The following is a 70,418-nucleotide window of genomic DNA, read 5'->3' as shown; positions in this document are numbered from 1 at the left end:
CTGAGCTGGAACAAGGACTGTACCAGGAGAAAGGAGTCTAGTCTGTGAAAGAAGCTTACTGGAATATCTCTGAGGGTGAGATTTACCTGCATTTAGTCTCCTACAATATTAGGCTTAGACTTGAGTGTGTTTTTGTTTATTTTGCTTGGTAATTTACTTTGTTCTGTCATTACTTGGAACCACTTAAATCCTATTTTTTATATTTAATAAAATCACTTTTTGCTTATTAATTAACCCATAACAAGTATTAATACCTAGGGGAACAAACAGCTGTGCATATCTCTCTTTCAGTGTTATATAGGGTGAACAATTTGAGGTTTACCCTGTATAAGCTTTATACAGAGTTAAACAGATTTATTTGGGGTTTGGACCCCATTGGGAATTGGGTGCTGGATACAGGAGCATTTCTTAAGCTGTTTTCAGTTAATCCTGCACTTTTGGGGGACGTAGTTCTGTGTTTGCAGCAGGCTAGCATGTCTGGCTGAACAAGACAGGGTACCAAAGTCCCAAGCTGCCAGGGAAAATTGGCTCAGAGGTAGTCTCGGCACATCAAGTGGCAGTCCCAAGGGGGTTTCTGTGACCCAACCTGTCACAATCCTGTCTAGGATAGCGGCAAGTACCAGCTGCTTCAGAAGGAACAAGAAACCACAGAGGGCAATGATGGTGCTTGCAGCAGAAATAATCTACTTTCTGTTTAGGGGTTGCCTTATGACTGAGGCTTGAGTGTTTGTTTATATGACTTCCAAAAGCAGGGAGTAACCAGAGGTCAAATCTTCTTGGCAATGAAAATAACATCCTGAGCAGAGAAGAACTTGCTACCGTTGAAGTCAGTTCAGCTCTCCCCTTTCTGTATTATTTAAGTGAAGTCTTCCTCCTAGTCCTCCACTTGCCTAGAAGATGCTTTGGGCTTGTTTGACAGCGAAGGAAACCACATTACATGTGCAGAAAAGATTAAACCTCTTGAATCATGGACCTGGAACATCTACAGTTAACAGCCTGGGCTGTGGAAGGTGGTGTAGCTCAGCAGGATTCTCCATTAGCCTCTGAGACATTTTGATGTCCAGACAGAATGTAACCAGGAAACTCCATTCATTGATCTGATCAAATTAAGGTTCTGGAGCAAGGGGAAATAAGTATCTCTGGGGCCAGTACTGCCTCTTTGTGCAGTACCCAGCCCAGTGGGGCCCTAACCTCCAGATGCAACTGCAATCCAAATAAAATAATCACACTATTCTGGTGATCTCAGCTACATTAGCTTCTTCAAGATCGTTGATTGCTTCCTACAGCTCCAGGAAATCTTGAATCAGAGCAGAAAAACATCTACCAGATGGATGTACTCATCTAATGGATGAGGTTCTCAATATGGGTGGCCCAACAGTCTGGACCCAGTCCAAACCTCAGTATTGAAATCCTTGATTACTGACATCATGACAGATCTTAGAGATGCTTAAAATGGGCCAGTCTTTTGTTCATCTCTGCAGTCTGTCATGGTTACCAGGCAAACTGTATCTTAGACCCCTTTGAGTCCCTCTCAAGTGTGCCCCTTAGGGGACAGACCAGGCTATCTGTACCTCACTTTGGGTGGAACTACTCAGTCAAACAACTCTTAGACTAGATCTTTGGGCTGCAGCCTCCCCGCCCCCCCCTCCCCCCTGGTGCGTTCCTAAATGTATTAATGACACAAGTCCAGCTCTGCTTGGGCACTTACACACATTTTCTGTTGGGAGCCTGTAACAGCATACATTTGCAGTGACACAGAACTGGCAACTCAAAGCATCATTTATGCCTTTCCTAAAGCTATAAAGCATTTAGAGCAAATAGTAGCAACACACGCTTGACTATAACATCTGGGATCCCCTTGAGTTGGAGAAAGCAGTCTGCCTCTGTTCTGTGCGTGCGCCTACCTCTCAGCTTTTCACTGACACACTGGGCAGTCTTTCCCAGCTCATTCAATGCCCCTCCCTTTTCCTAGGGTCTCTGAGGTCTAGATTTCCTTAGATCCCATGCTTTGCCTTAAAGAGTAACCCAGTCTAGCTTGGTGGAACCTCTATTACCTCTCGCAGGAGCACGATACCCATGTGCTGCCCCCAAAGACAATGCTATTCAAAAATCTGGTCTTGTGTGAATGGGGTGCATACTCACCTAAAGTGACCACACTATCTCAAAGCACCACAGTCACTGCAGGGTAAGTAATTCTTTCAAGGTAAGCCTCTTTCCACGATTCCTGGGAAATAGTTCTATTTTGTTCTATGATGGCATGAATGGATATTTCTAGGTTCTGAAGATGTATCTCAGATACATGGAATACACACGCCAGTTGTATCGTGTTCATCTCATTCCATCTAAAATGCCAAGGACTTAGGCTCGCAAGTTGTTGCAGGTATGCTATTTTTTTCCTTAGCAGTACCTGTAGGGGAGCACCCCCAGCAACCCCTGGAGTGCCGCCACCATGGCAAGGTATAAGGGGCGCTGTGCACTCCCCCACTCCCAGTTCCTTCTTGCCGCCAGTGACGGTGCTTCGGAACTGCTGTGCTCCAGCTCTTTGCTGTAGCCTTCCCTGTTTGGACTGTTGTTTAGTTAGTACTGACCCGCACACTAGTTGCTTATGCTGTCTTGGAGAAACCCACATCAGCGACTGCTGCAAAATTTGCAGGTTGTTTAAGCCCCGGACTAAGAAGGAGCAGGGTATACGGCTCAGAGCCATATTGATGGAGTCAGCCCTGATCCCGACACCGTTGCGCCGTTCAGAGTTGGCACCGAGCACCTCGGTGCGCGGCGACCCAGCGGTGCCTTCCACCAGCCGACACCGCTCCCCCTCCATGGGACACTCTAAGAAGACGAAGAAGTGATCCTCTCTGTCAAGACACCGGAACAAGGCTGGGGGCGAGCTTAGACCCGCGCTGGGCAGCCCTCGATCCCCTGTGGGCTCGCGGCCTCTGACTCAGGTAGAGCGGAATAACACAGCCCACTCTGAGCCGACCTCCCCAGACACCAGTGGCCACATACAGGTGCCCTTCATGCCGGAGGCCCTGCAGGCGGCTCGAGACATAATGTCTCTTCCGGTACCAGCTGCACTGACCCCAGTGGCTCCTTGGTCCAGAGGCAAACCAGTGCTCTGAACACTGCAGTTGCCACCTGGCTGGGTGTCGAGCAACAGGGACTCGAGGCACCGCTCCATATCTAGGGAGTGCAGGCCTCAAGGTCAGAACACGCCCGACAGGGACCAATGGCACCGGAGGTCGCCAACTCTGAGAAGCCACCGTAGCCCCTTGGGGTACTGACGCTGCTTGCGCTCTTCATCCCGGTCGAGATCCCCAGCTCAGCACCGCTCCCACAGCTCCAGGCATAGATTGCCAGCAACTGGCCACCGCAGATCTGCCCGACAGAGCTGTTCCCAGAGCAGCCGCTACAGACGGTACGCCCGCTCCTCTACACCGGACTCACTGTCTCGGGTCTGGCACCACTCTCAGCACCGTGACTCATCCCCATCCCTGGATAGTGGCCGTTCATGCACCAGCCCAGCCTCCCCTCGGAGCCGGTAGTCAGCGGACCAGACGAGTCTGGTGGGGCAGCCCACTCCAATGGTGCTGCAGCAAGTGTAATGGCACCAGGCTCCCTGGCCAGCGCCCTGATACCAGTGGACCCCATGGGCCCCGACGCAGACCCCCGCAGGTGGCTCGCTCAGTAGCCAGGGCCTCAGACAGACCATCAGCCTCCCTCTCAACCCCCCAGGAGGGGGTCAGCGGAGTTCTCCTCCCTGGCCCTGTATTTAGAAGGGGACCAGGTGCTGGGGACTGCGGCACCGGTGGGAACACAAAGCACCATGCCTCCATCCTCATCCTCCCCAGATGAGACCATCACGGCACCCCTTCCTCCTGTTCCCCAGGAGGACATACAAGCCCACCAGGAGCTCCTGAAAAGGGTGGCCTCAAGTCTCAATTCACAGGCTGAAGAGGTGGAGGAGCCAGCAGACTGCCTCTTTGATGTTCCCTCAGCCACAGCGCTGGCTAGGGTGGCCCTCCCTCTGTTGTCTGGGCTGTCCAACAAGGCACAGACCTCCCTGCAGGACCTCCCCTTTGACGGCAAGACCCTGTTCGTGGAGCAAATGGACATAAAATTACACGGTTTCAAGGACTTTCACATGATCTTAAAGACTCTTGGCCTCTATGTCCTGGCCCCGGCCAGGACCAAGTTCAAACCTCAGCAGGCCCCCAGCCAAGCCACCCACTCCTGACATGAACCTTTTCACAGGAAATCTAGAACCTATAGGAAGCATCCACAGTGGCAGTCTCAGTCTGCCCCCCAGCCTGGCCCCTCTAAGGGCAAGCAGGTGGGTAAGTGCCTATTTTGATGGGATGCCCGGGGACGACTTACCAGTCTGCACCAGGGATCCGCCCACCCTACCCTTCTCCAACAGTCTCTACACATTCCTCCTGGAGTGGTTGCTGCTGACCTCAGACCGCTGGGTCCTCAACACCATCTCCTGGAGCTATACCCTCCAATTTCTTTCTAACCCACCCTCCCTCCCCGTCCCTGTTCAGGGACCCCTCTCACGAGAGCCTACTCGAGCAAGAGGTGAGGCAGCTCCTTCACCTGAAATGGTGGAGGTGGTGCCCACGCAGTTCAGGTACAAAGGGTACTACTCCCACGATTTCCTTATCCTGAAGCCAAAAGGGGGCCTCAGGCCCATCCTCGACTTGCGAGGTCTAAACCAGTACATGGTCAAGTTCCACATGGTCTCCCTGGCCTCCATTATTCCCTCCCTGGATCCCAGAGACTGGTACACCGTTCTTGATCTCCAGGACGCGTACTTACACATTCATATATTCAAGGGCCACAGGCATTTCCTTATGTTAGGACAGGAGCACTACCAGTTCACTGTCCTCCCATATGGCCTCTCAACAGCACCCAAAGTCTTCACAAAGTGTATGTCTGTGGTGGCAGCCTTCCTCAGATGTCGGGGTAAGGAGGTCCAGATATTCCCCTATCTTGACAACTGGTTGGTCAAAGGCAGCTCCAGGTGGCAGGTACAGGACCACATAATACTCCTCCTGCCCACATGCACCACACTGGGGCTGTTCATAACCAACATCAAATCTACATTGTAACCGGTAGAATGAATAGAGTTCATTGGCGCGATTCTTGACATGACATCAGCCTTCCCTTCTGCCGGACAGGTACGAAACCTTGAGGGATCTCATCAGGGCGATCACAAGGTTTCCTGTGACAATGGCCAGGGCGAGCCTCCAGCTCCTGGGTCCCATGCAGCATGCAAGTACGTGGTATGCCGTGTCAGACTCAGAATGCGGCCCCTTCGGCTCTGGCTGGCCTCGACGTTCTCCCAGTCCAGAGACAAGTGGGACAAAGTCCTCACCGTGCCAGAGACCGTACTAGCCTCCGTCCTTTAGTGGACCACCCCGGAGAACATGCTCTGAGGGGTCCTGTTCAGGAGCTGCTCCCCAACCGTAGAATTGGTGTCGGATGCATTGGACCTGGGGTGGGGAGCCCATGTGGTCCTGGAAAAAATTAAGACAGACAAGGCTCGCGTCCTCCTAATCGCCCCGGCATGGCCTAGACAACACTGGTACGGGACTCTGACAGACCTGTCCATTGCCTCCTGTGGCCGCTGCCGAGCCGCCCAGATCACCTTTCTCAGGACCAAGGTTGCCTCCTCCACCCCAACCTCCACCTCACGGCATGATCACTCAATGGTTAGACCAAGAGGAAAGGACCTGCTCGGAGGGCATCCAGCGAGGCCCTCCAGAGGTCAGGCTTACCTAGCAAAATGGTCAAGGTTCTCTCGATGGGCCGCCGATTGCGGCATCTCACCAGTGGCTGCTCCATTCCAGGTAATACTGGACTACCTCCTTCATCTCCGAGCCTAAGGTCTAGCACCCTCATCTGTCAAAGTGCCTCTGGCAGCCGTATCGGCCTTCCACTCGCCTGTGCAAGGCCATGCAATATTTTCTCATGCCATGACCGGTCGGTTCCTTGATCATCTATTTCCTTATGTTAGGCCCCCTGTTCCACAATGGGACCTGAACTTGGTTCTGGCCAGGCTGACAGGGCCTCCAATTGAGCTACTTGCCACATGCTTCTGGTCCCACCTTTCATGGAAAGTAGCCTTTCTTGTGGCAATCACCTCTGCTAGGAGGGTCTCGGAGCTCCAGGCCCTGATCTCTGAACTCCCATATATGGTTTTCATAAAGACAAGATCTAGCTTCTGCCCACACCCTTTGTTCCTCCCCAAGGTGGTCTCTGCCTATCATATAAACCAGGACATTTTTCCTTCTGGTACTCCTTCTGTCCCAAGCCTCATGCATCTAGTGAGGCGCGCCGTCTCCACATGCTAGATGTGAGATGGGTTCTGGCTTTTTACCTGGAACAGACAAAACTGTTCAGGAAGTCTACTCAGCTGTTTATTGCCACGGCTGAACAAATGAAGGGTCAGCCGATCTCCATTCAGTGGCTTTCCAGCTGGATCACTTCATGTATCCGTACTCGTTACTACCTGGCGGGACTTCCCCCACCACTGATGGTAAGAGCGCACTCAACAAGGGCGCGAGCCTCGTCGGCTACCTTTCTAGCTCACATTTCTAGAGCTGCAACATGGTCTGCGGTGCACACGTTCACCTCACATTATGCGATCGTCTCCCAGACCAGGGAGGATGCCGGGTTTGGCAGGGCAACTCTCCATCCCGAGTGTCTGTGAACTCCTACCCACCTCCTACAGGTATAGCTTGGGAATCACCTACTGTGGAATGCGCATGAGCAATCACGAGAAGAAGAAAAGACAGTTACCTTTTCCATAACTGGTGTTCTTCAAGATGTGTTGCTCATGTCCATTCCACATCCCATCCTCCTTCCCCTCTGTCAGAGTTGTCCGGCAAGAAGGAACCAGGGGTGGGAGGAGCACACCCTTATACAGCACCATGGCGGTGCCACTCCAGGGGTCGGTAGGGGTGCTCCCCTATGGGTACTGCTAGGGGAAAAACATCCAACACCGGTGCACATGGCGAGCACGTACACCTACTGTGGAATGGACATGAGCAACACATCTCAAAGAACACCAATCACGGAAAAGGTGACTGTCTTTTCTTCTGATCCCAAAGGACTAGCCACACACCCAGCTCAATATATAACTTAGATCTTACCCAAAAATCATGCTGATGCCAATCCTTTAGTGTCTAAAATCTAAAGGCTTATTTATAAAAAAAAAAGAAAGAAAGGTAGGTTGAGAGTTAAAATTACATATAGTAATGGCAAAGTTCTTGGTTCAGGCTTGTAGCAGAGATGGAATGAACTGCTGGCTTAAGTCAAGCCTCTGAAGTACATCTACAGCATGAATGGGTCATTCAGTCCATTGTTTAGAGCTTCAGTTTGTAGCAAAGTTCCTCCAGAGATAAGCAGGATTGAAGACAAAATGGAGGTGTTTCCGGGGCCTTTTATAGCTTTTGCCATGTGGAGGACATCCCATTGTTCTTACTGTGGAAAATCACAACAAGATGGAGTTTGGAGTTACACAGGCAAGTCACATGTCCATGCATTTCCACTAGTCACAGCAGGAAATTTCAAATATAGATAGGTGTCTCCCATTGTCCATTATCAGTTAAATGTTTTCAATGGACCACTCAATTTGAATAGCCGCTCCAAGATGTGCTGGCTAATTACTTCATGGGTGTTACCCCAGGAGCAAACATTTGAAATCCAGGTATAAAGCCAAAACTTATAACTTTAAATACAAAAATGATACATGCATACAGATACCATAATCATAACCAGCAAATCATAACCTTTTCATAGACACCTCACTTGACAACCTTGTACAATATTTGCTGCAAATATATAACAGTGGTTGCAACAGTGATCCATATGGTCATGTTATAATCAGATAATGTTACAAGCCATCCTCCGTGATGGTGGTTAACAGGGTGGGGGGCCTGTACACCTCACAGCTGTGTATAACTCCAGCTGTCATTTGACAAGCTGTCTGGGGATGTGGACTGTTGAGAAATGGAAAAATTTGCAGCGAGCCTACAAGAATGTGCAGTGGGAGCTCGGGGAGGGCATGGGAAAGAATTCTGCACTTTCTGCAATCGGGGGCGGGCACAAATCAGGTCACTCTGCAGTGTAATGAGAGAATACAACATATCTGTCTGATGCTCCAGAACACTGATTAGCCTCTCTAATGCTTTCCCTAGGGAAAGCATTATTCTCTTTTTGGTCTCAGTTCTCTTCCTCTTTGTCATGGTTTCTCTCCATTTATTTTTATCATGAGTCTCCGCTTGGGAGTGCAGACTCACCTCACAAAACATGTCTGCCTTAGTGCATCTTGGCCTCTTTTTTATGTGTCACAGTCTGCTACAGTGGGGGGGTCTTCCACAGTCATTTCTGGGGAGGCAAAAGCAACACATTACTGTGAAACATACATCCAGGAATCACTGTGTACATTGCAATACACCCCTGATAAGAAATCACTGTCTTGGTGACAAAAGTCAAGCACCCACAATGCACAGGAACCCAGCAATGGTGAGGGAACGCAGGGTGAGAAGGTTTATTGCAAACGCCGGTTCTGAAAAGGGCTAGCATGAAGGGAGGACACACACAAACACCTTAGTACTTTTCTGTGCCTTCTACCTGCCTTATGCATTGACAAAGCAAAGCAACTTACCAGAGCTCTGCTCTCCTGCCTCTGCCTCAGCAGCTAGTGGCCGCTCACACTGGCTGGACGCCTACAGAGCGGAGAAGGGGCCCTGAGTGCAGGCAGCAACAGGCTCCACAGCTTCCTCAGCCTACTCTTCTTCATCTCTGACCTTCTCCTCCTGGCTAGGGCCACTAGCCACTGCCTGCAGACATGCAGAAGTATCCACCTTAGCTCTGCACTGCTGTGTGTCCCTGTTATGCCCCTTCTCCTGCAAGCTGTGTGCAATCTGCTCGTAGGCATTGAAATTCCTACGGCTGGAACGCAGCTGGCATTGCACAGCCTCCTCTCCCCAAACACTGGTCAGGTCCAGTAGCTCGGCATTGCTCCAAGCAGGGGATAGTTTGCTAGCAGTCATGGTCACCTGGCCAGAAGAGCACTCGCAACAGGAAAGGGAGCTTTTCAAACTTCCCGGGGCTTTATGTGGGGAGGAGCGGACCTCCATTTACCTGGCGCCAGAGCAGCAGAGGTGCTGGCCAGAGTGGTCACTTTTGGCACTGGGGGAAATCCTCTGGAGGCCAAAAGGTGTTTACACAGGAAGAACGTGTCTTCACTTTCCCATCACCGCAAAAGGATCAGCGGTAAGAACTGTACGCCTCTCATAGTGGTGGTTTTCTGTTTGCAGTGAAACTTCTGAGTTTTACTCCCAAATGTCTGATGAAGTGAGCTGTAGCCCACGAAAGCTTATGCTCTAATAATTTGTTAGTCTCTAAGGTGCCACAAGTCCTCCTGTTCTTTTTGCGGATACAGACTAACATGGCTACTACTCTGAAACCTGTCATTAACAAGTGTAGATACTCCCATGGTTTTTGCGCAAAAAAGGGACGTTTTGTGCTTTTAAATGGCAAGTGTAGACATGCCCTTAGTTTACAAAACTCTTGATTTATATTTGGAGGGATGACTCCTCCATTCTCACCTATTATTTCTACTTTAGTGAATAAAACTGTTTTCTTCCCACTTCTGTCATTCACAGCTCCCTGCTTCCCAGTAGAGATGAAGGAGGAAAGAAGCTGTAAAGCAGAATAAGAAATTTCTCACCTGATAACTGTCTGTCAGCCGCTGCTCTCATCATTCCTCCCACCCTGGTAATCTGGTAAATGACCAGAATACAAACTGAAATTTGACATCATTGTCCTAAGGTTAATGAATATAACACGTTGTTGTCTTAATGCTAATGGTTGCTGGAGAATTTCTAAAGCTTTGCAAGAGCTCTTCTGGTGGCCTGACTTGAAAGTGAGGGCTTAGTTCTAGGTTTCAGAGTTCTAGAGGCACCGGAAACAACACTGGCCATCTCCAAATTCCAGAGGGGGGGCATTACCCATTAGCGATGAATGAGGAGAAAAGCTGCTAACAAAATGATCAGGTAATAAATTTCTCATCTGTGTATGCATACAAACATGACAATAGTAATAAAAACATTGCTTAAGTCTTTTGTTTAATTCTGGGTGTTATAGATTTTACTCACGAGCTATTTATCTCCCCCTATAAAATGAGAAAAGACAGGAAAATTGTATCAAAATGAAACATAGTTTGAAGTAGTACTTGAAATGTTTATATTCTATCCACGGTTCTATAGGACAATGGTAATAGCAACATCAAAGGCTTACAAACAGGCTTACTTAATACTGTAGTCTTATTTACTGTGCAAACTAAACCCAAGTGCCCTCATAATGAAAAGGAATGTTTATGTTCTAATGAACGGAAGCTCCGTGTATCACTAAGTCACTGATCTTGCAGTTGACTGGATGGAAGCATCGCTGTTCCTACACAGAGCCCCACTGAAGTCCATGAGACTGCATGCACGCACAGCACTCAGTTGCCGATGTGGGGGCCTGAAATACGTAATCATTTCAGAGTAATCTAAAAACAGTAACCAGTGGAACTTGCACAATTATGAGCTGCGTGATAACGCCGTTGCACAAATAAAACTTGCCGTCTCACGTGGCTAAATGATTAAAATGAAGGAATCTGACTGAAAACGAACACTGGGCTCTTTGTAATAACATGGATTGAAGTGGGTAGCATCAGTGTTTAAAACAAGTTTTTTAAAAAAACAACCAACCCTCACCTACTAGATCAGGTGTCGCAGTTTATAACAGTAAAAGACATTCCACGTGGTGTTTGTGGGCCTTTTGTGTTTATCCTGGCTCCAGTTACACCCTTTTTTACCAAAAATTTGAAAAAATGCCAGAAGCCTAGTTTTAAAAACAATGCTGCTTCTGTAATCACTGCTGGAATACCCCGGCCTCATCAGTGGGATTTCAGGAGCGGGGGAGGGTGGGTGACCAGCCACTTTCTCCTGGAGTAATCCACACATGCAGTAGATTTGACATTGACAACACCATCAGCCTCTGCCCCTTCCTGACCAAAACAAATGGGCATTTTTTTGTTTGGCTTCATTGTATGTGGTATAATGAATGTTGTGAAAACAAAGTCTCATGTTGGTTGTAGGAGGGAACTTATTAAATGGCAAAACTCTCTCAAATGTTTTTTTATAGATGTCAAATGTCCCCTATTTGCTGTGGGTGTCTTTTTTTGTGTTGTACACAAAAGCTGTATTGTATTCTCTGCTGTGCTCTTAGGCACAACAATTTCAAAAGGGACAATTCAGCAGTTCATGAAAGTGTTATTTAAGACACTTCACTCCTTTTTTTTAATTATAGTTCACTGTGAAATTCTTGAAATTCAGGAGGAGATTTGGAACTTGGAACTTAATTAGTGGCTAAACTCCAGGGCCTAAATATTTCCACTTCATTATGGGTGTGGTTGCTGTCTCACTCTGATTAAAGGATAAAAGAAAAAAGTTGCATGGATTTATTTCTCCACACAGCCTCCCTTTTCTTTTTATGCTCCCTGGAATAAGGATACTAAAATTTTGTGATCATGAGGATTCCATTTCTAGCTTTACCGGAGTCTGCTGTCCACACATGTAGTAATTTGTTTTAAGTATTTTTCTTAAAATAGAAGATCTAGCCAGTGTGTATGTGTATTGTACTCTCTTTGGCAGGAAAATATCAGTTAGTAAGGAAAGAGATCTCCTTTACCTGTCTTCCAGTGGGACTTGATCCATGCCTGTGGCAATTGTTATAACCGGCATCATAGATATGGTCTTTCAGTGATTGGAAACTTCTATAACAAACCCAGAATCAATCAAAACTTGCCCTGTTCTGATTTGCATTATGCACCTGGCACCGAGAGCAGGTTCCACCCAGGGCCAATGTCTAGTTCCACCAGGAAGTTAGGGGAAACCCAGAAACTCTTTTGGAGTTGATCCCAAACACAGTGAAACTGGTAGTTTCTGTCCAGTTTTGCTTTGAGTTTTTGGTTTGGTTCAAACCCACACAAATAAAACCCATGGAACTCAAGTTTCTCACAAATCCCTTGCACACGCACACATGCTGGTGCAATACTGGCCCTGTTCAGGTCAGAGGGAGTTTTGCTGTTGATGTCAGTAGAATCAGGATCTAGCCCTTTGCTTTTTCCCTGCAGCACAGCAAGGTGCTAATAAGATCTGCACAAGATTTCAGCTGCTCCAAAGGGTGGGTTAGTGTGGGGGTATTTTATGCCTGGGAGTGGACATGAATTGTAATGCTGCTGTTGCCAAGATTCACAAACTCTGCAGCCACAGGGAGCTGGTGAGTGGGTAACTAGTTCCACCTGTTGGCTGACCCCAACCTGCAGCTCATCTGGATTTTCAGCTTGAGGGGTACTAAAGGGCTCACTGACACCTCTTTAAATATCCTGCTCAATATCCAGAGAAGCTGAGACGAAGGGAGAGTGCAGTGCCCCTTCTCCTCCACTTCCTCTGAGGTGGCTGTAACTTGAGACCCTGCTCCTCTGGCTCCTGCGTGCCCGTCTCCTTGGACACCAGGGGCTGCAGGAACTAGCTTGTACCAAACACACAGCAGCTAGCGGCTAGCTAACCTCCTGCTCCAGGCCATGAGGGGTCTACTGACCACAAGGGACCAGCACCGCTGGAAAGAATTGATTGAGAAAGAGGCTTTTAGCAGGGTCAGCTGGAAGGTAAAGTATGGGCACAAGTTCCCCAGGCTAGAGCCTTGCAGTGGCCCCAGGAGGAAATGTATTCTACCTGCTATCTGCCCTCCCAAGGAGCAGGAGAAGAGGCTCAGTCCCCCTAGGACCCAGGAGGAGGAAACTGGCTTTAAGAAGCAGGGGGAGGGGGTAAGCCTCCCCAGGAAGCAGGAGGATAAGGGTCAGGAGCCCCTTCTTAAGGAAATGAGACCTGCCACCCCCAAGACCAAGCATCTGCTGTACCAGGGCATCTCCCAGGAAGGCCAAGGGAGGCACCTGTACCTGCAGGAGAGAAAGCTGAAGAGTCCTGAGGAGAAATTCCACTATCCAGTCCTGTCATCCTGGGAGTATGGCTGGCGCTTAGGTAAGGTGGAAGGCTGCCAAAAGAATGATTGTTTGGGTTGGAAATTTAACACTAGCTAATGTTCTTCAACCCGTTTCTTCTCTGTCTACCCCAACCCCCTGCTTCTTGGATCCAGCTGGAACAAAAACAACAAAAGTAGTTAATCCAAAATGTTTCCCTCTAGTTACTAGCTGATCTCTCTAGCTATGATTCAGCAAGTGCCTACACATGTGTTTAACTTTACTCGCCAGAGTCATCCCATGGATGTCAACGGGCCTGCTCATGAGAGTAAAGTTAAGCATGTTTCTACTGCCAGGATATAATTTTCTATATCTCCTCCTCACTTGACCCCAGTGCCTAACCAGCTGGGGTTTGTATATTTAATTTTTTTAAAGTCAGTGTGTTCAGTGTGTGGTGTGATGAAAAATGTAGCAGAACATCAATTCTTCCATGCAGAGAGAAGGATACGAAAGGAAGGGGGCTTGAGAGAGGAGGGGGCTCAGTGTGGACCCTTTCTGTTCCTGGCCAAAATCCCAACCAGCAACAAACCCAGAAGGCAATCTGCCAAGGGCCCCAGTACAGTCTGGTCTTTTTCCGTCACTGGTGGAACACATGCATGCATTTTGTACGTTACATTTTAAAAGTATCTGATGAAAGCTTACCAAAGCTTAGGTCATTCAGAGTCAAGAGCCTCACTCTTATTAACATACCGAATTGCAATCTTACAGGGGATCCAAATAGGGCACAATGCAACCAGTACACTATGGGGGGCTCCTGTGAAGTTTTGATTTCATTGGAATTGAAGGTACTCTGAGCTTTGCAGGATTGGGCCCAAGGTCACTTTCAGCTTTGCCTCTGCCCTTTCATAATGTCAGTGTAATTATCAGAGCAACAAGGTGGGCGAGGTAATATCTTTTATTGGACCAACTTCTGTTGGCAGATGAGACAAGCTTTCAAACTTACACAGAGCTCTTCTGCAGGTCTGGGGAAAGTAGTCCGAATGCTCAGACTCTGAGCACATTTCCCAGACCTGAAGAAGAGCTGTGTGTGGCTGGAAAGCTCGTCTCATCTGCCAACAGAAGTCGGTCCAATAAAAGATATTACCTTACCTGCCTTGTCTCTCCAATATCCCATGACCGACACTGCTACAACAACACGGCATACAATAATGTAATTGTCAGACTGTTTCAGACGTAAAAGCTAATCAAATGTGCTTATTTTTTAGGGGACGTTATTACTGAAATCAAGGCTCCACTTCATGCTAGGTCTGGAATTGTAAAGGATACTTTCTACATCAGAAGTGGAGTCTTCCATCATCCATCAAAAAGTGACAGGCTGTCGTGAGCTTTGGTGTTTATTACAAACATTCGAAATGCAAAACTCCGTGCTGTTGCCAGTGTGACTGGTTTTATGTCAGATCTGCTAACTCTGTAATTATTTCCCTCTTTAATTGTTTCTGTGGGAGACCAGTTTAAGGTTTCTAATTCAGAACCTGCTCTAGTCTCTGTATATTTTTAACTTTCTAATGTATTCATTTGAAACTAATTTTGTTTTATTTTCAGGCTGTCTTCTGGATTTAAATGTACCTGCAACATAAACCCTGTAACTTTATTACTCTAATGTAGAAAACTTTGGAGTTTTCACTTTGTTTCCTTGTCTAGGTTATCACATTAAAAAATTTAAAGAGCCCGTCTACAGCTGAACAATCATAGTTCCACAGCGGTGACTTGGGCAGAACTAAACAACACAAAACCGAGTGAAATAAAATCCATTCAGTGAAAGTGATAATAAATTTCTAGGTAGTAATATGTCTAAAAGATCACTCCTTTAAATATTTTCTTTAATTTTATATAGCATCTAATATCCCCACAAATAACCTTAGCATTTGACTGAAATTTGATAGTAGCAGGAAGTCTCCTTTAATTGTTTCCAGGCCTATAAATTACTAGAGAAACTAATATTGTGGAATCCCTGATGATGAGCATGTTCGAAAACAAAACAGCACTTTACCTTGAGACAGCTGTGTATTTTTGTGGTATAAGCACAGACATGGGAGCCAGGAACACAAGTTCCCCTCTTTGCTCTGATACTGGTTGTGTCTCTGACTTTGGGTAAGTCATGCAACCTCTCTGCCTCAGTCTTCCTTCCCTGTGATAAGGGGAAAGCTCTTTACCTAAGTACGTTGAGCGTTGGGGTGATGCATGTTAGTCAATGCTCTGAAAAGCACTTGAAAAATGAAAAGTAGTTAACAATCTTTTGTCTTCAGAATCATCCAGTCTCATAGACCTTTGTTCTTTACCCAGTTTTTCTCTGTAGTTACTTCAGATCATTTCTTTTACCTCTTTCACCTGGTTTCCAATTTCAGTCCTTAAGCTAACCTTCAGCAACTAGTTTACAGGTCTGTCTCCTCTTCCCCTCTCCCACTGGGAGAAAGCCATAAGAGGTGCCAGGGAACTTGAGGGCCGCATAGTAGAAGATGCGGAGGGGTCACCGTGATGATTAATGCTGCTTCTGGTTGCATATTAACTCGACTGCATTTGTGCTCAGAAATCTTGAGATCAGCCAGGGAAGTTGCACAAGGCTTCTAACCCCCTGCTCCTCCCACACATGGCTCCACTGCCTAAATCCACCAAGCACCAGGGGTTCTCAGAGGCAAATAAATTGGTTAGTCTCTAGGGTGCCACAAGTACTCCTTTTCTTTTTGCGGATACAGACTAACACGGCTGTTACTCTGAAATCTATAAAGCTGGTATCCTAAACTCCACAGACATTCACGCTCCTCCTGTACACCCATCCTAGCCAGGTTTACTAGAGCTGGGTCACTTCTTCTCCTGGAGGCAGATTGAACAATCCAGTCCCAAGAAATTTCAGTCCATATTACTGGCTGCACGGAATGTTGTTTTACAAGGTACTTTGTGATGATCACTAGGTGGTTAGGCTGAACAGAGTCTGAGGGGATGGCACATTATGCTGTGCTAGTCTGGCCCAGCTGTTGCAGGGTCTTCATCTATCTCTGTATCTGCTTTCTTTAAGAACGTGTCTGTCAATCATACTAAATCTCGGAAGATGAGGCTGAAACCTGAAGTCAAAAACTACATTTAACACTCAAAAGTAGCTGAAGAGCCTCTGAGAGCTGGGTAACTTGGAGAAAGGAGAACAGCAAATAATATTCTACAAGAAATAGTATAGAGCAGTTATTATCCTGGGAGCCCCCGTGTGAAGTGTAGGAATTCAGCATCTAACCCAAATATGCCCATGTCTCTAGAAAAAATTCATTGGTACAAAAGCCTTGAAATGTCCAACTGCCAGCAATGCCCCTCTGCCATGTACATTGGTCAAACTGGACAGTCTCTACGTAAAAGAATAAATGGACACAAATCAGATGTCAAGAATTATAACATTCATAAACCAGTCGGAGAACACTTCAATCTCTCTGGTCACGCAATCACAGACATGAAGGTCGCTATCTTAAAACAAAAAAACTTCAAATCCAGACTCCAGCGAGAAACTGCTGAATTGGAATTCATTTGCAAATTGGATACTATTAATTTAGGCTTAAATAGAGACTGGGAGTGGCTAAGTCATTATGCAAGGTAGCCTGTTTCCTCTTGTTTTTTCCTACCCCCCCCCCCAGATGTTCTGGTTTAACTTGGATTTAAACTTGGAGAGTGGTCAGTTTAGATGAGCTATTACCAGCAGGAGAGTGAGTTTGTGTGTGTATGGGGGTGGGGGGGATGTGAGAAAACCTGGATTTGTGCAGGAAATAGCCCGACTTGATTATGTAAAGAGTTGTCACTTTGGATGGGCTAGCACCAGCAGGAGAGTGAATTTGCGTGGGGGGGTGGAGGGTGAGAAAACCTGGATTTGTGCTGGAAATGGCCCACCTGATGATCACTTTAGATAAGCTATTACCAGCAGGACAGTGGGGTGGGAGGAGGTATTGTTTCATATTCTCTGTGTATATATAAAGTCTGCTGCAGTTTCCACGGTATGCATCCGATGAAGTGAGCTGTAGCTCACGAAAGCTCATGCTCAAATAAATTGGTTAGTCTCTAAGGTGCCACAAGTACTCCTTTTCTTTTTGCGAATACAGACTAACACGGCTGTTACTCTGAAACCTATTTTTTTTAGAGAATTTCCCGTATATTATGGCAACTTGGAAATATGAAGGCACCTTTAACAAGCATTCATTAATATGTTCTGTCAAGTTTTCTGTTCCAAGGAAAAAGTATGAATCTTCCAAGTTTTCCTGGCATTGCACATGCATTCCTGGTACTAACAGGGAAAAAAACCCACCTCAGCATTCTTTCGGTCATTCATTGAAATGCCAGTGTTTCAGTACTGGTACCTCCTTGAGAGTCAAAGAGGAAGTAGAATGACTTGCCAAACTAATTTTTCATCATAAGTCCACACTAACAATTAATAATCAATAGGACTCTTTTATTTTAAAAAGTTATCACAAGAGCGCCGTTGCATTACAGCATCTGTTTCTTGCCAGACATCCACTTTGTGTTGCTTCCCAAAGGATCTTTGGGAACAGGCCTTTAAATTTCATTTTGGAATTTGTCAGATTTTTAGTGTTGATTTATTTAACTAAATTGTGCATTCATATTTGTATGTACTGAACTGTGTCAAAAATTTTTTAAAGCTAGCACTGTTACTAAATCCATTTTTACTAGGATTTAAAACTCATTTCACTCTGATTTTGCTAGGATTCATATTTTTCATAACAAATAGCCTAATGTGTCTGACTTTTATTTTTGTTTTTAATTAAAAGGAAAAGTGTCTGTATGAGGAAGTGTCAATATTTGTGTTTGGCAGTTCTGTACCATCATTTAGCTGCTCCTTTGGAAGGCACCAGTTCTGCAAATATTTGTGCTGACCTTGAAGCAGGTGAGCAGTCCCACTGATTTCAATGGAGTGAAAGTTAAGCATGTGCAAAAGTGTCTGTAGGATCAGGGGCTATATCTGACAAAGTATAGCCTATTATTATCTTTTGTGTATGGGTTCACTGAAAATTGTGGTTGGTAAGATGATTGCATGGGCAAAAGGGGGTGTTTCACAGGCCAATATTTATATAGTACATCACCATTAAATAGGTGTTTGTGACTCTATTGTCACAACTGATTTAAAACTGAACCTGTAACTTCTATATTTACAATTATACTTTATGTATAAGGCAACGTACAATTATACTTTATGTATAATTATACAATAATTCTATATAAATTATAAAGTATTATAAATTATTATACTTATAATTTATTATAATAAGTTATTATAAATTATTATAATTATACAATTATACTTTATGTATAATGGTGATTTTTATGGTCATAATGGAAATTAAAAGCAAGCTAGTGCCTGGAAAGGAAATTCACAGCTGCATAATAAATAATGAAAGTGTTGTTGTATTAATTAACCCTTTAGAAGTCAAACTTGATAGGATGTGCTAATTAAGGCGTTGGTGTTCAGCAGTGAGAACTCCAAATCAAAGCCCACATGTTTAAACAGAAGTTGGATATAGATTTTTGGGGTGGGGGGAGGGATAGTTTGCTGGGACTTGTGCAGTAGCATAATTACATCCATCTTTCATAATGTTTACATTCTAAATACAAAATGCCCACGGTCAGATTGGAACTCTCTGAAAACCCCATGGAGAAGTCAGGAAATACCTCAAAGTTCTCCTTCCAGAACTTCCTCTGAATTTTTCTGGTGGTGAGTGATGCTGCTTGTCAAAGCAGGGGATTGGACTCTAGAAGAATGCAACCTTGAGATAGTGACAAGGAGGTCAGGACTATCTGAATTGAGGCCATGTGCCATTACACTGCCTACATAGCTCCAGTGTAAACATGTGCTTCACCTGCTGGCTTCTGCCTGTCTCAGAATCCCCTTGAGGAGGCTTCCACAGCCCCTGGAAGCCCCTCTCCAGACTGAATACAGCTGAAGCTCAATCTGGTGATGCTCATGAGCTCTCCAGCCCCACTGAGGGTCTAGGAGAGAGAGGGTTTCTAGTCCTAAGGTGAAAAGGAGGACTTGTGGCACCTTAGAGACTAACAAATTTATCTGAGCATAAGCTTTCATGAGCTGCAGCTCACTTTATCGGGTGCATGCAGTAGAAAATACAGTGGAGAGATTTTGTGTACACAGAGAACATGAAACAATGGGTGTTACCATACAGACTGTAACGAGAGTGATCAGGTGAGGTGAGCTATTACCAGCAGGAGAGGAAAAAAAACTTTGGTAGTGATAATCAAGGTGGGCCATTTCCAGCAGCTGACAAGAACATGTGAGGAATAGTCTGTAAGCAAGGACTGGCCTGTCTCCCAAGATCTGTGAGAGTGATGGGTCATCCTTCAGGATAGGTTGTAGATCCTTGATGATGCGTTGGAGAGGTTTTAGTTGGGGGCTGAAGGTGATGGCTAGTGGCGTTCTGTTGTTTTCTTTGTTGGGCCTGTCCTGTAGTAGGTGACTTCTGGGTACTCTTCTGGCTCTGTCAATTTGTTTCTTCATTTCAGCAGGTGGGTATTGTAGTTATAAGAATGCTTGATAGAGATCTTGTAGATGTTTGTCTCTGTCTGAGGGGTTGGAGCAAATGTGGTTGTATTGTAGAGCTTGGCTGTAGACACTGGATTGTGTGGTGTGGTCTGGATGAAAGCTTGAGGCATGTAGGTAGGAATAGCGGTCAGTAGGTTTCCGGTATAGGGTGGTGTTTATGTGATCATTGCTTATTAGCACCGTAGTGTCCAGGAAGTGGATCTCTTGTGTGGACTGGTCCAGGCTGAGGTTGATGGTGGGATGGAAATTGTTGAAATCATGGTGGAATTCCTCAAGGGCTTCTTTTCCATGGGTCCAAATGATGATGTCATCAATGTAGCACAAGTAGAGTAGGGGCATTAGGGGACGAGAGCTGAGGAAGCGTTCTAAATCAGTCATAACAATGTTGGCATGCTGTGGGGCCATGCGGGTATGCATAGCAGTGCCACTGATTTGAAGGTATACATTGTCCCCAAATGTGAAATAGTTATGGGTGAGGTCCAAGTCACAAAGTTCAGCCACCAGGTTTGCTGTGACATTATTGGGGATACTGTTCCTAATGGCTTGTAGTCTGTCTTTGTGTGGAATGTTGGCGTAGAGGGCTTCTACATCCATAGTGGCCAGGATGGTGTTTTCAGGAAGATCACTGATGGATTGTAGTTTCCTCAGGAAGTTAGTGATGTCTTGAAGATAGCTGGGAGTGCTGGTAGCGTAGGGCCTGAGGAGGGAGTCTACATAGCTAGACAGTCCTGTTGTCTGGGTGCCTATGCCTGAGATGATGGGGCGTCCAGGATTTCCAGGTTTATGGATCTTGGGTAGCAGATAGAATACCCCAGGTCGGAGTTCTAGGGGTGTGTCTGTGTGGATTTGTTGTTGTGCTTTTTCAGGGAGTTTCTTGAGCAGATGGTGTAGTTTCTTTTGGTAACCCTCAGTGGGATCAAAGGGTAATGGCTTGTAGAAAGTGGTGTTGGAGAGCTGCCTAGTAGCCTCTTGTTCATATTCCGACCTATTCATGATGACAACAGCACCTCCTTTGTCAGCCTTTTTGATTGATGTCAGAATTGTTTCTGAGGCTGTGGATGGCATTGTGTTCTGCATGGCTGAGGTTATGGGGCAAGTGATGCTGCTTTTCCACAATTTCAGCCCGTGCACGTCAGCGGAAGCACTCTATGTAGAAATCTAGTCTGTTGTTTCGACCCTCAGAAGCAGTCCACCCAGAATCCATTGTTTCATGTTCTCTGTGTATATAAAATCTCCCCACTGTATTTTCTGTTGCATGCATCCGATGAAGTGAGCTGTAGCTCACGAAAGCTTAAGCTCAAATAAATTTGTTGTCTCTAAGGTGCCACAAGTACTCCTTTTCTTTTTGCGAATACAGACTAACACGGCTGCTACTCTGAAACTAGTCTTATGGTGGCAGCTTGCGTGAGTCTCTCTGCATTGAGCTGAGTTTCCCACGTAATGCACTAGCATGATGCACTATTTTGGGTTCACAACACTGTAGGGGAAATGTATTGCCCAACTATTTTAGTCTTTATATATAACAGGAAACTGTATAAATTGGCGTCCAGGTTGTTGCCTCCTGATCTGTGCACCAAGGAGACTACATATGGACCTGATCTCTCTCCCCCCCATGGAGAGGTCAGGGCAGGTGCTGCTGCAACAGCATGTCTTCCAGGATCTGTTTGGGGTAGTGGATGGGAGTGGAAAGGCACGGGGCTGGTAGTAAGCTGCCCACATTGGCTGGGGCTGTGAAAACCTGCTCTGCCCCCAAATGGCCCTGCAGAGATTAGCATGGGGCTATATTGCCTTGTCTTCATAGATTCCAAGGCCAGAAGGCACCTTTGTGATCAGCTAGTTTGACCTCCTGCATAACACAGGCCATAGAACTTCTCTGAAATAATTCCTATATGAGCTAGAACATATCTTCTATAAAAACGCCCAAATCTGCTGTTACCTTTTCTGAAGGGGCTTTTCTGTACTTCTCCCCTAAGGGGTCTCCTAGAGGCAGCTGGGGACAGTGGAGGTCCTGATGGTGTGGTTTCATTGGAACTGCATTTCCAGGGAGCAGAAGGAGGTTCTAGAGAGGCTTCCATGCCTAGGGATACCTTGGGATCTACATAGCTTGGGGGCAGGCTTGCAATCCATTTGGCCAAAGGAAAAGCAGGTCCCTTTCACTGATGGGATCATGTGTGGGAAAGTCCACAAGGGGATCCTTGAAAAGCTTTCCTCCTCCCCAAATCCTCTGGGCATTCCCACAGGAGGGGGCAAGATAGCCCTGTATTCTTATAGTATTCAAACCAATAGGAGTTGAGAGCTCTTACCCTCTCATGTGACTGGGCCCTTACAAAAGATAACAGACACATAGCTAGCAAAAGTGTTGAGTGGCCATGCCAGGAGCATGGCATCTGGCACTGCCATGGTAAGAATGAGGACAGACCATGCTCCTGGGGAAGGAACGGGGGGCCCTGAAAAGTGAATGGAGGAAAAGGCTAGCTCATTTTAAATGTCAAAATATACTTTCCCGAGTCTGAAAGCAGATAGTTTTGATGGGAATGGATATTGTACAACTCCAGTCTCACACCTGGAATGAGGCAGCTCTGTAGGAATCACTCCTTTGTTAATATAATCTTTGCAATCCAAACTCAGGCAGTAATCCCATTGGAGACACTAGGAAATAACCTCATTGCAGACCATGGGAGTTTTTCTGGAGTCACAACTGCAGCACTGGGCTTTTAATTTTTTCTAATAAAATTTTATTTGCACTTTGTTCTTGCTCTGTTAGGATTGTTGCAGCGAAAACATACATTTTTAGCTCCAGAAATGCCTCTTTGTTTCTCGCTCAGCCATAATATTGGTCCTGGCCTGCTGAGGAGCAAGCCTCGGGGGGCCATTTTTGAAGCTATGAAAGCTTCATTTTCTAGTGCAAAAATCCTGTTTGATCATAAAGCGCAAGCGGCCTCATTCAGCTAAAAAGCTGATGAAGCCCAAGAGAAACGTATTTTGTCTACAGAATAAATCAAGAATTCTGTAAGCTTTTAAATTTTTAAAAGCTGCTTTCCGGGAGAAAAAATAGATATTCCTCCCTCTGGTGAGGAAAGTGATGTAGTACACAAAATGTTAAGCATATTAAGATACATCTGTAATATTTTCTGTTAAATTTAAAGAGTACAACACAAGAACACTGATGTCCTATTCTATAGACCTATTGAAAGATCTCATAATATCACAAACCACTGAAACTTTGAATGCCTACTTTGCTATCACCCCAACCCCAACGGATTATTATGAATCTGCGTAATATATCTTCTCGGAGCTCTGCAACAAAACTACATCCCATCCCATCATGAACCCATCTGCATGAGCACTCTTTTGAGTATGAACATTTCTCTACAATTGCTAGAAGCTCCTCAATTGTATCTAAAGAGTGAAGTCAGGTGTCTTCATGTTTGAAGCCTGAATATTAATGACAATTTGTATTGTCTACCCCCCCCATTTTGCATCAAGGATTTTATTCAAGTTTACAACTGAAGACAAAGCATATAAAACACCTCAGTAAAATATTGTGGTATTTTTGTGAGTACATTTGTCATTGCAGATATCCATGTTTGTTATCTGAGTGATACTTATTTCTGTTTACATTACTTTCTGAAAGCCACAAAGGAAATAGATAATGTACAATAAGTCTTGAGGTCCAGATGTTATGATGATTTTTGTAGAGTAACCTTTAAATGAAGCACAACTGGTATCAGATAGTGGCATTTAATAAAACTTACAATGCAAATAATTGTTCTAAATCTGGCTTTGTTTTGCCTTTAGTGCAGTATAACTAGGGCCCTACCAAATTTACTGCCATGAAAAACATGTCACAGACCATGAAATCTGGTCTCCCACTCCATGAAATATGGCTTTGTGTGCTTTTACCCTGTGCTAAACTGATTTCATGGGAAGACCAGCATTTCTCAAATTGGAGGTCCTGACCCAAAAGGGAGTTGCAGGAGGGTCGCAAGATTATTTTAGGGGGGGTCACAATATTGCCACCCTTACTTTTGTGCTGCCTTCAGAGCTGGGCAGCCGGAGAGTGGCAGCTGTTGGCCAGGCGTCCAGTTCCGAAGGCAGCGCCCTGCCAGCAGCAGCGCAGAAGTAAGGGTGGCAATTCCATACCATGCCGTCCCTTACTTCTGCGCTGCTGCTGGCAGCGGCTCTGCCTTCAGAGATGGGCTCTTGGCCAGAAACTGCCGCTCTCCAGCTGCCCAGCACCCCTGCCAGCAGCAGCGCAGAAGTAAGGGAAGCAGTACCGCAACATACCCTCCCCCTCAACTCTTTTATGAGTCAGGACCCCTACAATTACAACACCCTGAAATTTCAGATTTAAATAGCTGAAATCATGAAATTTACGATTTTTAAATTCCTATGACCGTGAAATTGACCAAAATGGGCTGTGAATTTGGTAGGGCCCTAAGTATAATCAGGGAGATTATGGAACTGTGTCCTGTTAGGACTAATTCCTGCAGTAAGTTTAGTTTTTTCACATTGACTTGATCGATTATACTCTTAGCTTCTGTCTTCAGATCCATTCTCCACATGGAATAAGCTTCCACATAGGTCAATCCTTGTTTTCCTTTTAAAAACTGTATCTTATTTGCCTTCCTTCCTGCCCCATCGTTCTGCCAATCTACAAAATACTTGAGAGCATTGACTTGGGAAGTAAGGGTGGTGTTCTTAATTAATTCCTCAAACTGCCCAGTTAAATTGACAGCTTTCACAAGTCTTTCACCCAACAGGCTCAGGTATCTAAATAAAGCTATATGGGATTGTTTGAGGAAAAAGATCATTGTGGCATTGAATAATATTACCCGTTGCAGTTTTTAAATCTATGATACTGCAGTGTTTTCTGCTGTGAAAGCTCTGGGGGAAAATGCAATTAGTTTCTGTTTAAGCCTACAAGAAATCAGTGCTGAAATAATCAGTTTGTACTTGAAATCAAAACCTGGCGCTATTGAGGGAGTCCACAGAAAACCTCTCCTGTGGCAGTTACACCTGTGGGGTGTATGTGAGGAAGGATCTATGTTAATGGCAGGAGGAGTGACTGGATGGCTATGGAGTGAGAACAAACAGGGCATTGTTACTTCTTGGCTGCTTTCATGCAGGAAAGGGAAATGGATTTTTTTAAGAAGATGTCATTTTTGGAATCAAAGCCATCATTCTGCAGGAGAAAATGGATTCTGTGTCTCTAGCACAGCACACCATGAATGTAGAGATCAATTGGTAAAACTGTGTGTATTGACTTAGCAAAATTGTACTAGTTCCTATCACTGTATTGTCATGAGCAGGCTTATTTCACTTTAACCCTAGTCTTACTGCTGGCTCTAAAATATAATGTTCGTTATTTCTGTTAATAAATCAGCACAAATGATAGTGTCATCTGGTACAGTTCTGTTAGCATATCCAGAATGAGCCCATCTTTCAGGGGGCTAAGCAACTTTCCCATAAAGAATTGCCCTTGCTTAAAAATTTGGGGGTCTAGGATCACTTTGATTCATACGAATAACTTGCACCATCACAAGCTGGAGTTCCATATATATGTCCAACATGGATGGATGGGAGAACAAGTAGAAATTCTCAGTCTAAATAAAATAAGTTGGGCTGGGGGAAGGAAAACGAAGGATATGCTCATTGCTTTGGATGCTTTGATTCATTCTGCCCTGTTTTACCTATATTCTGAAACAAGGTGGGATAATGGGGCAGATCTTTAGCTGGTGTAAACTGCCATAGCTCAGTTGAAGTTAGTTGATCTGTCCTAAAGAGCAGAATAAGAGAATACTGCAAGTCGTGCTACCCTGGTAGCACTATTCTGAGCCCGTGACACTAAAAGTTTTTACCTGTATGACAAAACAGGAATGTCAGAAATCTAGACCAAATATGAATAAACAGACTTCTCAGTCCAACAGGTCTAGAAGTAGAGTGTGTGAAAGCATTTCACATTAAAATATCTCACTACATTTGTATTTAGCATGACAAGAATTCAGCAATGTTAATTTTAGCTGATTTATTTTTAGTTAGCTTATAATAATCTACAGACTTCATTCATTTTCCTAGATGATATTTCAAATATAAGCAAAGTTTTGGATTTTTCTACTAAATATTGCATCAGGAGAGAGTGCAACTAGGCGAAGGTTTAAATATTATCTGTTTTACAGTGAATGTTTGGGATGTGTTTTTATTATTTCAATGTACACACAAAGGATGATAGCAAGAAAATCCAGTGTGCCTAGGAAGACAAATGGTGTAGATTTCTTGTTTTTCTTTTCTCTGCAGCAAGTGATCTTAGTTGGAAACCCCGAGCAGTTTTCAGCTTAAACGCTACTGGAAAGTGATCACTAACTTCCAGAGCCTGCGAAGTTGAAAAAAAATATATTCACAGTGGGTAGCACAAACCACAGCTCTAGTTGGATACGAGTATTCTTCCCTTCGTGTCCTATTCCTGTGCTGTTGTGCAGTGCTGCTATGCATTGTTAGCTATCTGCCATATTCTATTCTAGGGGTGGCTGCATTTCAGTGGTAGGTGAAGTGATTCCTGTGAAAGTAAAGGTTTTATACCTGGAAATGAAGCTAAGACTGTTTTTATAAATAGGGCCATAGTTGGTTGCTTTATGTGTCTGTTTGCTGGACATCGAAACATTACTGTTTCTCTTCAAGACAGAGTACCAGTAGACAGTGAGTTGTCTTACAGGAGCTCTGCCATTATGCCTCACCATTCCAAAAAGACCTTTCCCACTCTATTGTGATATGCTAACCCACTGTGCTTTTAGCAGGTACATTTAACCAGACAACTACGGAAGCTGAGAGTCCTCTCTTGGAGCCAGCTGCTAGATTGGCTTACAGAGATGTAGCACATTGCCTCTGTGGATTGGAAGACAATTTATTCAACATGTACCATCCAAAATCAGAATATTCTTTATTTGGCAAACTCATTATTTAAGCACTGCATATGGTCCTGCAATGAAAAACCAAAAAGGAAGCCATACCTGCTCTTCAGTCATTCCAAAGGCCTTTTGAAAACCAATGATATCAGCTGAGTTTGGGACAACAGCACTGATGAGCTTTTCACCCTGGATCACAATTCTAAAAGAAGCGAAGAGTCATTCAGAGGTGGCTAATGCTCCTAGACATGTGTCCGATTTTGAAGATTTAAAAAAAAAAAGTAACTATGTTGTGTGGTGAGTGCTTGAGTGATTTAGCAAAATAATGACACGATAATGGAGTAACCAACACCAGGGTTTCTTTAGTGCAACGCTGGCCATTCCCAATGTCTCTGTGGTACTCCCTCCATCTCACGTGACCTAGTATCCTGCAAATACCTTACCAGGCATAGTGCTTTCTACCTTGAGGATCCTCACTGAATGTTTCTCAAGTCAATTGTTACCTGTCGTATGCACAGTTTGTGCTGTTCCTAACTGTTGTGTCATTTTTGTCACCAATTAGCCACACAAACTCTGAGTGAGTTCTCAGCCTGATGTTCTTCCAGTGCTTCTTTGGAACATAACCACAGCCAGCATTGAAGTCCCCCAGGAAGATGAAGTTCTGAAAGGCAGGATTGTAAGACACAAGCTAAATTATCAGCAATAAATCCTCAAAGACACCATTTTAAAAATTCCAGTGAAGACAGAGATGGATGCTTAAAATATATAGATCAGCGATACTCAGACCTCAGTGGTTCAGGAGCCAAACTAGCGATCAACATTACCCAAAAGAGCCACAGTCATGTGAATTCATTGTTTCATTTACTATAGTACTATTCTTAGTTAAACAGTATGATGGGAAATATATAATTATTCTCACAGCAACATGACTGAGCAAGTATTATTATTTTATCATACAATTGGTTAATAACATAGTAAAAGCATCCTGATTGGTTAATAACTTAGACTGGTTAATAATTTAAATCACACAGTGTTTTAATATCATGTGCTGCGGTGAGCCACAGGAGGCATATTAAAGAGCCACTTGTGGCTCGTAAGCCTCCGTCTGAGTATTACTGAAATAGATACGATTAATACAGAGGGTCTGATCCTGCTTCCACTGAAGTCATCAGACCGGCTATACCACCCCAGCTATAACTCCAGTGATGTCCACAGATTGCATAAAGGATGAATTTGGCTTAGAAGTAATCCTAACATTGATTTACTAGTTATATTATGTATTTATTACAGTAGTGTCCGATGACACTAGATTCAAATTCCAAACTCCTTGCTCAGATCTGGTCCATTATGGAAAGACTGAAATTGCAAACTCTGCTCCAAACCAATATTTGCATGGGTAGGAGGTTCAGATCTATAGGTGTGATTTGGCCTGACATCTAATTAGATATAAAGAATCTTTAAATACCTGTTTGTTATTACTTAGGAAGTAAGCGTGTGTGTGGGTGTGTGTGTGTGTGTGTGTGAGAGAGAGAGAGAGAGAGAGAAAGAAAGAAAGGAATGGGATTTTTTTTCAACGTTGGCATATAGTTTAAAAGAAAAAAAAATCCACCATCCTATTTGCAGAGCCCATATTTCACTGTACAAAGATATACAGAGATTTAAATATACATATAGGTTTCTTTCTGAACAGCAGCTGTAATTTTTATTCTGGGAGTTTCATTGGCAGATATTCCATCTCTGAGAACAGAACACTTGTAAGTAATGTGGTGAGCAGAGGGCTGGAAATGAAAGCAGCAAAGCAAGCTGGGAAAGTTTTTTCAGAATGCTTATTTTCTTTAGATTTGGTGTTGGAGCCAAACTATATGTTGTTTAATTGGCCCCAAATAATATTTAAGAACCCACATCTTTTGCATTGTGCACATGATGAGCCCAGTTCTTGATGCCACTTAAACTGTGTCTCCAAAATAGACATTTCAAAGAGCAATAAAGAAAAGCGTTCTGTGTCCTGCAAAATGTTTGTCTGTGCGTAGCTTTACAAATGTCAGATAAGCACGTATGTAAGTGTTTGCCTGTGTGTGTATCTGTGCAGATTCAGAACTTATACACAACTTAGGAGGACGCTTTCAGCAACTGGGTTTCATTTGACTGTTAGACACAGTTACAATGTTAGATCCAAGTATCAGAGGGATAGCCGTGTTAGTCTGGATCTGTAAAAGCAGCAAAGAGTCCTGTGGCACCTTATAGACTAGCAGACGTATTGGAGCATAAGCTTTCATGGGTGAATACCCACTTCGTCGGATGCATGAGATACAGTAATGCACGCTATGGGAGATGCAGGGAGGCTCAGTCCAGACTTCTCATACACTTTCGATGGGCTCTAAACTTGCTGGATTCTTCAGTGGGTGAATGGACAGGGTGCAGTGCAGGGAGGGACATGAGAGCTGGAGCAGAGAGCTCATTAAAGATGTTTGCCCCTTTAAAAAGCTTGGGATGCCGGAGTACTCTGTCCACCCACATAAAGAAAACATAGTGGAGATCAAAGAGAGATGCAACAACAATGGCTAAAGGTACGAGATATTGCCAAAGCTACTGTTGGTAAGGAAAGTATTAGAAGCGACTTAGTTGATGTTCTGAATGATGAAGGTTATAATGGAAAGTGCTGTTTTCTATTTACCCTGTCTCATAATAGCAGAACGAGGGAGCCATCAATGAAAGGTCAGTGAATTTAGAGCAAATATCACCATCCCACAGCATACTTTATTCTCGCTGTAGTATTCATTGCCACATGGTGTAATCAGGTAATGAGGATGAATATTAAAAATAGTATCAGATGTTTTTATGCCCATTAATAACATTTGTGGCTATATACGGTCAACTAATGAGGATTTCAACTCGTTGTCTCCGGGGATCAGGGAGGAATTTTCCACCCCAGTGTATAGCATTGGACCATTGGTTTAGGTACATTGTGCATTTGTTTCTTTCTCTGAAATGTTATATATGGCTCATTGCTGGGGACAGGATACCACAGTAGATTAGGCAATGAGCTAAACTTCCGTGTCAAGTATAGTGAACCTTATTCTGATCTCAGAGTCTTTGGTTTTACAATGGTGTAGATCTATGGACTTCAATGAAGTCATTCCTGATTTACACCAGTTTAAAAAGAGATCAGAACCAGGATCTCTAACTATGCCAGGAAATCACTCTCTACTATGTCAGTACCAGGGTGGTGGGAGAGAGAGAAGAACAAACATAGAGCAGAAATTGATACATTTGCTTTTCCTGGAGGATATTCTGTGTCTCCGAAGTAAGATAGTGGTCAATAAGTTCCTGGTATGGCAACACCATTTTCAGGTAATTGTCACTTTTGAAACTCCATCTGTTTAATTACCTGTGGTAAGGTTGGCCTGGTTAGACTGACTTTGAACTAGATTGCAGTTGTGCATTCTCAGGAGCAGAACACAAGGGTGAGGGAGAAGACACTTTAAGAAGCACACTTTCTACAGAGACATCCGATTTACTGATCAGAAAGTGTAGAACTATATGGGTATGTCTACACTATGGAATAAGGTCGAATTTATAGAAGTCGGTTTTTTAGAAATCGGTTTTATAAATTCGAGTGTGTGTGTCCCCACAGAAAATGCTCTAAGTGCATTAAGTGCATTAACTCGGCGGAGCGCTTCCACAGTACCGAGGCAAGCGTCGACTTCCGGAGCGTTGCACTGTGGGTAGCTATCCCACAGTTCCCGCAGTCTCCGCTGCCCATTGGAATTCTGGGTTGAGATCCCAATGCCTGATGGGGCTAAAACATTGTCGCGGGTGGTTCTGGGTACATATCGTCAGCCCCCCGTTCCCTCCCTCCCCCCGTGAAAGCAAGGGCAGACAATCATTTCGCGCCTTTTTTCCTGAGTTACCTGTGCAGACGCCATACCATGGCAAGCATGGAGCCCGCTCAGGCTATGTCTCACCCTATGTTTCCTGGGTGCTGGCAGACGCGGTACGGCATTGCTACACAGTAGCAGCAACCCCTTGCCTTGTGGCAGCAGACGGTACAGTACGACTGGTAGCCGTCATCGTCATGTCTGAGGTGCTCCTGGTCGCCTCTGTGAGGTCGATCAGGAGCGCCTGGGCAGACATGGGCACAGGGACTAAATTTGGAGTGACTTGACCAGGTCATTCTCTTTAGTCCTGCAGTCAGTCCTATTGAACCGTCTTATGGTGAGCGGGCAGGCGATATGGACTGCTAGCAGTCGTACTGTACCATCTTCTGCCGAGCAGCCATGAGATGTGGATGCCATGCAGTCCTTCTGCACCGTCTGCTGCCAGCCAAAGATGTAAAAGATAGATGGAGTGGGTCAAAACAAGAAATAGACCAGATTTGTTTTGTACTCATTTGCTTCCCCCCCTCCCCTGTCTAGGGGACTCATTCTTCTAGATCACACTGCAGTCACTTACAGAGAAGGTGCAGCGAGGTAAATCTAGCCATGTATCAATCAGAGGCCAGGCTAACCTTCTTGCTCCAATAAGGACAATAACTTAGGTGCACCATTTCTTATTGGAACCCTCCGTGAAGTCCTGCCTGAAATACTCCTTGATGTAAAGCCACCCCCTTTGTTGATTTTAGCTCCCTGAAGCCAACCCTGTAAGCGCCCCTCCCTCCGTCAGAGCAATGGCAAACAATTGGGCATCTGAGAGTGCTGTCCAGAGCAGTCACAATGGAGCACTCTGATGGGGCTAAAACATTGTCGCGGGTGGTTCTGGGTACATGTCGTCAGGCCCCCGTTCCCTCCCTGCCTCCGTGAAAGCAAGGGCAGACAATCATTTCGCGCCTTTTTTCCTGAGTTACCTGTGCAGACGCCATACCACAGCAAGCATGGAGCCCGCTCAGGTAACCGTCACCCTATGTTTCCTGGGTGCTGGCAGACGCGGTACGGCTTTGCTGCACAGTAGCAGCAACCCCTTGCCTTCTGGCAGCAGACGGTGCAATACGACTGGTAGTCGTCCTCATCGTGTCCGAGGTGCTCCTGGCCGCGTCGGCTGGGAGCGCCTGGGCAGACATGGGCGCAGGGACTAAATTTGGAGTGACTTGACCAGGTCATTCTCTTTAGTCCTGCAGTCAGTCCTATTGAACCGTCTTATGGTGAGCGGGCAGGCGATACGGACTGCTAGCAGTCGTACTGTACCATCTTCTGCCAGGCAGGCAAGAGATGAGGATTGCTAGCAGTCGTATTGCACCATCTTCTGCCAGGCAGGCAAGAGATGGGGATGGCTAGCAGTCGTACTGTACCATCTTCTGCCGAGCAGCCATGAGATGTGGATGGCATGCAGTCCTTCTGCACCGTCTGCTGCCAGCCAAAGATGTAAAAGATAGATGGAGTGGGTCAAAACAAGAAATAGACCAGATTTGTTTTGTACTCATTTGCCTCCTCCCCTGTCTAGGGGACTCATTCCTCTAGGTCACTCACAGAGAAGGTGCAGCGAGGTAAATCTAGCCATGTATCAATCAGAGGCCAGGCTAACCTCCTTGTTCCAATAACAACGATAACTTAGGTGCACCATTTCTTATTGGAACCCTCCGTGCAGTCCTGCCTGAAATACTCCTTGATGTATAGGCACCCCCTTTGTTGATTTTAGCTCCCTGAAGCCAACCCTGTAAGCCGTGTCGTCAGTCGCCCCTCCCTCCGTCAGAGCAACGGCAGACAATCGTTCCGCGCCTTTTTTCTGTGCGGACGCCATACCACGGCAAGCATGGAGCCCGCTCAGCTCACTTTGGCAATTAGGAGCACATTAACCACCACACGCATTATCCAGCAGTATATGCAGCACCAGAACATGGCAACGCGATACCGGGCGAGGAGGCGACGTCAGCGCGGTCCCGTGAGTGATCAGGACATGGACACAGATTTCTCTGAAAGCATGGGCCCTGACAATGCATGCATCATGGTGCTAATGGGGCAGGTTCATGCTGTGGAACGCCGATTCTGGGCTCGGGAAACAAGCACAGACTGGTGGGACCGCATAGTGTTGCAGGTCTGGGACGATTCCCAGTGGCTACGAAACTTTCGCATGCGTAAGGGCACTTTCATGGAACTTTGTGACTTGCTTTCCCCTGCCCTGAAGCGCATGAATACCAAGATGAGAGCAGCCCTCACAGTTGAGAAGCGAGTGGCGATAGCCCTGTGGAAGCTTGCAACGCCAGACAGCTACCGGTCAGTTGGGAATCAATTTGGAGTGGGCAAATCTACTGTGGGGGCTGCTGTGATGCAAGTAGCCCACGCAATCAAAGATCTGCTGATATCAAGGGTAGTGACCCTGGGAAATGTGCAGGTCATAGTGGATGGCTTTGCTGCAATGGGATTCCCTAACTGTGGTGGGGCTATAGACGGAACCCATATCCCTATCTTGGCACCGGAGCACCAAGCCGCCGAGTACATAAACCGCAAGGGGTACTTTTCGATAGTGCTGCAAGCTCTGGTGGATCACAAGGGACGTTTCACCAACATCAACGTGGGATGGCCGGGAAAGGTGCATGATGCTCGTATCTTCAGGAACTCTGGTCTGTTTCAAAAGCTGCAGGAAGGGACTTTATTCCCAGACCAGAAAATAACTGTTGGGGATGTTGAAATGCCTATATGTATCCTTGGGGACCCAGCCTACCCCTTAATGCCATGGCTCATGAAGCCATACACAGGCAGCCTGGACAGTGGTCAGGAGCTGTTCAACTACAGGCTGAGCAAGTGCAGAATGGTGGTAGAATGTGCATTTGGACGTTTAAAGGCGCGCTGGCGCAGTTTACTGACTCGCTTAGACCTCAGCGAAACCAATATTCCCACTGTTATTACTGCTTGCTGTGTGCTCCACAATATCTGTGAGAGTAAGGGGGAGACGTTTATGGCGGGGTGGGAGGTTGAGGCAAATCGCCTGGCTGCTGGTTACGCGCAGCCAGACACCAGGGCGGTTAGAAGAGCACAGGAGGGCGCGGTACGCATCAGAGAAGCTTTGAAAAACAGTTTCATGACTGGCCAGGCTACGGTGTGAAAGTTCTGTTTGTTTCTCCTTGATGAACCCCCCCCGCCCCTTGGTTCACTCTACTTCCCTGTAAGCTAACCATCCTCCCCTCCTCCCTTTAATCATTGCTTGCAGAGCCAATAAAGTCATTGTTGCTTCACATTCATGCATTCGTTATTCATTCATCACACAAATAGGGGGATGACTACCAAGGTATCCCAGGAGGGGTGGTGGAGGAGGGAAGGAAAATGCCACACAGCACTTTAAGCACAGCACTTTAAAAGTTTACAACTTTAAAATTTATTGAATGACAGCCTTCTTTTTTTTGGGCAATCCTCTGTGGTGGAGTGGCTGGTTGGCCGGAGGCCCCCCCACCGCGTTCTTGGGCGTCTGGGTGTGGAGGCTATGGAACTTGGGGAGGAGGGCGGTTGGTTACAGAGGGGCTGCAGTGGCAGTCTGTGCTCCAGCTGCCTTTGCTGCAGCTCAACCATACACTGGAGCATACTGGTTTGGTCCTGCAGCAGCCTCAGCATTGAATCCTGCCTCCTCTCATCACGCTGCCGCCACCTTTGAGCTTCAGCCCTGTCTTCAGCCCGCCACTTACTCTCTTCAGCCCTCCACCTCTCCTCCCGGTCATTTTGTGCTTTCCTGCACTCTGACATTATTTGCCTCCACGCATTCGTCTGTGCTCTGTCAGTGTGGGAGGACAGCATGAGCTCGGAGAACATTTCATCGCGAGTGCGTTTTTTTTTCTTTCTAAGCTTCACTAGCCTCTGGGAAGGAGAAGATCCTGTGATCATTGAAACACATGCAGCTGGTGGAGAAAAAAAAAGGGACAGCGGTATTTAAAAAGACACATTTTATAAAACAGTCGCTACACTCTTTCAGGGTAAACCTTGCTGTTAACATTACATACATAGCACATGTGCTTTCGTTACAAGGTCGCATTTTGCCTCCTCCCACCGCGTGAACGGATTTTGGTTGAATGCCAGCAAACATACACTGCAATGCTTTGTTCTACAGTGATTCCCCAGTACGTGTTGCTGGCCTGGAGTGGTAAAGTGTCCTACCATGAAGGACGAAATAAGGCTGCCCTCCCCAGAAACCTTTTGCAAAGGCAGAACCGCAAATGCCAGGGCAAAGTAATCCTTTCACATGCTTGCTTTTAAACCATGTATAGCATTTTAAAAGGTACACTCACCAGAGGTCCCTTCTCCGCCTGCTGAGTCCAGGAGGCAGCCTTGGGTGGGTTCGGGGGGTACTGGCTCCAGGTCTAGGGTGAGAAACAGTTCCTGGCTGTCGGGAAAACCGGTTTCTCCGCTTGCTTGCTGTGAGCTATCTACAACCTCCTCATCATCATCTTCTTCGTCCCCAAAACCTACTTCCGTATTGCCTCCATCTCCATTGAAGGAGTCAAACAACACGGCTGGGGTAGTGGTGGCTGAACCCCCTAAAATGGCATGCAGCTCATCATAGAAGCGGCATGTTTGGGGCTCTGACCCAGAGCGGCTGTTCGCCTCTCTGGTTTTCTGGTAGGCTTGCCTCAGCTCCTTCAGTTTCACGCGGCACTGCTTCGGGTCCCTGTTATGGCCTCTGTCCTTCATGCCCTGGGAGATTTTCACAAAGGTTTTGGCATTTCGAAAACTGGAACGGAGTTCTGATAGCACGGATTCCTCTCCCCAAACAGCGATCAGATCCCGTACCTCCCGTTCGGTCCATGCTGGAGCTCTTTTGCGATTCTGGGACTCCATCATGGTCACCTCTGCTGATGAGCTCTGCATGGTCACCTGCAGCTTGCCACGCTGGCCAAACAGGAAATGAGATTCAAAAGTTCGCGGTTCTTTTCCTGTCTACCTGGCCAGTGCATCTGAGTTGCGAGCGCTGTCCAGAGCGGTCAGAATGGAGCACTCTGGGATAGCTCCCGGAGGCCAATACCATCGAATTGTGTCCACAGTACCCCAAATTCGAGCCGGCAACGTCGATTTAAGCGCTAATCCACTTGTCAGGGGTGGAGTAAGGAAATCGATTTTAAGAGCCCTTTAAGTCGAAATAAAGGGCTTCATTGTGTGGACGGGTGCAGGTTTAAATCGATTTAACGCTGCTAAATTCGACCTAAAGTCCTAGTGTAGACCAGGGCTATGAAAATGTGTCAGTTTCTTAACAACTGCATCAACAGTTTTGAAATCACGAGCCTCATAATGTTGGCACCAAAATGATTCAATGTCACTACATTCTTTCTGTCTCAAATCTATGTTTAGCGGTATAAATATGTGAGCTTACTGATGACTCACCTTAGATTTCCAGCGCTGTTTGACATCTAAATACACATCATAAAGCTCATCAATTTCCCGCACAGCTGTTTCAGGTGTGGTGTGCTGAGGGATTATCACGAATTCTTTAACAACTTTTAAACAAAGCAAATTCACAGGGAAAAAGGTTAAATGATTTTTAATCTTTATAAAAATAATTATCAAGATAAGAAAAAGCAGTTTGAAATGAAAATGTGTGGTGTTTAATAAAAATACTTTGTTCGTACAACTTTTTATACTGAGGAATGTAGTTAGTCTGAGGACGAATGATAGCCTGTATCATTAAGCATCTTATCTTAAGCACATTAGCCCCTGGTGTCTGTCAGACTAATGGATCTGACATTTCAACTGACATGAAAGTGTACAAAATGTTTTTCCATTATGGAAAAATCTCTCTTAAATGGGCGCTGTGTGCAGCATTCGTGATCACGGTGATAGGAATTCCAGCAGGTGAGCTATTAAGTCTGGTTCCTGCAAGCTGTTGAGCACTCAGGCTCTGATCCAACAGAACACTTAGGCACACAAAATAATCCCATTGACTCCAATGGAGTCACTCACATGCATAAAATTAAGTGTTTGCTTAAGTACTCTACTGGATCAGGACAAGTGCTCAGCACCTTGTATATCTGAACTTTAATAGTCCAGCTGCTAGATTTTCATTCAAAAGACCGTGATCACTAACCTGACATATATTGCACATTTTAGGGTTTTACATAATGGAAAACCCATTTTTGTATGTTTTCCTTTCAGTTGAAAAGGATACAGCATAAGGTTGCAATATTCTTCTCCAAGTACTTATTTCTGGTTTTAGCCAAATTTTAATAGAAGGATTGCACTTAGTTCCCCACTTCTATCTATTTTGCTCTTTAGAATATGATGTCAATTTGTGTTACTGGACCTATAAGGAAATGAGAGCCCTATGGACAACCAGTACCAATACTAACTTTGATTGTTGCATCATCAGCACAAATCACATTTATATCATATCAACAGAAACCTAAATATGTGGGAGACCTAGGTCCAGTTTGTATTTCTGAGGAAGTCAATCACTGATGACCTTTTTCTTCTCTGCCTCTGATGGCTAGGGGAGTTAGAGCTTTATCCTCAGATATGTTGAGCCTCTGATAATGTCCATGAGACAGGCGTGTGCTCCATGTCTTATGGAATTATGCCCTGCAATGTGAACTCTATCCTACTAAGAAATAGGGCCTTCAGATTGGGATTTCTGCCCTTTTTACCCACTTCATGTTGCCCAGTGGAAGGGATGACATGGCCCCGTGTAGTGAAGTTTCCTTCCAAGTCTGCAAACTTGTCAACAATCTTACAATTAAAGTAGGTTCTAAATACCAAAATCCAAGCTTCGTATGAGGATAAGCCTAGCTATCTCAGACTCCTACAGCAAGCTACCCAAATCCTGAGATACCCTATGTGTAGTGAAACTTGACTTCATTCATTATTTTCTCATTTTATAAAAACTTTGAGAGAGGACAATAAGATCTTGGCAACTTCTCACCAGTTTTTGGAGACTTGAACCAGACAACAAAGGGTTCTCTAGAAAAAGCATCTACATCTCCAGGCTGAATATCTGGATACTGATAGGTTTCCTTCACTGACACTACATTTGATCTGCAAAGTAATTTAACCCATCAATAGAATATTAGATATCACATTTACTAATAGTTTGGTCATGTCAGTTCACTTTGTAATTTCTTGGCTAGTAGCAAAAGCTACATTACACTGCAGTTGTGAAGACTTAATAAAATTCCTATTCAATATGTCAGTAGAATAACAGTACATTTCAACATCAACCGTGATTTCTAGCTCAGAGTTACCATCCCATCTCCTTCACTTCCAGAGACTGAAGGCTGGCCAGAATAGCACCTTTGCTTGTCTACATTGAGGTTGAACAGGTACAGCTACACTGATGGCTGTAACTAGGGCAAATCTTCAAGATAGGCCAGGCCCAACTCAATTTATTCACATTAAAAATCTACTATTCTTTTTGTCTAAAGATGTTGGCAGGTATGGATCACTGCTGTCATGACGGGACATAGGGAGAGATGTGGGAGGAAATCCTAGCCCAATTGAAAATTATGGGAGTTTTGCCACTGAGGGGCCAGGGTTTCACATGGCCAGAACCCTCCTTGTATAGGGCTTTCTGTATCAAAGTCAACATCTTGACTTGTCATTGGAAGTGAATGTGAATTTAGTGTAGTAGTGTGAGAACTAGTGTGATAGGCTTTTTGGCATTGACACGGGGAAGCCAGCAGGCAGCTGCGTTCTGCATTAGTTTGTAATCTGTCTACTACATAAGAATAGTTCACAAACGGAGACAGAAATATAAGGTATGGAATTCACTTACCTATAGATAAAAGCATATTGTTCCTTATAGGACTTTCTTCCTAACCTTTTACTGATCACATAGTCATATTCTTCTTGGGACTGACTAGAAAGAGAATATTTTAAGTAGATTTCTGTCTCTATAAAGGTCTGGGTTTCTATTTAATCTTATATTAGTAAACACATGTAAGAGGGTCTGGAGCACTGACTTCTTGTGCTGGGTTACAGAGATAAGTCACCTAAAAAACCCCTATCTTTGGTATTATCTTGTATTATTCACATTGTTTTTTTCTACACCTCTCATGCTGCGTTTTTTAACCTCAGGCTTTATGCTCTGTACTGTACTTTCTATTCTTTTCCTGTGCCTCACTTCCGTCCATCCATATATGCATTACATTTTCTAGAGCAGAAACTTACAGGGATATAGTTTTTAATCTCAGTATTATTTTTATCCAGCAAAGACTATTTCTAGCTAAAAGTGAATTCCCCCTTTTTTGTATGCTGTCAGCCAAGTCTTTCTTTTTCTTTCTTCATCTTATTTCCCAGGATGCATTAGTTTTAGACCTACTGAATCCCACCCTAATCAGACACGTTTTTTCAAAATTAGCTTGTAAATGATTTTGTTGCTAGTCTTCTTCAGTAAACCAGTCAAAGAGGCTAGTTCTCTTCTACTGTATTTTTTTATGCATGAAGTTCAATCTGAGATATTTCAGTCTAAAGACCTGATTCTTCAATGGAGTGCTCTGGTGCTTAGCAGATCACATGGACTTTTGTATCTGTCCTTTCCTTCCCATGTCAGAGTATTGTGTGCAGTACCGGTCAGCCCATTTCAAAAAGGGCATTGCAGAACTAGAGGGGTTTGGACAAAGGTGATGAGAATGATTAGGGGTTTTGTAAAGCTATCATGTGAAGACAGATTGAAACAATGGGTATTGTTTACCTTAGGAAGGAGGCAAAAAAGAAGGTCCACAACAGAAATCTATAAAATAATGCATGCTTTAGAGAAGGTAGATCATGAGTGTCTGTTCTCCCTGTCTCACAATGCAAGAAAACGGGGACATTCGATTAAATTGAAAGGTGGAAAAATTCAAAATAGATAAAAGGAAATACATTGTCACATGTTCTGTAATTAGACTGTGGAACTCATTACCACAGGGTGTTTTGAGGGCCAGAATTTAGCAAAAATCAAAGAAAGATTGAATTTTTATATGGATACCAGGAATATCCATAGTTATAATAGTCTATGCCAGGGGTGGGCAAACTTTTTGGCCTGAGGGCCACATCGTGGTTCCAAAACTGTATGGAGGACCGGGTAGGGAAGGCTGTGACCCCCTAAACAGCCTGGCCCCTGCCCCTTATCCTTCCCCTCCCACTTCCCACCCCCTTACTGCCCCCCTCAGAACCCCTGAGCCATCCAACCCCCCTGCTCTTTGTCTGCTGACCGCCCCCTCCCAGGACTCCCTGCCCCTAACCGCCCCCCGGGACCCCACCCCCTATCCAACCCCCCCTGCTTCTTGTCCCCTGACTGCCCTGACCCCTAACCACACCCCTGCCCCCTGAAAGGCCCCCTGGGACTCCCACGCCTATCCAACTGCCCCCTCTCCCCTGACCGCCCCCCCAAACCTCTGCCCCATCCAACCGCCCCCTGTTCTCCGCCCCCTTATCATGCCACTCAGAGCACCAGGACTGGCAGCCGCGCCACCCAGCCAGAGCCAGCCATGCCGCCGCGCTGCCTGGCAGGAGCTCACAGCCCCATCACCCAGAGTGCTGGCGGCACAGCAAGCTGAGGCCGGGGGGGAGAGGGGACAGTAGGGGGGAGCCAGGGGCTAGCCTCCCCAGCCGGGAGCTCAAGGGCTGGGCAGGATGGTCCTGTGGGCTGTAGTTTGCCCACCTCTGGTCTATGCTAACAAAAAGCATATGAACCCATCTCTAACTATTAGGAATTAGGTTTAGACCAATGAGGGCCAGATTACCCCTATCTGCCCACTTCTTGAACCTTAATTTGTAGCATCTCATGCTGGCCGCTGTTGGAGACAAGAGACTGGACTAGAGGGACCATGGTCCAATATGGCAATTCCTATGTTTTTCTGCCAGCTCTTCTGCCTTTCTGCATGTACTTGTGTTAGTGAATACACATTTGTAGTTTGCCTTACCCATTGAGTTTTTCTATTAAAAGAGGGCATATCTTGTTGCTGTTGTCCTTTATTTCCATCAGTAGCATGATGTCACAGCGAGAAATAACCTGCAGCAGAAAAGAGCAAAGTTTAAAGTCTGTTTTCGCTCAGTATATTTTCAAGGGTTAGAAAATTTTTGAAAAGAACAAAGAGAAAAATTGATTGTTGATTATTGTGACATGGACAATTACCCCTCCACAAGCCCTAGTGCATGAGGGGTAATCCAGAGTCCTGCCTGTCACATGCGTAATTGGGGGTAGGTTTAGAAGGTAGATGGAAAGTAGCTGTGGTGGGAGCTACCATGGGTGAAGGGTATGTCCTTTCCTCCCAGCTGGCTGGAAAGTTAGCAAAGTGGCTGGTAGTTTGGAACCCACTGCTCTGAGTGGTTTGTTTGTGTTAAAAATCCTTTGATTATGAACCCATTAAAAAAAAATTCCTGAGGAAATGGACAAGCTGCTGCTGGCAAGAGCTAGGGTTGCCGATTTTGGTTGGATGTCTCCCTGGAGGTTTCATCAGAGGACATAATCTTTAATTAAAGATTAATCTGTAATTCCTGGAGACTCCATGACAATCCTGGAGCGTTGGCAACCCTAGAGAGCATTGCTCATCTTCCCCAGCTGGTGGTTCTGACCATCAACCTCTGTTACATTTTATCTTTCTTCCCCATCCTTTGTAGCTTGTGTCCTCTTTGGACCCAATCCTGCAAGCACTTATGTACACAAGTAACTTTACTCGGTGCCTGACCCAATTTCCATTGAAGCCAATAAGAGTCTTTCCATTGACTTCAGTGACAGTTGCATTGGTTCCCTGAGTAATCGGGACTACTTGTGTGAGAAAATTTACTCACATATGTATTTGTAGGATTAGAGTCGTAGAATGTCAGCTTTGTGGGACAGGTACTGTAACTAACTATGTTTGGACATAAGACATTATGGGTGCTACTATAATACAATGATGAACTAATATCAGTGTATCAGGGAAATACGGTTACAGCAGGAGACCTGAATGTAACACTGAGGTTTTCTAACTACTTGGCATCTCTAGAATTTGTTCTTTCCTTACATGTGTCTGAGACGTTCCCCTGGTGTTATCTGGACTGGTGATCTGCTAGGTCACTCCCATCCTTGACTCTCGGAGCCAGCCTTACCCTGCTCTGCTGTGACAACCCCCACCCCTGGGCTGTTCACATACAGCCTCTGGCATGTAAGCTGCTTGGATTGTGCAATCGAATGACACTAGCTAATATCTCCAGTCCTAGACACAACCCTAGGAACCTCCCTCTTGCAGTGTCCAGTTATGCCCACTGGACACTGCAAGCTTATATGAGTTTGTCAATTTAACGAAGAAATTGATATGCACCAGGCTTGTTATCCCAAGGGGAGTCTCTGACACTTTTTAAACTAAACACACTGCTTCAGGTAGAATAAACAAACAAATGTATTAACTACAAAGATAGATTTTAAGTGATTATAAGTCAAAGCAAAACAAATTGGATTTGGTCAAATGAAATAAAAGCAAAACACATTCTAAGCTGAACGTAACACTTTCAGTGCCCTTACAAACTTAGATGCTTCTCACAACAGGCTGGCTGTTTGCCCTTCAGCCAGACTCTCCCCTTTGATCAGCACTTCAGTTGCTTGGTGGTGATGTCTGTAGATGGAGGTGGAAGGGAGAGGAAGAGCATGGCAAACGTCTCTCCCTTTTATCATGTTCTTTCTTTCCTCTTGGCTTTGCCTCCCCCCTTCAGCCTCAGGTGAGCATTACCTCATCGTAGTCCCAAACTGACCAAAGGAAGGGGGGTAACTCACTCAAGAGTGCAACAGATCCTTTGTTGCTGCCTAGGCCAGTATCCTTTGTTCCTGTGAGGTTGGGCTGGGTTTGTCCCATACATGCCCTGATGAGGTGTGAATTGCCCCTCTGCTCATGGAGAATTTTTGTCTGAGCTTGTTTTAAGCCATGAGGACACATTTTCAGCCTCATAACTATATACATGAAATTACAACCTATAACATTACTATAACAACAATGCTCAGTACATCATGAGACTTCCAAAGACACCTGAGATGACAAACTTTGCATTGAATACCACACAATCATTTTATAAGGATGAACCTGGGAGTGTAGGGTGTTCCTCTGAGGTACAGACCATCACAGTGACTATCAGAAAGATTTAAATGTAAATATTGTAGGACAAAAGGTGAACCTAAAAACCAAGTCACAAATAACCGTGAACAATCAGGCACAACTGTGCACCCAAGGGACTGGAACAGCTCATTTAAATAGTTCTTTACTTTTTATACAGTGGCTGGCACATAAGGACCCCAATCAATTAGAACAGGCACAGGGTAGCTCTAACCTATGCTAGCTTGTAATGGCTCTTAAGAAGCCATTACACTGACAGGATCACTGGAATATGTGGCCACATCCCTTCTCCATGCCAGCATGCCCCCCTACAGCTGGAAAAGGGTAGCACAGAACAAACTCTAGTAGTTGGGGATTCCCCTACACTGGAAAACCCCTAGCTGTCCAGTTAAAGCTGCATTAAATACTGCTTTGTGCTGCAGAATACCAGAGGCCAGGATCCAGCCCAGATATCCAGTGGCTATTCTATATTAATATTTTTTTATTTATGAAAGGGCATTTGTTGCTCTAGATAGGAAACTTGAATGAGGTATAAAGTATTGTTTTGGCAGGATAATTGGAAATGATCCAATTTCAGGAGAGGCTAAGCACTGCTACAAAGTAAGTAAATGTAGTGCAAATCCCTTCTGGTTTAGTTTTGTGACCATGTGGAAGGGACAAATGAGGATATGCTGATCTAATTTTTTTCAGTGGAAGCAGAATCTTCTCTAGCTTAGTTGACATTTAGGAGATAAAAACACTGACAAAAGGCCCAATCCTGTAAACCTTTACTCACATAAGTAATCCCAATGGGACTACCCTTATGAGTAAGGAATGCCTGCATGAGTAAAGCCTCCAGTCATAATTCTAAACAATCCTTACTGTAACCCTTTAGCAGGTAAAATGAATCCAATATAGTATCTGAAAACAGGAGAGTAAGAGCATTTTACTTTAGAACAGGAGAACTAATTACCCAAGACATGTTAGAGAGACAAAGTTGGTGAGGTAATATCATTTATTGGACTGACTTCTGTTGTAGCCACATTGGTCCCAGGATACACACTGACATATTAATAATTGTAGGTAAGAACTGACTAATTCTACTTATCAAAGCTCTAATGCAGTGGTTCTCGAACTAGGGGTGCCACTTGTTCAGGGAAAGCACGTGTGGGCCGAGGGATGTGCTGGCCGCCCTTCCCGCAGCCCCCATTGGCTTGGAGCGGCGAACCGCGGCCAGTGGAAGCCTCAATCGGCTGAACCTGCGGACGCAGCAGGTAAACAAACCGGCCTGGCCTGCCAGGGGCTTTCCCTGAACAAGCGGCGCCTCTAGTTTGAGATCCACTGTTCTAATATACTTTAATTACACCTTTAAGTGCTAGGAATAAGTGTATACATTCTCACTGCTAGAATGACACATCCAAATCATTATGACCTCTTTAAACAAGGCTTTGAAGTTACAATCCATAATTTTCATGGATCTGAAGGTTTCAGTATTTATGGTTTAATTTCAAATTAACCTGTACTCTTCTAAAAACATTAAGTGGCCTCATGCATGAAACACGTTGAAAATGTGATGATGTGTTTTTCTTGCAATACATTAGTCGGGTTTTGAATTTTAAATCACTGCTCTAATAGTACCCGCTTATGAAACAGTTTAAACAACATAGTGTATATGATTAAAGGATTAGAAAATGTGCCCTATAGTGATAATCTTCTCTTTGGTAAGATAAATAGATTGAGCTCTTTGAGTTTAAGGGGTGACTTGATTACCATCTATAAATCTCTGCTTGGGGAACAAATATTTAATAATCAGCTTTTCACTCTAGCAGAGAAAGGTGTAACACAATCCAATGGCTGGAAGTTGAAGCTAGACAAATTCAGACTGGAAATAAGGCATACGTTTTTAACTGAGTAATTAAACATAGGAACAATTTACCAAGGGTCGCGGTGGGTTCTCTATCACTGGCAATTTTTAAAGCAAGATTGGATGTTTTTCTAGAAGCTACACTCTAGGGATTATTTTGGGGAAATTCTATGGCTTGTGCTTTATGGGAAGGCAGATTAAATGATCGTAATGGTCCCTTCTGGCTTTAGAATCTATGACTCTATATTTTCCTGCTAAGGGGAATGTCTTGTGATGATCATTTCTTAGTGAGACAAGAGCCTTTCAGAGTAATGATTGATTAAATAAATAAGGTAAATAAGGCTCAATGGATTCAAAGGGCAAGATATTTTTCTTGTGCATCAAAGACTCCCAGCATCTCCTAACTCTAACTTTATGAAGGAAATTGCATCTGCAGTTTCTATTGTTACTTTATTCTATAAATAAAACTTCCTGGACATGTGGCTTTGGGCTACAGACTGATTTTTACCATTAGCAGTACAAAATGCTCAGATATTCATTAACTTGAAATTTTTGTGTGTAAAGATAAAATAACCTGCAGAATGATTTTGCTGAAAAGTCCAAAGAGAGTTCCATGTTTGGTTAATCAAATGACCGTACCTTTACAATGACGTCTAAGACTTCAGGTCTGGCACTTTTTGCTTCTCCGAAAGACCTCACATTGAAGGAGCAGATTTTTATGCTCAGAGTTGCATTGAAAAAGAAAAGCAAAAATAAAGAGATGCAGAACATCTTTGAAGTCCTTGGACAAAGAACGCTGGTGAGGAGTGTGTGCGTGTGTATATTGCTCAGACTGTAATTTAAATGAAGTTAACTGTAGCAGTCACTAACCACTTAACAGGAACTACTGGCTTCCTTCTTTTTCCTTTGTTTCTTTATATTGTGACAGGGAACTACTGATAAATTGAACTTTTGCCTCAGGCGATCTCCAGTAGTTTAGAGCCAACTTTCCCAGCAAAAAGAAAAGGAGTACTTGTGGCACCTTAGAGACTAACCAATTTATTTGAGCATGAGCTTTCGTGAGCTGTAGCTCACGAAAGCTCATGCTCAAATAAATTGGTTAGTCTCTAAGGTGCCACAAGTACTCCTTTTCTTTTTGCGAATACAGACTAACACGGCTGTTCCTCTGAAACTTTCCCAGCGTGAAGGTCCTTGTCTTTCACTTTTGAGCCCCAGCATTCCTTTTCCTGTGTACTAAATACTGCCAATATTCTTATTAATTTATTTGAAGTAGCATCCGCTGTGCACTAGGTGTTTTCCAAACCCTGAAGAAGGAAAATCACTGCCCCAAGTTGAGGACAGAAAGATAGACTGAAGTCAAGGGAAAGGGAACAGGAATAACAATAGAAAAAATTGTGAATGTCAGCTTGTAGGCAGCATGGGAGAAATGGATCTTGAAGAGGGACTTATGTGTAGGCAAGGTAGGGACCTTGTTGATGAGCTCACAGCATCACACCATGCAAAGGGGACTGCATGAAAGGGGATGGAGGTGGTTGTGTTAGAAGCTGTCAAATGGATGGGCAAGGCTGGGAGCATTGGCAGAGTGCAGTGGAGGGGGGCGGCATTCTGAGCCTTACAAGGGGGAACAAATAGAGAGTGGCAGATTTCTGTAGGGGTTTGAAGGTGGTGATAAGAATGATAAATTAGATGATATAGTGGATTGGAGCCTCTGACTCCGAGAGGTTCTGTGCAAGACCAAATGCCGTTCTATTACTGTATTTTTCTCTCTCCATCTCATTCTTGATTATCATAATTATTGCAGTAGAGTAATAGAAATATTTCACCTGCACCTAAGTAAAAATATAATAAATAATTACACTTCAAGAAAGCAAGATGCACAGTTGGAGTAAATTGCAGGGAGAATTAAAAGTGTTTTTAATTTGTGCTAAGATTCATCAGCCCACAGTGCAAGCCTGTCCTGTCCTACTGGAGACAAGACTAACTTGTTTGGAGGGTTGTTGCACATGGTAAGCATTTTGCCAAAGTTATTAAGCACTGAGCACCTCCTGAGGATCATTAGGAAATTACCATTGGCAGACCCTTTCAGGAATCAGGCCTAATCACCAAATGGAATTAGTGGTATGAGAGTGAGATTTTGAAGAGTAAACATGAAGGGAGAAGAACTGCTTAGTTTGGGAAGAAGGATTGGGCTACAGGTATAACAACTGCACCTCTTTTCATATCCCATATGCTCCCTCTGGTGCTCAGATATGCAGTGTATTACTAACTCCTGCTGTATTCAACTGGAATTATATACAGCAGAGAAATTTAGATTAATAGACTTTTAAGGGCAGAAGGGATCATTCGACTATTTAGTCTGACTTCCTGTTTACCACAGGCCACAGTATTTCACGCAGTTACACTATACTTAGCCCAGTAACTTGTATTTGGCTAATGCATATCTTCCAGAAAAGCATCCTGTCTTTATGTGAAAACATCAGGAGATGGAGAATCCACCACTTCCCTAATAATTTGTTCCAGTGGTTAATCACCCTCACTGTTAAACCTTTGTGTCTTGTTGCCAATTTGCATTTGTCTTCCAGGCATTGTTTCTTGTTCTGCCTTTCTACATTGGGTTAAAGAACTCTTTAGTACTTGGCACTTTCTCCCCCTGAAGGTGATGATATACCATGATCAAATCACCTCTTCATCTTCTTTCAAAAGACAACAAACACCAGCCCAAAACATTTTGAAGCCATAAAATCCATTCTGCTGTCTTGTGTGCATTGCTGATAATAAAGAGGAAGCAAACTGGTCAGTGGCTTCAGGAAGGGTAGGAGCTGATATAACAGGTGTAAATGGTTCTCTTCATGTGACCGGATGCCATCTGCCTGATTTTAAAGCAGAAGGAGGAATGGGAGGCAGGCAGCCAAGTTGCCGAATGAAGGCTGCAAATGTCTTACTACTTACCTGACGGATGCACTATGATCTTGGCAAGAGAATGGCATTTACAGGCAAAAACAGCCAAAGAAACCAGCAAAAATACTAACAATACTAACAACCCAAGTCAAGTACTGGAAAGACTTGCACAAACAAAAATGTAAGTAAACATAAATAACAAACTAAAATTAGCCCAAGAATGAAGACAACTCTTAGCTTCTCACGTACAAATTACCAAATGTCTCGAGAGGACAATATGTTAAGCTAAAAAGTCTATGTGGGTGATTCAAATCTTTTTAACTAGGTACAGATGGAACTAGCATAAAATGCAGCACTTGTGGTTGAGTGATCCTGACTAGATCAAAAAAAGTGACAGGTCTGAAGGAAAGAAAGAGATGAAGGGTTAGCTGGGAATCCAGATTTCGCCCACCCTGCCCAGTGCAACATACTGTTGAAGTGGAAACATTCTCTGTAAATTAACTTTCACTATAAATTAATTTACAATTTCTAATAGATACGTAGCAATGCTTCCCCTGCAGAGGCTACCTGCTAGTGTGATATTAATTAATAAAAGTATTTTTAATTCAAAGAAAGAAACCATTGTCTGAAAATTCTGTTCTTGAGGTAACCCTCCCTTTTATTAATGGAAGCAAAAGCAGTTTTTAACTTATGTAGTTGGGGTGTATTTTCTGTTGATGTTTAAACTGTGCAGCCCTGTAAGTCAAAAGGTAATGATTTCCAAAAGTGACTTTATTTTTGGTGTACAACTTGAAATACCTTAAAGGGGTCTGATTTTCTGAAAATCAGATGAGCACTCAAATCACTAACCACTTTTGAAAAATCCTGGTCACCGAGCTGTACAAGATCCACCCTGCTGCTCCCTGCCACATACATACGTGAAAAAAGGCAGTTTAGTTTGCTATGTATCTCAAAGAATCCCCACACTAACCCTTCCCAAAATCTGTAGACTTGGTCTGGGCATAGCAGGGAGATAACTGTGGTCAGAAGTTGGTTACTGCGAGCAAGAGTCTAGGGACAAGGGAGAAAAATATTGCTTCATACCCCACCCAAAAAGGCTAAGGCTGGAGGTGCTTATTAGACTGTTCCGCCCTCTCTGAGTACACCCGTACAATTGCCATGACCATGGCAGCTGCTCTGGAGGGGAACAGAGGTCTCAACTATAGTGTGTGTGTGGTACATTCTGCACTACGGCCAGCCAGCAAACCCTCTTCCCTGCACTGCATTCTGGGGTGGTGTTCTGCAGAACAGGCCTGCTGGCTGGGCTGACTAGTGTGAGGGAGGAAACCCTCTTGCTACAATTCTTGGGCTCTCTCCAAGATCAGTGAAGCTGGTGAGGGGTAGCGCTTAATTGGCCAAGAATTGGTCAGGGAGGGAGCAGTGAGGAAGCATTGGGCCAACATTATCCACAAAAGAAAAGTGCAGAAGTGTGAAGTGATCTGCCTCTGAGCTACTTGGCTCCTTCTGTTTTCCTTTTGTCATTCTGTGCTTTCTAAACACCCTGCAACAAGTGCTGATATTATTGTTGACCTTTGGCCCAAGCGGTTAACCAAAAATGGGGCCTGGCAAGGTTGTTCCTCTTAGCTGACTTTTCTCTCCCGTTTCTTATCCTATGTTCTTGGTGTAATCTTCTATATGTAAGCGGTGGAATAGTCCCACTATTGTGGGGAACTTTCCTGGCTTCTGCACCACCCTGGTGAAGTGAGCTAGCGAAAGGATCCGAGTCCTCGCTCCCACTTCCTTTACCCAGTGGCCTCCCTGCCCTTGAGGACTCCCCTTCCACTCTCCTGTCTGGCAGAGTCCTCATAACCCCAACAAGGCTGGGCCCAGGATTCCTGGGGGGCTTGATCCCCAACCCTGCTGTAGTCACCTAGGACAGGGGCTAGGGTGTCCCCATTCCGGGGTACTCTCTCTGCTCTGAGCACTTCTCTGACCCACTGATCATTACATACAATTTGAAGCAAATGCAAGTTATTTAATCAACAATTAATTTTAAAAAGAATAAGGGAAAATGGGAAAGGTTAAGGAAACACATCACCCCGCTCTGAGGCAGGGAACATCACAAACAGCGTCTCTGGAATGTCCGGGCAGTTCACAGTCTGTTCCTTGTAAATCCCAGGATGCCTTCTCAGACCCTGGCTGTGTTGCAGGGATGCTGTGGGTTGGACACTCGCTCTGGTGGTGGCCACAGGCTCTAGGTGGCAGGGCCCTTCTTCCCAGCGTTGCCTCCGCCCTGTCGGGGTTACCAATCCCCCTTCCAGTCTGGCCTGCAGAGCCTCCTGTCTGAGGCGTCTCCCTGTGCTGGGCCCACTGCCCAGGGTCCCCCCGGCTCTCCCCAGCTGCTCACGACACCCAGCACCAGACTGCTCCTGCCCCAGCCCCACCACTCTGTCTCAGCCCCAGCTGCTGCTCTGCCTTCCAGTATAACATGATATATACCTTTGTGATTTCTCCCAGCAGCCTCACCCTCAGAAAATAATACAATAGGACACTTCTCAGAAGTCCACAACAAAAATGTGATGTTAGCATGCGAGGCTGTTTTGGAGACATGAGGGGCCAAAAACAGTTAAGACATTTAAAAAAAAAGTCAATGATAAGGAAAAAATTTAAATGCCAAAAGTTTAAAACCCCATCTCTGTTTTTCCAACTTTTCCAGAAAAATGTCTACCTTTGGCTGAGATGTGGCATGTGAAATGTCAAGAATTGCTTTCCTTAGTGGAAAATTAGGGATTAAGAATTGGGTTTACAGAAGGAAGTTAATTTCAATCTTGACTATGGCATGGCTATTTTCATGCCAGAATATAAAAAGGAGAGGGAGAGAGAGACTGAATAGTTGCTGGAAGCATGATGTTTAAGCATGATGAGTTTGGGATTGCGATATTGCTTACAAGTCTCAAAGCCATGAACTTTCCAGGCTCTGCCATTCCGCAAAAGTGCAATGATCCTACATGCATCATAAATGGAATATGCAAGTATCCTTATCTAGGCTTGAGCCTTGCTTTTTGCTTGCATTCAATCTGAAATCCTTGATCCTGGGAATGAAAAGACCTCTGAAGGACAATTTTAAATAGTCAAAAAATTATCTAAAATTGCTTTTCTATGCATGTGACACCTTTGGGGTTTAGAGAGCATGACTCCTTTAAATCTTTTTCCTAAGGGGGCGGGGGAGCAGTGAGAGAAAGGAAGGAAACTCCAGGGGTGGCTCTGAAGCTCCAGAGAGAAGGGCTGCAGCAAGCAGGCCTCTCGCAAAGCGAAGCAGCAGAAAACCTGCTTGAAGCCTGGGAAGGACAGGGCACGGATCAGGGACACCCCAGGACAGAAGCCAGGAGGAGCACTGTGCCAGGGAGGAGTCGCCCGAGAAGGACAGGCCAGAGCTGGACCCAGTGTCACCACTGCCCAGAGCTGCCTGGGGCTGTGAGTACTGGTGCATACAACTCTGCATTGGGAATAAGGAGGGAGGCTGTAGCTAGTTAAGTGGGGAGGTGGTCACTGTGTGTGGCTTTGCAGAGAGCGGCAGAAGAGGGCACTGGAGGGGTTTGTTGGGGAAAGTTCACTGGCACCGAAGACGACTAGGAGCACCCAAGACTCACCACTGGACTGGAACTTTGCTCAGGACTCCTAAACTCTGTGTGCAGACACATTGCTTGGTGTCTGGCCTTTCAGACTGTGCTACCACTGGGCCTGTGCGACCTTGATTTAAATGCATGATTTTAAAAAAATCCTGTTTTACTGTTCCCCCTATATTTCCCCTTGTTGTTTTTCTCCTCTCATCCCTCTGTAAATAAATATTTCCCTTTCTTATATCCATTGTACTTTTCTGGTGGGGATGTGTGTTCACTCTGGGGGGTTTGGAACAGATGCCCCTGGGGTGGAAGGGATTTTTCCTGCTGCATTCCTGTGTGCGCCTTCTCTTGGCCAGAGCTGCCTGCTGAGCAGACTCCATCTTGACCACGGGGGCACTAAAGTTACATACATTAAAATGTCATGCCATTAAAATTGGATATCTTGGGAACTTCTAGAGGTGTTGTGCCTACTCATTTAGCTAGAACTCTGGCCTTTCTGATGGTGCAAAGGTTGCATTTCTAGCCCCAAAGTGTTGAGATATTGGACTTTAAACCTGGCACTTGTGCATTTCACTAGTGCCTACCATCCGAAGATCTCAGGATGGTTACAGTGAGTTAATGCCCTCACCACAAAGCTGTATGAAGATTTATCTCCCTTTACAGACACCGTAACTAGGAATTGAGACATGTAGGTAGAGGTTAAGACCAAACATTTTCACCAGTGGTTACTTATATTGGGAGTGCATCAGTTATTGAGTGTCCATTTTAAGATACCTTGGGTTTGATTTTTAGAGGTGTTGAAGGCAATGGAAGGTGCAGGTACTTAGCACCCCTAAAAATCAGGCCCACTTTGGGTATCCACAAAGTGAGGCACCCAAAAATTTGAGGTTATTTTTTTCTGAGAGCCATAACACAGAACAAATGTGATTTTTTGTCACATTGATATTGGTTGGTTTTCTATGGACTACTTGCTTGTTACTTGAAGGTTTGGGTATATAGAATGCTTTCACTTTATCCTGGTGGGGGCAGGTGGAGGGGGGGCACAATCAAAAACACAGCTCTAGTTACTCAGGAAATTTAGCTCATTAAAAGCCAGACTGCAAAGGGAGACTATTGTGATGCAATATTTCTCTATACACTGTTTTTAGCCCTCATTCTAGTGTTCTTTCTGTGCACGGAAAAAGTCCTGGTATTTTAGCAGCAAAATGTATTAAAAATTAATTTAAAAGTGCCAAAGAAAAGAATTAGCAAGGGGAGAGTTGCAAAGGTAGTACGTGAAATGTTGTTACTCAAGCCTGGTTTAGGATCACTGCTTTATCAGACCTGGTTCTGAGTGATGGTCACTCAGAATATTCCAGGCAGCCAAAGAACAGTCCTGTTCATATAAGACAATCTACATTACCTGTGCATCAATTTTGAAGAATCTGTTCCAGCTCTGAACCTTTAGTTCAAGTTGAGGGATAATCTCTCTGAGTTGTTCCAAGTGGCAGCAGCATTAATAATCCACATGCCAAACCGCCAACCCACTAGGACACATAAACATCACCCACTGTTATTCCTGGAAATACCCTCCCTGAAACAGAGATCTGAAAAAATGGTGGATGTGCCAGCAGGTGAGCATACCTGCAAGTGAAAAACAGCGTCTAACCACAGACAGGCAAAACTCCCCAGGCCTATGGCCTAAGGTTGCCACATTGGAAGTTAAAAAAAAAAAAAAAGACACCCTGGATGATCCTGAGCCCACAAAACTGGACAGCTGGCAGTGTGTACTGAACATGCTTACACATTTTTTAGGACAGCTACCTCATAAAAGGGGTGATCCTGGAAAAAACTGGACAGGTAGCAACTATATGTATGCCCTTGATGATCTGGTCCGACCAAACTGTGTTCAGCACAGGTCCTGAGGGGCAGAGGGCAAAGCTGGCTTTAGTCATGTTTGTAGCTCCTTAATTCTGAGGTAATCTGGGGGATGGTTTGACCCCTGAGGTAATTTAGAGTAGCCTCAGGGCTGCTCCAACATATACTTGGATGTCCATGGCCCCTAAGAGCCATGCATAGAAACTGGGACTAGCCAGAGACCACAGGCTGTCTGGCCACAGCCCCTGAATTGGATTCTGGGAGTGGGGATGGCACAGTGCGAATCTTGTGGACTTCCTAGCCCCTTTGGGCCCTGCCCTCATGTTTTTGCTGCATGTTTTAGCTCCCAGTCTGTAGAAGAATCTGAATTATTTTCAAGTCACTTTGGCTAAGCTTTGCTGCATCTACAGGCACAGTAGAAGATGCTAGATGAGTGAATATTGTGTCTGCCTCAAGAATAGCTGACAGGTGAAAATGTCTGCTTCTTTCTTTGTCCACCTGAGACAGCCCCTTAAGAAATGTTCTGAAACGTGACCATTCATCAGAGCCAAGTTACCTCTCTCTGGTTCATAGAGCACATCCTCACTTGGCTGAGATGGCACTGTGAAGTAAATGAATATAATGAGCCCCTTGTTTAAAAAAAAAAATCTGGTTAAAAGTTCACAGTAAATGAGAGAGAATTATCCACCATCCAAACTTTACATAATGGTTGTTACTGGGGATCCTTAATTGAGGCTTTACGCATGGCATTGGCTAGTCCTAACAAGGAACAGCAGCAACTGTAATGTGTTGCTGACCTTTAAAGAAACAAAAACCTTGAATTCTGTAATGTCATCTCTTGCTTTTGTAAGAGGTTGCTTTTGCCACTTTTTGAGAATCAGTTATTTTTCTTGGGTTTGCATTTTTCAGGCCTCCTTTAGGCAGAGACGACACATAAGTGATGATAATGGGGGTCATAATTTAAAGCAGTGGTTCTCAAACTGTTTTTTCCGTAGACCACTTGAAAATTGCAGAGGGTCTCAGCGGACCACTAAATGATCTTTCCAAATGTTGTTTGTACTGTTAGCTAACTACTGTAAAGTGCTTTGGATAAAAGCGCTATATAAAAAAACCTTAATCATTAACGGGTTTTTTTGTTCTACAAATAAAAGCACACAACTCATATTTTAATATCAGTAGTCTTACCTTTCTAGTGTGATGGATGTGCCCTCTCTCCCCCACTGTGGCAGCCCCCGAGCTGGGGCTGGGAAGAAGGGGGGTCTCTCTCCTGCCGTGGCAGCTCCCGAGCTGGGGCTGGGAAGGAGGGGGGGTCTCTCTCCCGCCACCGCAGCCTCAGAGCTGAGGCTGGGAAGGAGGGCTGTCTCTCCCCGGCAGCCGCATCCCTGGAGCTGGGGAAAGTCGCCTCTTTTTCTGGCCACCGCAGCCCTGCACATCCCAAATTCCACCCACCCCTCTTCTCATCCCACTGCCCCCTCCCACCTACCCCTTATTCCTCCCCAAGGCCACGACCTCACCTTACATGTGCGTCTTCTCCAGGGTCCAGGCACCTAATTAGTGAAGCCATGCCTGCGTGGCACCACTTATTAGGTGGGTGGTCCTTCATTCTCTATTGTGTGCGGCAGCCCAGGCACGCACCGTAAAGGGACCCATCCGCGGACCACCTGAATGGAGCTCGCGGACCACTGTTTGAGAGCCTCTGATTTAAAGGATCTGGTAGTGTGGAGTGGGGTTCAGGGCAGGGCATTTAAACCCTGGCAGAAATCTGAGGGGGCACATGACCCCACGTCCCCTCCCTCTACGCGTCCCCTCTGCCTTACGGTAAATGATAATTTTGTCACACGTCTTCCCTCTGTACCACCCATTTCTAACTATTTAAACTATGGGTAAACTTCTCCTCAATTTCTCTGTTACCTTCTGGATCAGGTGAAGTTGGAAGTGTCATACTGCTGTTAAAATGCCATAGACAATAAACTTTTACTAACCACTTAACAAGTGTAATTTGTGACTGTAAATCTTAGCAGAGGGGGAAAAACTCAAAGATGTAACAACCATATCTTTTTTTTTTTTGGTTTGTTGGCCCCTTTGTTTACAGTACAGATGCATGTGCTCAGAGCATATGTTGTTGACACCGCACATGATGTACTGACCTGATTTTAGGACTCTCTAATGCCACATTGCAGTGCCTTATTTATTAGGGATTTCTGGTTTTCCCAAGCCTCTCACTGTGAGGTAGCTGGTATGTGTTAATGAACTTGGTCTGGAATATATTTCTTTGGCACTGTCATAAATATAAAGGGAAGGGTAAACCCCTTTGAAATCCCTCCTGGCCAGGGGAAAGCTCCTCTCACCTGTAAAGGGTTAAGAAGCTAAAGGTAACCTCGCTGGCACCTGACCAAAATGACCAATGAGGAGACAAGATACTTTCAAAAGCTGGGAGGAGGGAGACAAACAAAGGTTTTGGGTCTGTCTGTGTGCTGCTCTTGCCAGAGACAGAACAGGAATGGAGTCTTAGAACTTTTAGTAAGTAATCTAGCTAGGTATGTGTTAGATTATGATTTCTTTAAATGGCTGAGAAAAGCATTGTGCTGAATAGAATAACTATTTCTGTCTGTGTGTCTTTTTTGTAACTTAAGGTTTTGCCTAGAGGGGTTCTCTATGTTTTGAATCTAATTACCCTGTAAGATATCTACCATCCTGATTTTACAGGGGGGATTTCTTTATTTCTATTTACTTCTATTTTTTATTAAAAGTCTTCTTGTAAAAACTGAATGCTTTTTCATTGTTCTCAGATCCAAGGGTTTGGGTCTGTGGTCACCTATGCAAATTGGTGAGGCTTTTTATCCAACATTTCCCAGGAAAGGGGGGGTGCAAGTGTTGGGAGGATTGTTCATTGTTCTTAAGATCCAAGGGTCTGGGTCTGTAGTCACCTAGGCAACTTGGTGAGGCTTTTTACCAAACCTTGTCCAGGAAGTGGGGTGCAAGGTTTTGGGAAGTATTTTGGGGGGACAGACGCGTCCAAACAGCTCTTCCCCAGTAACCAGTAATTGTTTGGTGGTGGTAGCGGCCATTCCAAGGATAACGGGTGTAATATTTTGTACCTTGGGGAAGTTTTGACCTAAGCTGGTAAAGATAAGCTTAGGAGGTTTTTCATGCAGGTCCCCACATCTGTACCCTAGAGTTCAGAGTGGGGGAGGAACCTTGACATGGTGGCACAGTGGTGGGATTAACCTGAAATCATTTGAGATCCAGTTGAGATTTTTTGAACTAGAAATACAGATTTTAAAAAGGAAAATTTTTTTTTCTTTGGAAAGAAAGTCCAGAAAGCAGCTTTGAAACTGAAAGCAACTTGGTTTCTCTCTGCTTTGTGGCCAAGCAGAGACAAAAGGGGATTATCTTGTGAATTGCAGGTTTTTTTGCCTGGAGGCAGGGTACTTAACTCCTGCAGGGAAATTCACAGTCCTCCAACCCATTGTTTTTTTTTTTTTTTTTCTTTTCTTCCTAAAAGTAAATAGGGGGTGTGTGTTCTACCCATTTGCTTTTTCTTTGGGCTGGGTAAGCAGGTTTCCAAGCAGTTGGAGGTTTTTTGCTTTAATTTGGGCCCAGAGCAGAGACAAGGGAATTGTCTTTTTCTGTAGGCTGACAATCACTATCAGAGAATAGGTATTCTATTGCAGCACAGCAAAATTTTACAGCCAAGTTTTGTTTGTTTATTTCTAAACCTCGGGTGTAAAGTTAGTTAAAAACAGAGAGGTTAGAATGACCAAATCCTCAGCTCGACTACAGCTGGAATTAGCCAAATTTCAGGCTGAGGAAAGACAAAGGGAACATGAAAGACAGATAGAACTCATGCAGCTGAAGAAGGAACAAGAAAGGGAGGCAGCGAGAGAAGCAGAACAACACCAAGCAGCTGCTCACAGGAGAGCTATGGAAGCGAGGGACAAAGAACTGGAGGAGAAGGAAAAAGAGAGGAAGTATGTGGAGGAGATGGAGAAGATAAAGGCCCAGCAGAATATACCAACAAACCCTAGCAATCCTTCTCCAGGTACCACTTCCCATCCCAGAAAGTTCCCCACCTACAAGGCAGGCGATGATACTGAGGCCTTCTTAGAAAACTTCGAAAGGGCCTGCCTTGGGTACAACATCTCTACTGACCAATACATGGTAGAGCTGAGGCCGCAGCTCAGTGGACCCTTAGCTGAGGTGGCAGCTGAAATGCCTAAAGAACACATGAACAAGTATGAACTGTTTAAATCCAAGGCGAGAGTCAGAATGGGGATAACACCCGAGCAGACTCGTCGGAGGTTCAGAGCCCTAAGGTGGAAACCAGACATGTCATTTACCCGACATGCCTACCACATTGTGAAACATTGGGATGCCTGGATATCAGGAGCAAGTGTTGAATCTCCAGAAAATTTGCCCTTCCTAATGCAAATGGAACAATTCTTAGAGGGTGTTCCTGAGGAAATCGAAAGATACATCCTAGATGGGAAACCCAAAACTGTAATTGAGGCAGGAGAGATTGGAGCCAGATGGGTGGAGGTGGCAGAGAAGAAGAAAACTGGTCGCAGTTGGAGCGGAGACCAGAAGGGACCACCCCAGACCACACCCTATTACCGGGGGCCGCCCAAAGCCCCACCTACCTCCCAAAGAACCCTCCAGACCCCTTATCGTCCCACCACCCCATTCTCCAGCAACCCTCCTCGCCCCAGTGACCCGTCAGCTGGACGATGTTTTAAGTGTAACGAGCTGGGGCATGTAAAGGCCAACTGCCCCAAGAACCCCAACAGATTACAGTTCATTGCACCGGAATCACACCAGAGGTCCACAGGCCCAGATACCTCCCAGATACCCTTGGAGCGGAGGGAAACTGTGAGTGTGGGCGGGAAGAAGGTCACCGCGTGGAGGGACACCGGAGCACAAGTGTCAGCTATCCATGCTTCCTTAGTGGACCCCAATTTAATCAACCCAGAGATCCAAGTGACGATTCAACCCTTCAAGTCCAACTCTTTCAATTTGCCTACAGCCAAGTTGCCTGTCCAGTACAAGGGCTGGTCAGGAATGTGGACTTTTGCAGTCTATGATGATTATCCCATCCCCATGCTGTTGGGGGAAGACTTGGCCAATCATGTGAAGCAGGCCAAGAGGGTGGGAATGGTCACCCGCAGCCAGGCTAAACAAGCCGTGAGGCCTAGCTCTGTTCTGGAAACTTCTATCAGGACCCAGTCAGAGGTGATGGACCTGGACCCCAGGCCAATGTCTGCAACAGCAGTAGTGGATCCAGTCCCAGAGACCCAGACGGAACCAGTCCCAGAACCGGAACCAGCCGAACAACCAACACCAGACCCCGTGTCAGCACTGAATCCAGTACTTGCAACCTCAACAACAGAGGGCCCCACCGAACCTGAACTGGCAGCAGCCGATAACCCTACACAAGAGGCTCAGCCGGAGCCTGAATCCCAACATAGTGCACCAGCGGAGAGCGGTTCACAGTCAACAGAAACAGCTCCATCCCCTATATCGCTTCCAGAGGGACCAAGCCTAGGTCCACAATCCCATGAGGAACTGATGTCTCCAGCATCAAGGGAACAGTTCCAGACCGAACAGGAAGCAGATGAAAGCCTCCAGAGAGCTTGGACGGCGGCACGGAGCAACCCACCGCCTCTCAGCTCTTCTAATCGATCCAGGTTTGTTATAGAAAGAGGACTTTTATACAAGGAAACTCTTTCTGGTGGACACCAGGAAGACTGGCATCCTCAGAGACAGTTGGTAGTTCCAACTAAATACCGGGCCAAGCTCTTGAGCTTAGCCCATGATCACCCTAGTGGCCATGCTGGGGTGAACAGGACCAAAGACCGTTTGGGGGGGTCATTCCACTGGGAGGGAATGGGCAAGGATGTTTCTACCTATGTCCAGTCTTGTGAGGTGTGCCAAAGAGTGGGAAAACCCCAAGACCAGGTCAAAGCCCCTCTACAACCCCTCCCCATCATTGAAGTTCCATTTCAGCGAGTAGCTGTGGATATTCTGGGTCCTTTTCCGAAAAAGACACCCAGAGGAAAGCAGTACATACTGACTTTCATGGATTTTGCCACCCGATGGCCAGAAGCAGTAGCTCTAAGCAACACCAGGGCTAAGAGTGTGTGCCAGGCACTAGCAGACATTTTTGCCAGGGTAGGTTGGCCCTCCGACATCCTCACAGATGCAGGGACTAATTTCCTGGCAGGAACTATGAAAAACCTTTGGGAAGCTCATGGGGTAAATCACTTGGTTGCCACTCCTTACCACCATCAAACAAATGGCATGGTGGAGAAGTTTAATGGAACTTTGGGGGCCATGATACGTAAATTTGTAAATGAGCACTCCAATGATTGGGACCTAGTGTTGCAGCAGTTGCTCTTTGCCTACAGAGCTGTACCACATCCCAGTTTAGGGTTTTCCCCATTTGAACTTGTATATGGCCGTGAGGTTAAGGGGCCATTGCAGTTGGTGAAGCAGCAATGGGAGGGATTTACACCTTCTCCAGGAACTAACATTCTGGACTTTGTAACCAACCTACAAAACACCCTCCGAACCTCTTTAGCCCTTGCTAGAGAAAACTTACAGGATGCTCAAAAAGAGCAAAAAGCCTGGTATGATAAGCATGCCAGAGAGCGTTCCTTCAAAGTAGGAGACCAGGTCATGGTCTTAAAGGCGCTCCAGGCCCATAAAATGGAAGCATCGTGGGAAGGGCCATTCACGGTCCAGGAGCGCCTGGGAGCTGTTAATTATCTCATAGCATTCCCCACCTCCAACCGAAAGCCTAAGGTGTACCATATTAATTCTCTAAAGCCCTTTTATTCCAGAGAATTAAAGGTTTGTCAGTTTACAGCCCAGGGAGGAGACGACGCTGAGTGGCCCGAAGGTGTCTACTACGAAGGGAAATGTGGTGGTGGTGTGGAAGAGGTGAACCTCTCCATGACCCTTGGGCGTATGCAGCGACAGCAGATCCAGGAGCTGTGCACTAGCTACGCGCCAACGTTCTCAGCCACCCCAGGACTGACTGAACGGGCATACCACTCCATTGACACAGGTAATGCTCACCCAATTAGGGTTCAACCTTACCGGGTGTCTCCTCAAGCTAAAACTGCTATAGAACGGGAGATCCAGGATATGTTACAGATGGGTGTAATCCGCCCCTCTGAAAGTGCATGGGCATCTCCAGTGGTTCTAGTTCCCAAACCAGATGGGGAAATACGTTTTTGCGTGGACTACCGTAAGCTAAATGCTGTAACTCGCCCAGACAACTATCCCATGCCACGCACAGATGAACTATTAGAGAAACTGGGACGGGCCCAGTTCATCTCTACCTTGGACTTAACCAAGGGGTACTGGCAGGTACCGCTAGATGAATCTGCCAAGGAAAGGTCAGCCTTCATCACACATCTCGGGCTGTATGAATTTAATGTACTCCCTTTCGGGCTGCGAAATGCACCCGCCACTTTCCAAAGACTTGTAGATGGTCTCCTAGCGGGATTAGGAGAATATGCAGTCGCCTACCTTGACGATGTGGCCATATTTTCGGATTCCTGGGCAGACCACCTGGAACATCTACAAAAAGTCCTTGAGCGCATAAGGGAGGCAGGACTAACTGTTAAGGCTAAGAAGTGTCAAATAGGCCTAAACAGAGTGACTTACCTTGGACACCAGGTGGGTCAAGGAACTATCAGCCCCCTACAGGCCAAAGTGGATGCTATCCAAAAGTGGCCTGTCCCAAAGTCAAAGAAACAGGTTCAATCCTTCTTAGGCTTGGCCGGTTATTACAGACGCTTTGTACCGCACTACAGCCAAATCGCTGCCCCACTGACAGACCTAACCAAAAAGAAACAGCCAAATGCTGTTCAGTGGACCGGAAAGTGTCAGAAGGCCTTTAACAAGCTTAAAGCGACACTCATGTCTGACCCTGTACTAAGGGCCCCAGACTTTGACAAACCGTTCCTAGTAACCACAGATGCATCCGAGCGTGGTGTGGGAGCAGTTTTAATGCAGAAAGGACCTGATCAAGAATTCCACCCTGTAGTGTTTCTCAGCAAAAAACTGTCTGAGAGGGAAAGCAACTGGTCAGTCACTGAAAAAGAATGTTATGCCATTGTCTACGCTCTGGAAAAGCTACGCCCATATGTTTGGGGACGGCGTTTCCACCTGCAAACCGACCATGCTGCACTAAAGTGGCTTCACACCGTCAAAGAAACTAACAAAAAACTTCTTCGGTGGAGTTTAGCTCTCCAAGATTTTGATTTCGACATCCAACACATCTCAGGAGCTTCTAACAAAGTGGCTGATGCACTCTCCCGTGAAAGTTTCCCAGAGTCAACTGGTTAAAATCGTCCTTGAGATGTGGAAAATATTGTTAGTCTTTATGTACTTGGTAGTATATTTAGAGATGCATGTGTCTTATTAACTCTGTTTTTCCTAGAGCTCCAGGAAGAAATCCCAGCCAGTGTTTCACCCTAGCTGAGATTTGGGGGGCGTGTCATAAATATAAAGGGAAGGGTAAACCCCTTTGAAATCCCTCCTGGCCAGGGGAAAGCTCCTCTCACCTGTAAAGGGTTAAGAAGCTAAAGGTAACCTCGCTGGCACCTGACCAAAATGACCAATGAGGAGACAAGATACTTTCAAAAGCTGGGAGGAGGGAGACAAACAAAGGTTTTGGGTCTGTCTGTGTGCTGCTCTTGCCAGAGACAGAACAGGAATGGAGTCTTAGAACTTTTAGTAAGTAATCTAGCTAGGTATGTGTTAGATTATGATTTCTTTAAATGGCTGAGAAAAGCATTGTGCTGAATAGAATAACTATTTCTGTCTGTGTGTCTTTTTTGTAACTTAAGGTTTTGCCTAGAGGGGTTCTCTATGTTTTGAATCTAATTACCCTGTAAGATATCTACCATCCTGATTTTACAGGGGGGATTTCTTTATTTCTATTTACTTCTATTTTTTATTAAAAGTCTTCTTGTAAAAACTGAATGCTTTTTCATTGTTCTCAGATCCAAGGGTTTGGGTCTGTGGTCACCTATGCAAATTGGTGAGGCTTTTTATCCAACATTTCCCAGGAAAGGGGGGGTGCAAGTGTTGGGAGGATTGTTCATTGTTCTTAAGATCCAAGGGTCTGGGTCTGTAGTCACCTAGGCAACTTGGTGAGGCTTTTTACCAAACCTTGTCCAGGAAGTGGGGTGCAAGGTTTTGGGAAGTATTTTGGGGGGACAGACGCGTCCAAACAGCTCTTCCCCAGTAACCAGTAATTGTTTGGTGGTGGTAGCGGCCATTCCAAGGATAACGGGTGTAATATTTTGTACCTTGGGGAAGTTTTGACCTAAGCTGGTAAAGATAAGCTTAGGAGGTTTTTCATGCAGGTCCCCACATCTGTACCCTAGAGTTCAGAGTGGGGGAGGAACCTTGACAGGCACAAATAGGCACTTTCAAACACTGGTGAAAGCAACAGAAATGATGACGCTGAACCGGAGAAGGTGGGGGAAAGACTATCCCTAAGCAGGGCTGGGCTGGGGAGCCTGTCCCAGGCAGGTGAATAGATTGTGGGGAAGAGCCTGCTCCTGAGCAAGTGCTTATTGGCTTTGGGCGTGGTGGCTGCTGGGCACCCAAGCTGGTTTCCGAGAGCTCGCTACAGAGGAATGCTTAGGTACGTCTACGCTGCAAAGAAAAACCTGCGGCGCCGGTCTCAGAGACTGAGTCAATTGACTTGGGCTCTTGGGGCTCGGGCTGCAGAAATAAATACAGCAATGTAGACATTTGGACTGGAGCCTGAGCAGTGTGGGAGGGTCTCGGAGCCCCAGCAATGTGGGAGGGGCTCGGAGGCCAGGCTCCAGCCTGAGCAGGAATGTCTACACCGCTATTTTTAGTCCTGCAGCCTGTGCATGTGGCAATTGGCCCAGGCAATTGACCCCCTTGTGGAGGTGGATTACCCTGAGTGCTGGGAGAGCTCTCTCCTAGCACTTGTGGGCGACCACACTCGCACTTCAAAGTGCTGCCGCGGGAGTGTTCCCACGACAGCGCTTTGAAATTTCCAGTGTAGCCATGCCCTAAGAGCATGTCACATGTCAGGGCCCCTAAAGCAGCCCTCTGGGTCATTGTTAAAGCCCTGTGAACACTAAATTTGACAAGTTACTAGTAGGAGTCTAGCCCAAATGGTCAAACATGGTGGTTGCTAACTACTTCCCTGATCAACTGCAGTAGTCTTATAACATGCTACAGCATCTACATTAGATGAGGAAACCATGCCTGAATTCTGATGACAGCGCTTAACCACATTGTGCTTACACACTATCTTAATGAGAATACGGAGTAACATACACTGGGATTCTGGAGCTTTCTCCACACCCTCTTACAGAAAGTCTTTCCTCTCTGCTTTTTAGCTGCATGAGGGAAGGAGAAGATAAAGCATTCACTCTAACGGGCTGACAAATTATGGAATCATTAAATTTGAAATTGGTCTATATACTGTACCTAGCAGAAATATTTTCCATTCCATACTAAATGTGGCAATCTAAACAAGACAGATTTGTGCCCTATGCCACAGAGACCCCCTTCCATGGCAAAGCCAATGCAGTTCAATTCTTTTTTTTTTTTTTTAATGGCAAAACAATTTACAAAGCAAAGAGTAGAATCTGACTGAGTGAATTGCTCTGTGTATAATTGTCTACAACGCATACACATACCATACATGACAGCTTGCTCTACAATAGAAGCTCTCAAGACAAGTCTTAAACATTACTAACAAAGGTAGTTCAGCTAAGGGGGAAGTCAATAGGTGGAGACAAAGCATTCCAGGAAGTTTATGCAGTCTACCAAATTGGAACATATTTGCTTACTACAGTTACAATGATCTCTCTTTCTCATCTTACATGGAAACTTAACTTAAACTTAAACATTCAAAGGGTACATGTCCCATAACTGCAAAATACTATAGCAGCTTTTATTTAGTGAAGATGTAGTGTCCTTAAACAGGGAGAAAGCACAACTTTAATCTTTCATAGCTAAACAACATTGAATATATTCAGAAAGCATTTTCATATTGCAAAGAAGCTTTTATATGAATTAAGCTCACTGGCTCAGTTTCCTGGAAATACTGGACAGCCATTTCTGACTTTGTATACTTAAAGTGTGTTACTTTGATTAAAAAACATGTACTCCTAATTGGATCGTAAATAAATCATTGACTTCCATATTCACTGAGTTAGCAAACTTAGCAAATACGACTAAAAATTACTTTCAGTCCAAGAAGCTTTCCTGGGCTGGTTGTGATGAAAGATTCTCCTTCTGTTGAAATATTCTGGACTGATCTTAGAGCGTAGCCAGGAATTTAACTGAAGCTGCGAGACAGTTAATATAGGACTGTATCTGATTCATTGTTGCTAGGATACAGAGAGAAAATTTGAATTTACCAGAAATATATCTTCACATAACAGAAGAATCTTATTTTCTTTAGACTGATAGATGGGTTAACCATGTCCACAAAGGCCATAGAAATAACTCAAACTCTCAGTGCCCAAACTGTTCCCCCTATCTATAGGGAAAGCATGGTCCAGTGGATAGCATGCTAGCCTGGGATTCTGGAGACCTTGGTTCAGCTTCTGGGGAAACCTTGAGCAAGTCACTTAGCTTTTCTGTGCCTGGGTTCCCCACCAGTACAATGTGGGTAAACAGCACAGCCCTATCGCAGAAAGGTGCTGTGAAGAGAAATACACTGAAAATTGTGAGATACTTAGATAGGACAATAAACTGGGGAACAGGGTGACGGGGGGGGGGGCATATCAGTACCTCAGATAGATATATGGTCTGGAATTGCCTCCCAATCAAGATACTTCCGAAGCTTTAAATCCTACAAAACACAAGCTAGGTGGGGAAAAAATCCAGATGAGAGCATTCCTGTGTTATGAGAAGTCACTTCCAGTGAGTTATAAGGAGGTTGGGGGGTAGGGGGGCAGATAGGGAAAGAGCAGAATGAATTGAGACAGATCAAGGAAGAGTGACAGACTGAAAGATCTGGTGATCAAAGGCAGTGTCTGGTGAAGATGCTGAATCTACCTTGTCACATGCAGAGATTGCCAGGTAGCTGCACTCGGCAGATGTGCCACCATCTTGCTATCCCTCCTCTGATACAAAAAGTTGGCTCCAGGGACAGACCACCAGCATGGAAAACTGCAGGTGGAGTTAACCAAATTTCCTCTCCACCTTTGAACTGAGCTGCAAGGGAAGATAACTGACTTTTCTAAGCTCCTTCTTGATTCCAACAACTACCGTTCTCTGCCTTTTCTCCTCTTTCTCCTTCTCCCACAGTCAGAACCTTTTCTTTCCTCCCCCTTTTAGTATTCCCACCAGCTCTATCTTCTCCTGTTGCTCTTCCCTCTCAAATCCAGACCCCACCTCTGCTTCCTCTTACTCTTTCTCTCTGGTGATGGCTGTCCCAACCCTGGCCCTGCCTTAGTCCTCACCCTTTTCTCCCACAACTTTCCCCACCATCACCAGGGTACCTCTGGTCCTTCATCCTCTAACCTCATACCTGTCCCCACCCTCACACTCTCCCCTCCTCCTGTTTACTTTGGAATGAATCATAGAATCATAGAATATCAGGGTTGGAAGGGACCCCAGAAGGTCATCTAGTCCAACCCCCTGCTCGAAGCAGGACCAATTCCCAGTTAAATCATCCCAGCCAGGGCTTTGTCAAGCCTGACCTTAAAAACCTCTAAGGAAGGAGATTCTACCACCTCCCTAGGTAACGCATTCCAGTGTTTCACCACCCTCTTAGTGAAAAAGTTTTTCCTAATATCCAATCTAAACCTCCCCCACTGCAACTTGAGACCATTACTCCTTGTTCTGTCATCTGCTACCATTGAGAACAGTCTAGAGCCATCCTCTTTGGAACCCCCTTTCAGGTAGTTGAAAGCAGCTATCAAATCCCCCCTCATTCTTCTCTTCTGCAGGCTAAACAATCCCAGCTCCCTCAGCCTCTCCTCATAAGTCATGTGTTCTAGACCCCTAATCATTTTTGTTGCCCTTCGCTGGACTCTCTCCAATTTATCCACATCCTTCTTGTAGTGTGGGGCCCAAAACTGGACACAGTACTCCAGATGAGGCCTCACCAATGTCGAATAGAGGGGAACGATCACGTCCCTCGATCTGCTCGCTATGCCCCTACTTATACATCCCAAAATGCCATTGGCCTTCTTGGCAACAAGGGCACACTGCTGACTCATATCCAGCTTCTCATCCACTGTCACCCCTAGGTCCTTTTCCGCAGAACTGCTGCCTAGCCATTCGGTCCCTAGTCTGTAGCGGTGCATGGGATTCTTCCGTCCTAAGTGCAGGACTCTGCACTTATCCTTATTGAACCTCATCAGATTTCTTTTGGCTCAATCCTCCAATTTGTCTAGGTCCTTCTGTATCCTATCCCTCCCCTCCAGCGTATCTACCACTCCTCCCAGTTTAGTATCATCCGCAAATTTGCTGAGAGTGCAATCCACACCATCCTCCAGATCATTTATGAAGATATTGAACAAAACCGGCCCCAGGACCGACCCTTGGGGCACTCCACTTGATACCGGCTGCCAACTAGACATGGAGCCATTGATCACTACCCGTTGAGCCCGACAATCTAGCCAGCTTTCTACCCACCTTATAGTGCATTCATCCAGCCCATACTTCCTTAACTTGCTGACAAGAATACTGTGGGAGACCGTGTCAAAAGCTTTGCTAAAGTCAAGAAACAATACATCCACTGCTTTCCCTTCATCCACAGAACCAGTAATCTCATCATAAAAGGCGATTAGATTAGTCAGGCATGACCTTCCCTTGGTGAATCCATGCTGGCTGTTCCTGATCACTTTCCTCTCATGCAAGTGCTTCAGGATTGATTCTTTGAGGACCTGCTCCATGATTTTTCCAGGGACTGAGGTGAGGCTGACTGGCCTGTAGTTCTCAGGATCCTCCTTCTTCCCTTTTTTAAAGATTGGCACTACATTAGCCTTTTTCCAGTCATCCGGGACTTCCCCGGTTCGCCACGAGTTTTCAAAGATAATGGCCAATGGCTCTGCAATCACAGCCGCCAATTCCTTCAGCACTCTCGGATGCAACTCGTCCGGCCCCATGGACTTGTGCACGTCCAGCTTTTCTAAATAGTCCCTAACCACCTCTATCTCCACAGAGGGCTGGCCATCTCTTCCCCATTTTGTGATGCCCAGCGCAGCAGTCTGGGAGCTGACCTTGTTAGTGAAAACAGAGGCAAAAAAAGCATTGAGTACATTAGCTTTTTCCACATCCTCTGTCACTAGGTTGCCTCCCTCATTCAGTAAGGGGCCCACACTTTCCTTGGCTTTCTTCTTGTTGCCAACATACCTGAAGAAACCCTTCTTGTTACTCTTGACATCTCTGGCTAGCTGCAGCTCCAGGTGCGATTTGGCCCTCCTGATATCATTCCTACATGCCTGAGCAATATTTTTATACTCTTCCCTGGTCATATGTCCAACCTTCCACTTCTTGTAAGCTTCTTTTTTATGTTTAAGATCCGCTAGGATTTCACCATTAAGCCAAGCTGGTCGCCTGCCGTATTTACTATTCTTTCGACTCATCGGGATGGTTTGTCCCTGTAACCTCAACAGGGATTCCTTGAAATACAGCCAGCTCTCCTGGACTCCTTTCCCCTTCAAGTTAGTCCCCCAGGGGATCCTGGCCATCCGTTCCCTGAGGGAGTCGAAGTCTGCTTTCCTGAAGTCCAGGGTCCGTATGCTGCTGCTTACCTTTCTTCCCTGCGTCAGGATCCTGAACTCAACCAACTCATGGTCACTGCCTCCCAGATTCCCATCCACTTTTGCTTCCCCCACTAATTCTATCCGGTTTGTGAGCAGCAGGTCAAGAAAAGCGCCCCCCCTAGTTGGCTCCTCTAGCACTTGCGCCAGGAAATTGTCCCCTACGCTTTCCAAAAACTTCCTGGATTGTCTATGCACTGCTGTATTGCTCTCCCAGCAGATATCAGGAAAATTAAAGTCACCCATGAGAATCAGGGCATGCGATCTAGTAGCTTCCGTGAGCTGCCGGAAGAAAGCCTCATCTACCTCATCCCCCTGGTCCGGTGGTCTATAGCAGACTCCCACCACTACATCACTCTTGTTGCACACACTTCTAAACTTAATCCAGAGACACTCAGGTTTTTCTGCAGTTTCGTACCGGAGCTCTGAGCAGTCATACTTCTCCCTTACATACAGTGCTACTCCCCCACCTTTTCTGCCCTGCCTGTCCTTCCTGAACAGTTTATAACCATCCATGACAGTACTCCAGTCATGTGAGTTATCCCACCAAGTCTCTGTTATTCCGATCACGTCATAGTTCCTTGACATCACCAGGACCTCCAGTTCTCCCTGCTTGTTTCCAAGGCTTTGTGCATTTGTATATAAGCACTTGAGATAACCTGTTGATCGCCCCTCATTCCCAGTATGAGGCAGGAGCCCTCCCCTCACAGACATTCCTGCCTGTGCTTCCTCCCGGTATCCCGCTTTCCCACTTACCTCAGGGCTTTGGTCTCCTTCCCCCGGTGAACCTAGTTTAAAGCCCTCCTCACTAGGTTAGCCAGCCTGCTGGCAAAGATGCTCAGAACTCCTCTTCATCTCGCACTTTCTCCACCTCCTGGCTCCCCCAGAGAGCTTCCTCCTCCCCCTGTTCCTCTTTGAACAACACTCCATCTCATCTGCCCCGTCAATAGCACTGTGATCTGTTACTCAACTGGCTTCCCCCTTCACTATTCATATTAATCTCTGACTTCAACTCTGGCTCTTCCTAGCATCACAGACCCCACCCCCAGCAATTTCAGTTTCCATAGTAATGTCCCATCTGGTCCTTCCTCCTTGTGTAAGTGTTGCCTCTGCATGTGGTCTCTGGAGTGCTGTGGTACTAGGCTTTGCCCTGAAACAGTCTTTGGTGGTGCCAGGTGCACCATGCTTAAGCAAGTGCTGCAGCTGTAAAGCCCTAAAGGCTCCAGCACCTAGTGTGTAGGATTCATGCAGGGTTCATGCGTTTGGCAACATTCAGGGCACACCCGGAGTGTTGTATAGGAGCTGTGCACACACACCTCCTCTCAAGGGCATGAACCTTGGAATCTCGCCCAGATGACATGAACCGTGGGAAGCCTCCCAGGACTGGGCTCAAGGCCTGAGAGCAAGGAATGCGGTAGATAGAAATTGGTAAATAAGAATGTTAAACAAAGCCAGTGTATTCCTTTTATCTGTTGGAGAATGTAATGCGCGGGGGGAGAGAAAAGAATAAAGGAGAGAGTGGAAAGCTGACAGGCAGAAGTCCGTTGGCAGACCAGCCTGTTTGCTTGCTTAAAGCTTTGTGCTGTCTTGTCATTGAATCGCAACATAGTGCATCTCAAATAGCACTCTGCCAGCTGCTGTCAATGTCATGCTCCTCTCAGCGCCCCCACCCCGCCCCACCTCACTCCCCCAATGTATTTTAGTTTACGTTGATTAGGAATCTGTTTAAGACAAACCAAAATGAACCACTCAAATGAAAATAAGTGTCCACACAGGGGCGTGCACTGGTTTAACTAAAGCAATATATTTTAGAAAATATTTAAATTAAACTAGCACAACTTTGTCATGTGGAGAAGGCCCTCAAGTTTAACTAGATTTTATCCACAATGAGACTTCAACCCTTACTGTGTCTTAATAATCCCTTATCTTCTTTAAACTAAATCTTTTAGGAAGGACTTTATCACAAGACTTTTGAAGTTCCAAGTAAACTTATAAGCCCTAGATATCCCTTATCTGTAAGGCTAAAGTTTTTGTTACAGATATTTTTAGTAAAAGTCAGGGACAGGTCATGGGCAAGAGACGCTGAGCCATAGATGCTGACTTTTACTAAAAATATCCCGGGTAAGAGGTAGGTGGGTTCAGCACCCACTGCAGCTGGGGCTCCTGGGTCCCCTACCGCTGCTGCGTGTGGGAGCTCCGGGGTCCTCCTGCCCGTGGGGCTGGGCTACTGTGGGGTCTCCTCGCCCCTGGTTCAGCTGGGAGCTGCAGGATCCCCCAACTGCTGGCTGTGGCTGGGCAGCTTCAGGGTTTCCACCGCCCGCCATGGCTGGGCAGCTGTGGGGAGTCTTCTTGCCGGGGCTGGACAGCTGTGGGGTCCGCTGCTCCCCACGGCAGCTGGACAGCGGCAGGGTCTGCCAGCCCCCTGCCGCAGCTAGGCAGCTGTAGGGTCCCCACATCAGGGCGGGGGCGGGAAGCTGCAGCCCTAGGGCAGAAAATGTCATGGAAGTCACAGATTCTGTGACCTCTGTGACATAATCGTAGCCTAACTTATCTGCTATTTGATTAGCTTTTTCAAGAAGTCCCAGCAACCTAGAGGAGCTCAATATTCCTTACATCACAGAAGCGATGATCACTTGACCCAATTAAGTCACACTAACCCAAGTATTTAATTTATTCTGTATTTAAGTAAATTCTCCATCAGTTTGCCTGGTACTGAAGTCATAAAATGATTTATACTAAATAACAAATTAATATTTAGCATTCATGTTCAAAGACCTCTGCAAACCTTAACAGAATAACAAAACAAAAATAAAAGAGTGGGGTCAGGTTCCCTGGTCTGCATTTCCCAAGATCTCCATTGGCTCTTTTTTAAAATAATAGGTACCACATTAGCAACTTTCCAGTCAGGAGGAACAATTCTTGTTTT

General features: G+C 45.3%; 2 protein-coding genes across 4 annotated transcripts; one reads left to right on the top strand and one right to left on the bottom strand.

Annotated features, from left to right (window-relative positions):
• Positions 1-12,553: 12,553 nt before the first annotated feature.
• Positions 12,554-14,762, top strand: LOC125640428 (protein SPMIP1). The gene is made up of 2 exons (XM_048858936.2): positions 12,554-13,097; positions 14,302-14,762. Exons 1-2 carry the CDS (start codon positions 12,641-12,643, stop codon positions 14,418-14,420), a joined length of 576 nt encoding a protein of 191 aa, XP_048714893.1. The 5' UTR covers positions 12,554-12,640; the 3' UTR covers positions 14,421-14,762.
• A 10,885-nt stretch (positions 14,763-25,647) lies between these two features.
• Positions 25,648-68,466, bottom strand: DNASE1L3 (deoxyribonuclease 1L3). Of its 3 annotated transcripts, none has more exons than XM_048857858.2 (8): positions 68,249-68,466; positions 40,344-40,432; positions 38,213-38,296; positions 37,364-37,476; positions 35,833-35,945; positions 27,040-27,197; positions 26,642-26,738; positions 25,648-26,007 (listed from the first exon to the last, which is right to left on the bottom strand). In XM_048857858.2, the coding sequence occupies exons 2-8, from the start codon at positions 40,409-40,411 to the stop codon at positions 25,885-25,887; spliced, it is 756 nt and encodes a 251-aa protein (XP_048713815.2). In that variant the 5' UTR covers positions 40,412-40,432; positions 68,249-68,466; the 3' UTR covers positions 25,648-25,884. The 3 variants fall into 3 exon arrangements, with proteins under 3 accessions (XP_048713815.2, XP_048713814.2, XP_074986415.1); XM_048857857.2 differs by lacking the exon at positions 68,249-68,466 and adding an exon at positions 44,989-45,170; XM_075130314.1 differs by lacking the exons at positions 38,213-38,296; positions 68,249-68,466 and adding an exon at positions 44,989-45,170.
• Positions 68,467-70,418: the final 1,952 nt, after the last annotated feature.

The sequence above is a fragment of the Caretta caretta genome, chromosome 7 (assembly GCF_965140235.1).
Source record: "Caretta caretta isolate rCarCar2 chromosome 7, rCarCar1.hap1, whole genome shotgun sequence".
In the NCBI taxonomy this organism is placed as follows: Eukaryota; Metazoa; Chordata; order Testudines; family Cheloniidae; genus Caretta; species Caretta caretta.
This window is presented reverse-complemented; position numbering and strand designations above follow the sequence as displayed.

What these genes read in the sequence shown, in the direction of transcription:
- LOC125640428 (XM_048858936.2), top strand. Translation starts at nt 12,641, where the DNA reads ATGAGGGGTCTACTGACCACAAGGGACCAGCACCGCTGGAAAGAATTG. An exon ending in GGAGTATGGCTGGCGCTTAG is followed by an intron (nt 13,098 to 14,301) that starts GTAAGGTGGAAG and finishes CTTATTTTTTAG; the next exon opens with GGGACGTTATTACTGAAATC.
- DNASE1L3 (XM_048857857.2), bottom strand. Translation starts at nt 45,120, where the DNA reads ATGTTCTGCATCTCTTTATTTTTGCTTTTCTTTTTCAATGCAACTCTG. An exon ending in GTTCAAGTCTCCAAAAACTG is followed by an intron (nt 35,946 to 37,363) that starts GTGAGAAGTTGC and finishes TTTGTTTAAAAG; the next exon opens with TTGTTAAAGAATTCGTGATA. An exon ending in ACAAACTGTGCATACGACAG is followed by an intron (nt 26,739 to 27,039) that starts GTAACAATTGAC and finishes CGCTTCTTTTAG; the next exon opens with AATTGTGATCCAGGGTGAAA.